The 62191-nt window shown below is 38.4% G+C and overlaps 2 protein-coding genes across 2 annotated transcripts; one reads left to right on the top strand and one right to left on the bottom strand.

The window, feature by feature from the left end:
• The first annotated feature begins 1961 nt into the window (after nucleotides 1–1961).
• On the top strand, nucleotides 1962–46838 carry LOC101845064 (low-density lipoprotein receptor-related protein 2). The gene is made up of 36 exons (XM_005090923.2): nucleotides 1962–2286; nucleotides 3944–4063; nucleotides 4741–4875; nucleotides 6411–6521; nucleotides 7315–7446; nucleotides 9586–9696; nucleotides 10373–10495; nucleotides 11015–11186; nucleotides 11964–12171; nucleotides 13092–13290; nucleotides 14899–15018; nucleotides 15636–15870; nucleotides 17500–17590; nucleotides 18383–18480; nucleotides 18817–19023; nucleotides 19439–19611; nucleotides 19997–20125; nucleotides 21527–21649; nucleotides 23145–23267; nucleotides 24550–24777; nucleotides 26460–26588; nucleotides 27598–27717; nucleotides 28092–28223; nucleotides 29128–29250; nucleotides 30438–30545; nucleotides 32004–32129; nucleotides 33193–33347; nucleotides 34323–34454; nucleotides 34923–35032; nucleotides 38679–38882; nucleotides 39454–39650; nucleotides 41413–41532; nucleotides 42922–43060; nucleotides 43480–43641; nucleotides 44275–44410; nucleotides 45688–46838. Exons 3-36 carry the CDS (start codon nucleotides 4755–4757, stop codon nucleotides 45868–45870), a joined length of 4980 nt encoding a protein of 1659 aa, XP_005090980.2. The 5' UTR covers nucleotides 1962–2286; nucleotides 3944–4063; nucleotides 4741–4754; the 3' UTR covers nucleotides 45871–46838.
• Nucleotides 46839–48036: 1198 nt separating this feature from the next.
• On the bottom strand, nucleotides 48037–60317 carry LOC101857698 (mitochondrial mRNA pseudouridine synthase Trub2). The gene is made up of 9 exons (XM_005090893.3): nucleotides 60265–60317; nucleotides 57115–57402; nucleotides 56085–56222; nucleotides 55278–55358; nucleotides 54313–54377; nucleotides 53653–53734; nucleotides 51364–51436; nucleotides 50915–51054; nucleotides 48037–48502 (listed from the first exon to the last, which is right to left on the bottom strand). Exons 2-9 carry the CDS (start codon nucleotides 57239–57241, stop codon nucleotides 48141–48143), a joined length of 1068 nt encoding a protein of 355 aa, XP_005090950.1. The 5' UTR covers nucleotides 57242–57402; nucleotides 60265–60317; the 3' UTR covers nucleotides 48037–48140.
• Nucleotides 60318–62191: the final 1874 nt, after the last annotated feature.

Raw genomic sequence — 62191 nt, 5'->3', positions numbered from 1 at the left:
AGAGAGAGAGAGAGAAATGGAGGAGGGAGGGGATAGAGGGAGAGGGAGAAAGGGGGAGAGACAGAGAAATGGACCGTATGCAGTAACGCAGTTGGAGCGCCGTTGGAAGGGGGGAGGGGGGGAGCGGGGCGGACATTTATGCTGATAGTCTGTCGTATCCCCCTAAAAAAGAACAAACAAACAAAACATCCCCCCCCAAAAAACAACAACAACAACAACAAAAATCAACGTAACGAAACAACCACCAAAAAAACATAAGATGTCCGAGACCTATTTCTGGTAGATCATAATTATTTTTCAGTCTCTCCCAAGTGGGATTTGAATATCTCTCCAGCTTAGTTTTTTGTGTAGAAATGAGACACGTATAAATATATTATATATAATTATAGATCAACCATCTTATTTACGCTCCATGGATTTGTTTTGGTGATTACGGTGCTCACAACGCGCGCACTCCATGGGTGATCTGGTCACAAGTAAAGCAAATAGGCTGCTTTGATTTTCAAACTGTAGGACTACTCAAAGCTTATCTAATAAACATTCGATGTGTAATGCGTACAACTGGAATTTTTCTACAGGCAATATCACTCTCACTGCAAAATGCGACACTGTGCATGACTTTGTGTGCGTGGATCCAAAGGCCTGCATCCCCCAGGAAGAAGCATGTGATGGCTTTGCTGATTGTCGAGACGGAAGTGATGAACTGAATTGTAAGAATGCTTTAAATTATGACTAGATCTAGATTAGATTCTATATGTGTGGAAAAAAAAGAGAGATTCTGAATCTATTTGTTGAACCCTAACTTTTTGTTGTTGCTATGATCCTCACTCTAGATCTAAACATTAAATCGCATGGGGACTATGATTTTTAATTTCTAGAATCTAAGTTTGACTAAAGGTTTGATTTCCTCCTGCTCCAACAATAATAACTGATTTGTCTAGCCTGCATGCAATGCATTATAGTCATTCATTACCAGATAGTTGAACAGGCTCTACTTACTAAATCGTCAATGTCAATGTCAATAATAAATATGGCAAAATGTACAGATTTAACCTTTTGGAAAATGTGCTCTCATAGTTATCTAATTGATATGTCAACTTGTCTTATATTTCAACTCGTCTTATATTTGGCAATGAGTTTGACATTAAGCCTATTAGGCCTATATTGTATTCTGCTGTTGTTGTTTTTTCTTTTTTCCGTTTTTTAAAAAAAGTTTATAAATCTTAGGCCTACATACGTTGTTAGTAAGGAGAATGGGGAGATTTCGGATTAACTAGAATATAGATCTCGATCTACAGTCTGCATAAGCAAAGTCTGTACAGGCTGTTACGGTTACAGTAGTAGATCGCCTATAGAGTCAGGGCCCATAGTGTGGTCAAAAATTCGTGGCGCGACTTATTGTCAAATATCTCCTCAACTAGATCTATATATCAAAGGTTCTCCAATTTTTGCACAGTGACTTGTATCAATTTGTCTTTACAGATCATTTTTTAAAACACCTGCAAGCTGTATTCTAGAAAATTTCTTTATAAATGCTAATAAAATATCCAAGTGGGTGGTTTCTACAGATTTTTAAAATGTTTACAGCTAGATTAGGGCAACATTGCTTTAAATAGCAAGTCCGTCACGTTTTTCTAATCGAGACATTGTTCTTCTTGGACGCATGTTTTGAGAGCCATTATAAGTGCAAAAAATGTGTTCACTATAAAAATAACTTCTTGTAACAAGTTTTGCAAGTAAAAATTGTTATTGATGAACTGTGGCGTAGGCCAATATGTGTAATAAAAATGTGTGAGACGTGGGAAGTGCTGTGAACATTACCATTTTACGCGTGACAGATTTCAAGTATTAAGATTTTATATATACGTTTATGAAGAAAAGTTTTTTTTAATATAGCCCCAATTGCTCTGGAAAAATATGATTTAGTTAAGACAAATTGATACAAACTGCTATGTAAAGTACGAATGACATTGATTCACCCGTAAAAGAGATATTTCAAATATTTGAGGATAAGTTGCGCCCAAGTAGGCGTTCTCAGTCACACTAGTAGGCTACTAGCCTAGGCTCTATCGCTTAGTGGCTGGATCACACACAAATCACATGATGTGTCACGTGGAGCTGAGCCAAGCCAAGCGCGCGCGCGTCTTTGACTTTGCCAGTTGCCAGTTGCCAGTTGCCAGGCCAGTTGCCATGTTAGTTCCTCTCCACACTCCACTCTACTTTGCCGCCTTATGATGCGAAACATTCCGTCTGCTGGGAAGGAAATTGTTTTCCACTACGCCTGAGGTCTATCAAAGTATTCATACCTTAGTTCTGGATAATATAATCTAGATCTAGATTCTAGATCTAGATTTAGATCTAGATCTAGATCTAGATGTATCTTTGCCTTGCCCTTGGCACTGTACGGGTCTACCCATATGTTACGCTAGCTAGATTCTAGAATCTAGATCTATATCTAGACTGAGTCACTATCATTGGTCTAAGTCGACTAACATGAGAGTAATGCCAATGAGTAGATCTAATTGTAAAGCGGTAAATTCACTATGAAAAGTTTTGTTTAAACTTGACTTGTGATGTCTAGAATCTAGCTCTAGATCTATAATGTATTTCCCGGGCCGGAGACTCCCCCCCTGTAGACCTAATTGTCAGCTCATTTGACAGGGTAAAACTCCATTTTTTGTGAGTGTTAAATGTTTTACAGCGCTTGCAACTGCATACATAGATCTAGGTCATGTCATATGAGCGCGCGGGACACTTTTAACATTTCCAGTTGGAAGGAAATTTTGAATTTTTCCCTGGGTGGCGGCCGAAGCCTACTCTTATTGATTTTGGACTACCAGAGATCTTAATTTTAGTACGCAACTTGCACACGGGGCCTCCGAGATTTTTCACCCTTGTCCGAGAAGGCTAGATATAGAATCTAGATTTTTCCTACCTGAAGATCAGGGGTGTAGCTGAAAGACGGCTGTAAAAGGAGCCCAGGAGTAGCATTAGAAAGGCTGCAGAAACAGTCAGGAGCCCCAGAGGATGGGGCAAAGGAGTTGGGAGGGGACAGAAAGTGGAGAAGAAAACAGACGACTGAACACTGAACATATAGAGATCGCCGGAAAGGAGTTGAAAGGAGAACATTTAAGGGGATCTATTTGATGAGAGGCGAACTCCTTAACCTCCAGTAGGCCACGAGAGCCCTCTATTTTCTTGTCGCCTTCTCCATCAGGACAGTTAAGGCCAAGGGGAGCCACAAAATGAAAAGCTATCAAACAGCCAAAGTTCAAGAAACATACTTGAATTCACACCAGAGTACATACGTCTGAGAGCGAGCATTAGGCTATAAAAAGTTATGGTTGCTGTGCACTTACCACAAATTCAGATGACAGACTTAGGAACTAACCTTGAAAAAAATTCATTTTCTCTCTTTAGTGCTTCAAAATGTAACTTAATGGCTCCAATGAGCTGTTTTTCAAAGACAAAGAGGGAAATTTAAACCAAACAATGTAATGTTTAATGTATAAAATTTTAAGCGAACTGGTTTTTGGGTGTGGTTTGATTTTTTAATATGATTTCAGCTGAGTGTGAAATACATTGTCACACCTCAAATAAAAAGATAGAGCTATAGATGTACGCTGTGGTCAAATTTTGCCACTCAAAAATACATGCATTTTAGTGTACTTGAAACATTATCAGTCATTCCTTTTCTTCCGAAGTTAAACTCACATTTTTCCAATGTCTCGGACTGAGTTGGGTGGTCTGAGACAACTCGGGGTACCTTAGAATGCTACTGTGGTGATGCGCAAAGCTGATATTGCTAGCTTTTTGTATTTGGCTCAGAATGTTCTCGAACCAAATGGTGGAGCCAAATGTCAAGTGTCTGAAGCCTCCCTGCTCTCCTCAATATTCTAATATGCTATCCTAATATTTTATCATCTCTTCATATTTTGACTAGGTCCAGTAACATGCAGGACTGACCAGTTTTTGTGCAAAAATGACTCTTACTGCATTGCCTATCAACACCTGTGTGATGGCGTTGTTGATTGCAAGGATGGCTCAGATGAAGATGAATGTGGTGAGCATCAGATTTTTGATTTTTCACTGAATATATATATATATTTGTAAGTTACGAAGATAGCGTCAACTTGTAGACCTCAGCAATTGTTTTATGCTTCAAGAAGAAATGGAATAGATAAAAGAAAAATTGTTTGGGATTTGATTGTGACGCTGATGACGATAACGACGACGACAATGGTAATGATGAAATATCAAAAAAGATGTGCAGGATTAATCTTGATGTTTGTGTCTCTATTTTTTGAGCCTACAATAAACATAAGAATTACTTTTATTAAAATTAGGACAGAAGTTACAGTGATGTGTTTGGATTTTAGCTTGCATGCTCACATGTGGCTTATTTTTACAACTACCCTTTCTCAAGTTCTCATGAGGTAAGTGCTGTGTTCTTATTCTATAATTCCGCTGCGTATGTGAGATAGAGGAGAATTTTTTTCTTCTATTGTTGTTCTGTGGTATGCTTTTGTGAGAATCTTTGAGTCAAGTTACTGAATAGGTTTTTTTTGTTGTTATTATGCTTCTTTCGGGCTGAATTCTGATTAGACTCCTAAAACTATTTACAAGGACCTTTACCAAGCTGATTTATTCAGTGTAAGTAAGCTCTTTCTTTTTCCAGATTTGTAACCATACTATGATTGTAAGTGTGAATTAACTTTTATTTTGAATTTCATTGAACAGATTCTGGCAAGATCATGTGCAAAGAACAGCCTCATGACTTCCTCTGTGCTGACTTTTCTGGGTGTGTCATGGCTCTCACAGTATGCGATGGTTCAAAAGATTGTCCCGATGGTTCGGATGAGTTGTACAATTGTTGTAAGTTTTTTCCCCCTCCCTACCAAGAAAGCTAGAAAAATGCTGTGTTGTATCAGTTAAATAGTACAACCTGCTATGATATCAGCTGTAAGATACGGCATCCTTTACAAACATCCAGTTTCCATTTCCTCTATAAAATTTCATGGAAAAAGTCACTTGTCCAACATGGCCGTGGCCTCCATATTATGTTACCCAAGTTGACCAAAGGGTAACAATAAATTTTCAGATGCTGGTGAGGGAAGTGTGCGATCCGTCATGACCTATGAGCCCTGCCCAACAACTCAAACTCACAAACTGTGTGATAAGCGGTCTCTAGATGTCAACATGAACTTGTGACAGAAGTGTCTTGGAGTGGTGGCGAACCATGTGTTTGTTTTACCGTAGCACTGTTTTCCCCATCTGACACATTTCATTACATTACCCTTGCACAAAATCAGCAAAACAAAAAAAACGTAAACAAAAAAAAAAAAACAACCTTCTTATCGCTTCCCTTTTATTTAAAAAGAACTATTTTAATTAGCCTTCGTAAGTCCTTTAAGCCTGTGACCACCTCCGATTGGGACCTCAAATGGGAATGGTTTATTTTTCTTCATTTTGACCTTATAGTTATACTGCCACCTTTTTTTTAACATATCAAACATGGCTCACTGGCAATGTCATATTATTTTGACTCACTAAGATATTTATAGTATTTCAAACTGACAGATTGTTCCACTTTACTCACTATTTAACACTGAATGAATGAGTGAATCTGGTGGAAATCTTCTTCGTATTCTCTTGCCAGATCTCAAGGGTAGTCGACTGCTCATTCCTCAACCTGCAGTGCAACTAATTTTTGCACACGCGATTACTTTCCAATTTGGGATGTACTCTTTATTTTTTTTTACTGGCGAAAAATGTGTAGTTTTGGTAGGAATGAATTTCAAAATTTTCTCTTATCTATTTTAGGACCACCAATGGCTCTTTCGAGTACACAAACACAAACTGTACACTAGACTTGCAAGATTTTTTTTTCCGTATTGAGAAGGCTAGGTGTTCGATCTTAGCTACCTTAACATCAGGGGTGTGTAGGTGTGTCTGAAAGACTGCAGTGAAAAAGCACCTGAAGTAGCAGTAGAAAGAGTTAGGAGTGACGGAGCGAGAAGCAGAGAGAGAGAGGTGGAAGAAAGTGGGGATAAAAGATGACAGAACAGGAAAGGACTTCAATGAACAACATTACATTTTGGAGAAGAAAATGTTTTCATCACCGGCAGAATTTGATCCTGGAACTTTTTGACTGAGAGGCAAACACTGTACCTCTAGACCATGAGTCCCCTTCCAATGGAAATGATTTAAGATTATTCTTTGGCTGGTTAAACAGCACTGTATTCATGTCATGTATAATTTGTATACTGTAATGTAAGCCTATATAAGCTAAATTATGAGGTTAAAATCCCCACTGTTAATTTGAAGCCTCTTTAAAAAAAAAGACAAGGAAGCCTCTTTGCATTGTCAACACCTTACAGTTTTTTACGGATTCTATTTTTTATTTACAGCGGAAACTTGCAATAAAAACTGCCATTTCTGCCAACCAAGCCCAAGTGGAACCAAATGTGTTTGCGACAGAGGATATCAACTGGACGTTACGGCTGACCAACCATGCACCGGTAAGTGGAAATATTACTTTCAAGTCATTGTCAAACTTTAAAAAAATCGTCACCCATCATAGTCAGGAGAGATATAGACATATTTACAAATGTCATGGTGCAGTGGAATCAGGCGCTAGTCAATTTTTGGGCACATAGAGTTATCATCTTAAACATTTGTCTTGTATTTTGGGAAAAAATACCTTCTATCTTTAATAGAAGTCAAGATTATTGCGATTGGAGGTGGGTTACCTGGTATGAGAGGTAAAATTAGCGAGAAAATGTCTGCTAAAGTTTGGTGACTTCCACAGCTTGAGTGTCCTTGGAAACTAAAAATTAACAATTTTTGTACCTTTAATTTTAATGAATGTTTTTCTGCAATAATATCACCGCAAAAATGCACTTTGAAAAGCTCACAAAAAGGTGCTGAGCCATAAAAGAAAATTTGAAAAAAAAAATGCCAAATGCCCAGAAAAATGCTTGTTTCATTGATTTTAATGTTTTGACTGAGACAGTGGAACATCATCTGTTCTTCTGTAGAAAACTAAATGATTTAAGGGGATGTTTTCTTCCCAAGCTACCCCACACATCTAATTGCCTCTACTCTTCAAGACAACTATTAGAACAGACATGCAGCTATTACCGAATGGCATCATGCAGAAGAGTTAACGCTCAGATGCTACTGGATGGCTAACAATGTTTTGACGAGCACAGGATTTCACCACGCTGCCTCATATAGCGTAAAGCACATAGAGCTCATGATGCCTCACATTTATTTTATTTTCCTTTTTCCGTTTTTCCTTTATTCCATCAGACATAGATGAATGCAGCCAGACAAATGAGCAGGTATGCAGTCAACACTGTCAGAATACACCAGGCAGTTTTCGCTGTGAATGTGCCAGTGGATATGAACTTGCTCCTGACAGCAGAACGTGTAAAGCTACAGGTAATATGCTCAGAATATTGACCCTGAAGATTTGTATTTAGACTTCAGTTCAATAAAATTCGATCCTGTGTTGTTGACTGCGTGATCATATAAATGTCGATAGTCATTATATTATTCAATCTGGCCAGGCTCACTTGTTTGATACCCATGTGCTAGTTTTTCAACTGTCATTATTAGGTGCTGATGTATCTTGTTTTCACTATCTTTATTTGTATATATATATAATCAATATGTGGATGAGAAAGTTCTTCCTTATGCCTTATGTAGTTGAACTGGTTTTCATATTTATAAGAAATTTTCTTTTGGTGTGTGTATGTGTGATTTTACTCTCACTAATCATGTCAAGTTCATGAACCATCTCCCGAACTTCAAGAAAAAAAACTCTCTTTGGCGTACACTTTGAAATGTGGCTCAGTACCCCCAAACCCAGCCCACAAATGTGTCTTTGGCCTTCCCGAAGACCTAAAAACCTCATGCTCCTTAAGAAATAAAGTAAGCCCTTTCGGAATGAGAATCCAAAACGGTCGCCGAGACCTTGATTTTTCTGAAGACGTCATTGAGCCTTTTACCATGTTGAGCATACCTCCATTGCATTTAACCAAAACTAATATTGAAACGTTTTTTGGCACTTATATGTCCAAAACTGAGTTGATAGTGTCGTAAAACACCTATTCAATTCAGTAATCATGCCCTCAGTAAAGTGCTCAGTTTAAATACTTCTATGGGTAGAGCGCTATATGTTTGCAATCTATATTATTATTATTATTGTAGTTATTATTATTATCATCCTTATTATTATTATTCACATCACATCCTCCTGGTCCCAAAGTTGGAATCAACAAATACACAACAAACTCCATTACATTCAACCGAAACTTACACCCAGGAAACCATTTTCTCTACCACGAAGAGAAAAAGTAATTTTTACCCGACTAAAAATAGGACACACGCACGTCACGCACAAACATTTGCTCGAGGGAGAGGAAGCTCCTTTTTGCGTGGCGTGCAACACAAATTTCACAGTTCGGCACATCCTAATGGAATGTGTCGACTTTAATTATGTCCGTGATAAATATTTTAAATGTAAAGATATTAAGACCCTTTTTAACATCATAGAACCTAGAAGAATTTTAAGTTTTATAAAAGAAATTGGACTGTTTAATAAAATGTGAAAATATATAGTTGTCGTTGTCGGTGTATATATACATACGGTGTATATATACATACACCGAAATTTGTATTGTATATACAAATGTAAATAAGCCTTTTCCATATTTACAAAATTTTTTTATAAATGTTTGTTCGTCTTTTTAGCATAATAGAAATAGTGTGATCGTTTGCGGTTGCGAGCTCCGAAAGACTCTTTATTAAAACACGTCTGATTTTGTAGCGATGAAACCTGATGGCGCTTAAATGACCAAAATTGTGTCGATAGTGCCGTAAAACATCTACCCAATCAATAAATCAATCAATCATTATTATTATTATTATTGTAGTCGTTGTCTCCCCTCCTTCTTTTTTGTGTTTGTTACTCCCTTATGTCACCTCTAATCTTCGGCACTTTTATGACCTCATTGTGTTGCAAGAGCCATAAAACACTTACTTTAAAATTTAAAAAAATTAATACAGGTATGGCAGTTTTTTCCCTATACTTCGCCATGATACTGTATTAATACTAGGCTGATGTTAGTCTGCTGATGCAACAAGTTTGAAACTGATTCAATCTTCATTGGAGATTGTTTTTTTGTGTGGAAGTTTATACTTATTCTTAATGGGCGGTTGGCGGGTGCTCTCGTGTGGTTTGCTCCTTCTTTCCTATCAAACGTCTGTTTTTCTTTGCTTTGTTTGTTTACCTTCTAGTAACACTTTTAATCTTCAGGTCTCTTGACCTGTTTGTGTTTTCAAGTGCTGTAAAATTCTTACTAAAACTTAAAAAAAAACCCCAGAACTCTTTCATAATTAGCTTGTGTTGAAAGTGGTGATTAACATCGACTGCTTAATGTAAAACTCCGTCATATGCCATTTAAAAAAGTGAAAGTGTCGTATGATAGAGTTATTACACTGAGGAGTCGATATACTTTAATCACATTTTCCATAAGTTAAAGGCTAGTTTTTACACCTTGAATGATAATTTCTCAGGTCTCGAACCGATACTTGTTCTGGCAACACCTGATGAGATCCGAACCTTCACACTTCACAAACACGAATATGATGTGGTGATGGAAGGACTGAATGGGCTGCAGGACATAGGTAGCTTGAATTTTTACTTTCTTACTTTTTAAAACCAGCAGATGGGCATTTTGCCATCAATGCCCTTGTGGGTTTTTTTCTGAGATATAGGGTTACTTATTGATCATCTAGTCTGTTTTTGGTCATTGTTGCATGTGTGCTCTGGTGTGGTTAACTCCTCACTTTTTTTCTCTTCTTTTTTAGCTTGTAGTTAGCTACAACTTTATCTTGATGCTTACCGATATTTTGTTTCTTGTATTTATCATTAAAAAAAAAAAAGAAATGATTTTGAATGTTGATACAATCTGTATTGACTCATTCACAGCAACACGCCGACTGATAAGCTCAGCTCTTCCTCACAACTACGATGAGCAGTATCATTGGCTTGAATATTATATACCTTTATGAATACTCAAACTCTCCCTGTTCAGTCTTTCCGAAATAGCATCCATGATTTGGTCCAAAAACTATCATTTTGTCAAAGACTCTTTCAATTTCCTTTCATTTGATATATGATAAGTGGTATGATATTTTGCTAAACAAACATATAAATCAGTGAACAAAACTTAAGTGATGTACTATACAGGTGCCTGCTGGTGGAAGAAATCACATCTAGGAAGGTAGAAAATTGTGGTAAATGAATTTGAAATGTCTTTATTTTTTGTTTTATTTTTTCTTCCTTTTTATCTACTTTCAGCTATAGATAACAAAGAACATCGAATCTTCTGGTCAGAGCAAGGAGATGATAGAAGCAATCCTGGAGTTTTCTCTCTTGATCTCGTCAATCCACAGCACTCGAAAACAACCATCGCAAGTTTTGGTATGCTTTTACATTAAGGGCTGATTGCTGATTTCTTACTCTACTCTTTTCTTTTTGTGTCTCACATGAGGGAAAAGGGCGAAGTGTTGCTTTCTCACAATTTAAAAAAAAGTCTAAGAGTATCTGTATTTTGTACATTTTTCTTTTTTTTAAACAGCCAAGGCTTGTTGTATTTAAAATTTAAGATTTTTCCTGTCTGTGTTATTATATTGTGATGAGCTGTTTTTATTTTTGTGAACTTCATTACTTTGTCTGCGCTTGTCTATTTGTTTTTATGTACTCTACAATACTTGACAAGTACAAAAATTATATTTGGTTATGAACGATGACTAATGAAAAAAAAAATTCAATTTGTATACAATGAACAAAGCAGGTTGATAACAAGAGTAAAATCTTATGCTAACACAAAATTGAAAGAGCAGTTGTATTTTTACATTGTGAAGTAAAGCATTGAGTGGACAGACAGGAAATATAACTGAACTGTTGAGTTAACAGCAGCCTTTTCAAAATCCTTTTCAGGTCTTGTAAAGCCAGTAGATCTGGACTATGATCATCTGAGGGAAAACCTTTACATTCTTGACCAAGGCAAACCGGCCATCCTTGTGTGTACTGTTCATGGACTATGCACCACTGTTTTTAACAGTTTCTCCTTGAACTACCCTGCGTCTTTAGTTCTGCATGTACAAAAAGGGTATGAAGAGGTTTTTAAAAAATGTGTATATCGCTCTAACATATGTTTGAGTCTATTGTCAGTAACAGCTTAATTAAGTAATATTCGAATTTGAATCTTTTCTTAAGATTGAAATACAATCCTGTCAGAGTGACTTAAAAAAAAATAATTGTTGGGTTGATGTAAGTCAACTTGAGTTTTCTCTTTCTCAACAATCAGTATGGTGAGAAAAAGTCTGTGGCTTTAGAAAGAATGAAGCAGTCTCATAACACTTACTCAGCACTGTTTTTGCTCCTTAGTTTAGCCACAGGACAAAGCACTTTTCCTTTAAGATAATTTGAAGCATATATTAGTTGAGAATTCAACTCTTATAGTAATGGGAAACAAAGCCAGAGCTGTTAAAAGGCCATTTTAACTCTTTTTGTCCGGCAAGCCGCTCCCAGTGGCTCGCGGTGAGAACCCATGTGCCGGTGAGCCGCTGATGTGGCTCGGGTGCATTACTTTACGACGACTTCGGCATCAAATATTACTTTTAGACAATTTCCAAAAACAGATCTTTTTTATTGGGAGTTCATTCATTAGATGAAGAACTATCAAAATAGGTTCACTTGTTTTGATTTTATTAACAATTTAGTAACATTTTTGTCATTTTTAGATTTAGTACCCATGAAGGGGCCCGGCATGGTGAGTTGCGCCCCCCCCCCCCCCCCCCATGGAGCTAAAGAGTTAATGTCTAGTTTTGAAATTAAGCGTACTGTTTTGTATGGAGGTGTCACTGTCTGTGATACTTATTTTCAGCATTCTTTACTGGGTGGATCATGATGATGCTGGCACGTCTGTGATAATGAATGGCACAATGGATGGCAATTTGGCCGATCCTTTCATCTCGTCTCGGCTGCGTCACGTGACTGCCCTGAGTCTGGACACCACCACTGATCTGCTGTTCTGGTACGACAGCTTCTACCATATGGTGGAAAGTGTCAGGCTGGATGGCACACAGAGACGGGTCAGTTATAAAACGTTGTCTTTCAACCTTTTAAAATGAGTTCAGATTTTTTTTTAAGTTTAAGAGAAGAGCTCTCAGAAAATCATACATGAAGTTTGTGATGAATATTTTGCATGCTTTTTGAGTATTTTCAAGGTGACAAGTGAGTATGCCCTTTTCTTTATGAAGTGGCAAAGTAAGTCAACTCAACAATTTCACCTGCTGATTACATATGGCCAGCAGCTGCCATGCTAGTCAAAGACAGTGTAAAGAAATGAAAGGGGACAAGTTTGTTAGAACAAGATTTTGTTTATTTTTTTACCTCATCGGCATCTGTGTAGTGGTTAGTCACTTTACTCTCACGTGTAAAAGACCTGAGTTTGATTTCAATGTGGAGAGAATTTTTATCAAGTGTCTTAGTCTCGGCCCTGACAGGCAAGGTTGAAGCTCACCTCCTGAATAGTCAAAATTGTGTTGATGGGGGCGTAAAACGGCTACACAAAATATTTTTTTTACCTTTTAACAAAGCAGATCTAGGATTTGGTGTAAATCATTTTATGCACCTCCCTTTGGGGCTTCAAAATACTTGTCAATTCATGTCAGATCTCAGTGAAATTCTTGAAGCCTTGAAAAATACTGTGGATGTTGTTTCTTCATACTGACTTTTAGTTGTCTGTTATTTCAAAGCCTGTGCTGTGTATGTTATTTAGAGTAGAGCCCTGTCAATTCTTGCAGGTGGTTGGAGGGTATCATTAATTAGAAGCTCACACTTTTTTGCTTTCCCTCATGATTCTGTATATTTGTTTGTTTTTTTCCCGTACACTACGTACTAAGTATACTGGTATTAAGTTGGTGTGCGGCTTTGAGTTTGTGTGCTTCTCTTTACTCAAACTCAAACCCGTCCTTTCTTCATTTTCCAATTCTCAATTTGTTTGTTACAGACTGTGGCCAGCTCCTTGTCAGCTGTCCCATCCACTCTGGCTGTGTTTGAAGATAAGATTATCTGGGCGAGTAGAGACAAGCATAGTATCGTGTCTGCAAACAAGTTCTCCGGCACGAAATTGCACACTATGGTCCAGGAAACCCCAGCCTGTGTATCACTTTCTGTTATGCACAGTAGCTTGGCTGCACCTGCTGATGGTATCTTTTCACCCTTCGTCTTTGTGTACTGTAATGGGTGCCCAACTATAGACAGTGAAAGATCTTGTCAGGAATTTGTTTTTGAGAGTGTGTAATCCGCAGCTTGCACAGTATGCTTCCTAGGAAGCTGAAAATGTTTCTGAGTGTTCTAATAGGGTCTGCTGGGGTAATAGTAGTGTAAAGCCCATAGAGCATGTCGTAGAGTGTGGATATATATGCTATACAAATGCAGTTCTTGTTTTTATTATGATTATTACTATAATTTATTATTATAAATTATAATTGTCATTTATTATTATTTTAAACAAAATTATTATTATTATTTAAAAGAATATATTATTATCTAAGTATTGTTTGACTGATGTAGATTTTTCTTTGAATTTGTGAGGAAGTTGGCAGAGAGTTGCTTTGACAGGTCTTACTTCTCTATCCAATACGTCACTTGAGATTTATTTTTCTTCTTTTTAAAATGAGTCTTCAATTTTTTTCCTTAGCTTACTTTTTATGAGTTTAAATGAGGCTAAGATGTTTGTTCGTCACTCTTTGTTTTCAGTGTTTCTTTTATCTGTTTGTGTATGAGTACAGGCAAGTGTGTGTGTGTGTGCGCGCGCGTGTGTGTGTGTGTGTGTGTGTGTGTGTGTGTGTTTGTGTGTGCATGCGTGCATGAGGTGAAACACCAAACCAACGTGCCAGCATCTGGACAATAGGTTTATTTCATCGCATCTTCTTCTGTGCACAGTGCAGCTGTCATTTTCTTTTATATGTCTCATGACCTGAAACCTCAGCTCCTTGTTTGGGCACGTGGTTGGAGGATGCCACTGATGGGTCCTATTTATCTTTCCCTCTTTAGTTTTTCTGTCTTGCTTTTTCCCTGCACCATATGACTATTATTGTGTTGATGCACTTCTCTTTTCTCGAACTCAAACTCAAAACTCCTGTCAGATTTTGCTGGTGGGTGGTCAGGTGTGGTCTACTCCTTCAACTGTTTCTGTGTTTCTGTATTTGTCTCCATCTGCTTCCTGGCAAATTGTAGTCATTGTATCAATATTTTTATTCAGTTGAATTCTCCTTGAAACACCTCATATTGTGGTTTGCTCTGTCTTATCCTATGAATCATCTATCATTCTATCATTCTTATTGTACAAAACTAGATTTGCAACAGTGAAACGTTTTTTGGGGCTAACATGACCAAAAATGAGTCGATAGTGCCATGAAACACCTACCCAAACAAACATTGTCCATATTTCTCCTCCTTTTCTTTGTATGTTGCTCTTTAGTAACACCTCTAATCTAGTCCTCTGCCCATATATGACCTGTTTGTGGTGCAAGCACTGTAAACCTCTAATAGTGGGTGGTTGGTGGGTGCTCTGGTGTGGTTTGCTCCTTCTTTCCTATCTAACATCTATCGTCCTTATAATCTTTCCTTCTTTTATTGTGTGTGTTACTCTCTTGTAACATCTCTAATCTTCGACACTTATATGATCTTTTTGTGTTGCAAGAGCCGTAAAACACTTACTAAAACTAAACCCTCTAATTATTCAAACTGAACTAAAACAACTCATGAGGTTCAATTTCTCATCTTTCCTTCGTTGCATTCACTTTTCTCAGGGTTCCACGACTGTTTCTTGAAAAAATGCAGCCATATCTGTTTGAGTGGAACAGATGGTGACGCCACCTGTGCATGCGCAGAGGGTTATGAGCTGGATGACTCAGGGCAATATTGCCACGGTAAATGGGACATTGTATTTCACATGAATCTGTAATGGTTAGTAGATAAAGGGTACAGGTTGATGATTTAGGTAAGGGTGTGCAGTATGTTAATGATTTAGAACCTGCAAAATGGCTGCTTGCACTGCACGCTTCCCAGAGAGATTGTTTCAGAATTCCATCTGATCTGCTTGGGTAATAGTATAGATTGTAAAGTGCATAAAACTTGCCGTTGAGTGGGAATTTGTGCTGTACAAATGCTATTTATTATTATTGATACATATTCCATTAAAGATGGGATTCTGCGTAAACTGTCTTGTTAATTTTTTTAGATGAGTATCCTTAGTGACTGTTTTGAAAGGAAAAACAAAACAAAAAAATGAATCAAGAAGTGGTGGAATGGTGTTTTGAACTGCTTTCTCTAAGGGTACATTTACATTTTTAGAATTTTAACATTTCAAAACCAGATTAGCTTGAAAGGTCTTCTGTTTTAAAACCCTTTGCAAATTTATGAAATATGGCTTGTAATTTGTTATATTATCTTGCCGTATTTTGTAATTTAACCTTTCATAATAATTCTATTTTCAAATGACTACAGCTTTAATATTTTTTTCATCCATATTAATTGTATGTTTCAGAAACTTTGGATGAGAGCTCTGCCGCATTCTTGATTGCATCGGCACGTGAAGAAATTATTAGTGTCAAACTGTCTGTTGCTGGGGAGCCACTGGTCAGTTCTCTAAAGACAGACAACATGAGGAATGTGTTTGTCTTGACGTACCTCTCAAAGTCTCATGAAGTTTTATACTCGACATCTATGGAAAGTGGCAAGATTGGCATTTACAAGCTCAGCGGATTAAAAGAAGAACCAAAGTGAGTTTCCTGCTTTACATGGTGTATGTGTTTCTCAATATCTTGTACCATAAATGTGAGGCAACGTGGTTAAATCAGACTCTCGTCAAAACAATGAAACACAGAAGTGGCATCTTTCTGGGTGTTGGGTAATTTTTTTTAAAATGTCTATTTTTGGATCAAAAATTTTTATGTCCTTTAAAAAATGCATTTCTGAGTAGATGTTACCGAAAAACATTAATTAAATTAAAGGCACCAAAAATGTAAATTTCCAGTTGCCAAGGACTCTAAAGCTTTGGAAGTCACCAAATTTTGGTGGCCATTTTCTCACTAGGTTTTACCTCTTACACTAGGCGACCCCATCGCCTGCAAGAACAATATCTCCACTTAAATCAAGATAAAGGTGTATATTTTTCGCAAAATGCAATACAAATGAACAACTTTAAGATGATATAAAAAAAACCCTCTATACTCCCCAAAATTGATGAGCGCCTGATTCCACCACATTGTGACACGAATGTCAAATATGTACATTTGCTTTTGGCTCAACCTCGTTGTGTGGAGTACAATTATAAGTGCTACAGATCTGTAAGCATTGGGGTGATAGTGCAGTAAAACATCTACTCAATTAATTAACCCCCCCCCCATCAGTAAGCAAACCCTTGAGGGTTGGCTTCCCAGAGTTAAATGCGTGTACTCTCATAACTGCACTGAACAGGCTGTTAATGGCCTGTTGCATTGAACCCTTTTGCAGCTTTTGCATTGAATCCTTTTGCAGCTTCTTTTCTTAGAGAGTAAAACTTTCTGAAAGAGTAAAAGATGCCATTGCTGAACTCAATATAAATCTGAACTTGTTTGTTGATGGCGGTTGTGGGAGCTGCAGATAATTTGTACTTCTGTCAAAGTGCGATGTCATGCTTTTTGCAGTTCTGATCATCATGATTAGATATATTATTATGTGCATTTTTATTGCACATATCCAGGCTCTACAGTCTGCTCTATACACTTTACGACTAATATTACCCCAGCAGACCCAGAAACCTTCTCGATTTCTTGGGAGGAATACAGTGCAAGCTGCAGATAACTCTTGCTAAAGCACCAACAAACTGACATGATCTTCTGTTTTTTATTGCCAGTTACCCATTCCTGTGACGTGAGAAAAATTCATGTTAAGTGCTTTTGTCAAAGACAATGTTAACTCCACGAAATAAAGGTCGGAGAGCCTAACCAATAAACCACTGATGCCATGTCGTAGACTAGTGTATTTCTCTGTAAATACCTGTCTCCTACCTAAATATCTTTTCACTTGTTTGTAAAGGAATTGTCATTGTAAGCTACTCTCAAGTGAAGTTGGCACTGCATACAGATTTTAGTGTAAGATATAATGGTGCTCAAGTTGGTGTTCATAGGTGAAATGTGGCAAGAAAGATTGTGGTTCTATTTTGCAGACCCTTTTTAGCATTCATTTCCTTCGGCCAGTGCAGGTTCATGTGAAGCTTGACATCAAGGTTGATATTTATCTGAGATTTTGGTTTGAACTGAAAAAATTTCTAAGATTTGTCAATGTCGATCGTGCAGTAAAACACCTGATCAATCAGTGAATCAAATATCTGTTGAGTGATATAATCATTTTTATTCTTTTCCCCATAGGTCCACTCCCATTCTTGAAGATCTTCATGGTGTTGAAAGCTTGGTGGTGGATGAGTCCTCCTCAGTAATTTATTGGGTTGACAGCTTGAAGGTAACAAAATAGAACTCAAAGCTAAATATACCTTATTGAATAAGAAACTATGTATACTTAGCTGCCTGCGTGCCTTCGGCACAACAATGAACTAAGCACAAAAAGCAAAATTTTACAAATTTAAATGTACTTACATTATATTTTTTCTTGATTTGTTTCAACATTTAGAATGTGAAGTTCAACAACGTATTGTGATATATATCCATTCAGTCTTGTAACATCTAGCTTTGTCCTGAACGCCTGATATTGTCAGCATAGGGTAAATTGGTTAAACTGTCTTCTGCTTTAGGCTTTAGGTTGTTTTTTTCTAGATGCTCAGAAAAAGGTTTCTCTAACTTTTAGTTTCCACTGTTATATACCACTTTATGTTAAAGTCATTAAAACTAGGCAAATGAGAAAAGTGTTCCAAAATTAGTTATGGTCAATATAATAACTTTTGTTCCCAGGCTATTTCAGATTAGCTGTAATTTATTAGTTTACTACTGATCATGTCAATTTTATTTTTTATTTATACTAATAATTTTATTGTAATTCAGAGATTACTTTGTGGGTGGTTGGCGGGTGCTCTGGTGTGGTTTGCTCCTTCTTTCCTATCAAACGTCTATCGTCCTTATCTCCCCTTCTTTTTTATGTTTGTTTCTCTCTTGTAACACCTCTTATCTTCTTGCACTCATATGACCGTATGAAGTTCCGAGCGCCGTAAAACCTCTACTAAAACTAAAAGAGATTACTTTTAAAATATTGTGTTCTCTGTTGAACTCTGATGACTGATGCACAATTTTTATCTTTCAGAATACTATAGAAATTTCATCTTTAGATGGAGGTCACAGAAACAAGTTAGTGATCCCGGCCACTTATCCTTATGCCTTGGCTCTTGGTCCTGCAGAGGGGTGAGTGGTTTTTTGTTGTCAATGTGGTTCCATTTGAGAATGTATTAGTCTGAAAATTTTGTTTCTCTCTTCAAAGATAACAAGCGTCTATGGTGTAATGATTGGACTCTACACCTTGCACGCAAAAGAATTGATTTTAGTAATTTTTGGGGAAGTTTATTTTATCGAGTATGTCTTTCTGCTGGGGTGCTGTATCCCATTCAGCCAGAGTTGGCTTTGACCTGCTGAAAAAATAATTTAAATAGTGCGGATGGGGCGTACGACAATTAAAACACTTACTGAAAAGATTAGAGTTAACAGGAACTTGCCACTTAAAATCATTATGTTGTATTTCAGATTACTGTTCTACTCTGATTTGGGAGAGCCCGCCAGCATTAAGAAATGCCGTCTGGATGGTACACAGTGCGTCACCATTGTGTCCCGTGGTCTACAGAGGCCAAACTCCCTCACTCTCCATGACGGACGTCTTTTCTGGAGTGATTTTACAACTGGAGATTTGTCATCTGTTAGATTTGATGGTGGGGACAGAAAGCGACATGCAATGTAAGCAAAAGCAGTTTTTAAGTTTCAACTTTTGCTTTTTTTTTTTTAGATAGTTTAGATATTCAGTAAAACGATATCAGAAAAAGTTGGCAAGGCAATTGGAAAGTAATGTTTTGAAATGGGTTTGCTAATTTTTTTTTTCGTTTTTTGGTGACAGTTTTCAGGCATGCTTACTTCTCTTGATTTACAATAAGGATATACAATAAGGCTATAGTCTTTGAAGAGAATGGTCTTCATTGGAAGGATCAGTTAATTGCATGGAGGGTATCATAACCTGAGAACCACTGAGCTTCCAAAAATAGTTAAAATCTTATAGAAACCATTTCAAATTTGAACAATATTGATGTTTATAGATTATATCCCCCCTCTTTCAATTCCTGATATGAGTTCATTATGCTTGACGTTTTCTTCTCAGTGCTGGAGGAAATCCCATTTCTGTATCTGTCTACAAGACGACGTTATTCTGGACGGAACTTGGCTCCGCTTCTATCTTCCATAAAGATTTCAAGAGTGATGGCAAAGAGTCGCAGATTGACACTCACAAAGCAAGACTTTCTGGCCTGTTCTTGGCCGCACCACACAAGTCAGGTACTTATTTCTAGAAGAATGAAGTGACATTTTGTTGAATCTTTGCTCTCAGTAATTTTAGCTTAACTGAATCAGCATCTGTGGCGTATTGATTAGGCTATTTGCTACTGCAGAAAAAAAACTACTAGTTTTATTCTCAAGTTAGAAGTCATTTTATTGTATCTCGTGTCTGTGTCCTTGATATTGTATCTCACTTTGCTCGGGTCTTTCCTGACAGGCAGGGTCAAAGCATACCCCTCCTGAATGATCTAAAATGTATTGATTTGGGAGTAGAACATTTACAGTGATGATCTGTATTGACTTGACTTGTGCCTTCAACAGGCACCAAGGCTTTTGGTTACTGCTGAGACTGAGTCACACTATTATTATGCTGTTTGTGTTACAGTGTCCAGTCCATGCTCAGCAGACAATGGTGGGTGTGGTCACATGTGTATTCACAAACCGGGAGGAGACGTGTCGTGTCTGTGTGGCTACAGTTTTCAGATCCAGTCAGATGGCAAAACATGCCAGAGAGGTGAGAATGTAATCCTTTTTTTATCCCCATTGTGAGCCTAAAGTTTTCGTATGTCGAAATTCAATATGCTTCTGAAAAATACTGCAGCAATTTTAATTCACTATGTTCTTGACAGTTGCTGTGGTTTTAACACATAAATATACACTTCTTGTTCTTCGCATCTGATTTGAATACCCCCTCCGGGGCAGTGCCACTGACTGAAGTGTCTCTAGGCCATTCCCAAAGGGGGACATTTCTCGTTCAAGCATAGTAGAATTGTAAATGAGCTGATTCATGTCACGCTCATAACTGTGCCTGATCTACAACAGGGAACTGCTGCTTTTTCTTTCCTGATCCTTACTATTGTCATTTTCCTCTACTTCTTTTGTATGTTTGTCACTCTCTTGTGACCTGCCATTTTGGGGTGCCTTGATAGTCGAAGCAGACCGTGTGCTGTTGAAGCTAGAGAGGTGAGCAGTCTAAGTCTGATTCCCTGTAAAGACTTCTCTGTTGACACCCACCCCTTGGCGCTCATTTGACCTTATGCAGTTGCAAGCGCCGTAAAACCCTCTCCTATAAAAAAATGATTTGAATATTTCTTTTTAAATTTTGCCTCTCTCACCCTGGTATAGGGTACAGGCTGCTAAGAACTCTCCACATGTCTCTGTTCTGGGCGATCTTTTACACCTTCAATGGATTAGCATAAAAAAATAATATACAAAACTTGACCATGATTGGTAAAGTTTGGTTCTCCATGTGGGCTGTTATTACTGTTCTGAGTGACTGGAATAGTTTTTGTTTCAGTGCAATTTTATTTTCTTACTCTTACATTGTTAGTACACCTCAAAATTGCTACAGCAGTAAGTTTATAGTTTTCAAATCTTTAACATCTGTGGGTGGGTAGTTACACTATCAATAAATTTCAATCAGGACTTCACCAGACTGACCCTTTTCTATGTGCGCAGCTAGTCAATACTTCAAGTAGGAAAAAAGGTCCCTAAACTATGACAGTCACGAGAAATGTGAGGGATCACCTCAATGGGGTTTTTATCCTGGCCAATATTGTGGCACTAGAAAAGAAATCCCTCCCCCCCGCCTGTAGTCTAGGTGTGCAACCAAGCCACCTGTGACAGACTTCTGTTTTGTTCATAATGTAATTTAGTATTCTCTCTTCAGCCTGTGTTATGGATGATGCATCCTACTATTGTGCGTTGAAGGAATATTTTCCTTTCTTTGCCAGTTTACCTTCTTAAAACTGCAGTTGTTTGAAGGTATGGCGTGCAGGTTCTACTTTTCAAAAACTGTTTATTTACTGTTTCTATGTACTTTGCTCTGCCATTATGTTATCTAACTGCCTTTCTTATTACAGAAAGGGCTTTTTTAAATTTCTCAATGCTTTTTGTCTAAAACCTCAACTTTCAGAAGCGAAGAACTGTACTGGCTTTCTCTGCAAAGACCAAGTCACCTGTATTGATGCCGACAAAGCGTGTAACTACCTCCGAGACTGCCCTGATGGAAGTGATGAATGGGACTGTACTAGTCATGGTAAGACTGCGACTTTGCCTCATCTTGTCATGGCCTGAATTAATGTGCTTGCCGATGTAGATTAGTATTGCTGACAACCTTTACTTACTCACTTTATCCTTCCTCTTATGTTTCTCGGACGTCGAGGGGAGAAAGAGCTTTTTGTCTCTGGCAAGCTGGATGTCCTGGCTGATTGGGATGTTGTATTTTTTCGGGGTGGCCTTCACGCCCTTGATCCTCTTCCTTGGTCTTCCTCTTGCCTTGTTCCCTGATATTCTTTTGTAGTATGCTTTACTGGCAAGCTTGCGAGGTGCCATACTTGTCAGCTGACAACCATGTAAAAAGCCTAATTAGTACATCTTTATGGATCTGAGTACGTAAGTACCTTTTTGTGTACGAAAATACCTACTGTTTTTTTAGCATTGCTTGTCACAGTCTTGCTGATGCTGAAGAAAAATTTGAACTTTCAAAACAGGATTTGCAAATAATGAGAACAAAGCCTGTATGTCAATTGGAAAGACCTTTACTAACATTTCTGACATTATTGTTGCTGGTCTGCTTGAAATAGTTTGAATTTATTGAGTGCAGAAAAGTGTTTGTGAGGGGTGTGGAGGGGGTAACTTGTCCAATGTCCATCATCCTGACCTGCCGTGTATGTAGTGTTTTTTCAGTTTGAAAAGTTGGCAGCTTTGGATTAGGGATATGGTGGTTGTAGGAAAAGGCTTTTACGTAAAGTTCAGTTGCACTACTGTCTGAAGAACGATGCAAAAATGATGTGGTTTTGCTCCTTCTTTCTTATCAAACTGCTATAGTTTTTATCAATCCTTTTTTGTTAGTTATTCTCTTGTAACACTTATTTTTCAGCCCTTACATTACCTAATTGGGATGCAAGTGCCGTAAAACTTTTACGAAAACAAAAAGCTGAAAGTCTGAATGAGGGTGCTGGGCTTGCATGAACAAATTGTCGATAGCACCTCTGAAAAAACAAACTCAAAACCAAGTATGCCACTTCTGTCCAGCAGGGAGATAAAGAAACAGAATGTGCCATACCCCAGACTTTCAATATCATGAAGTATTTTATGTGCTGCATCTTATTGCTTTGTTCTTATCTTTCCTCCTTCTTTTCTTTGTATCGCTACCTCAGAATTACAAATTTCTGACATTTTTACTAAGACCATGAGGTCCGAAACCAAATATGTTATTTGCTCTATCAATTAAGTCTTAAGATTATTCGGTGTCGTTATGAAAATATTTAAAGAATGGCATTTGAAAAAGCTTGACATGATGGGAAATTCAAAATCTTTGACGTCAAATTTCTCAAAACTAGGTGCTGAACAGATAGAACTTTGTAATTCTGAGGTAGCGGTATGCATGTTACTCTCTGGTAATACCTCGAATCTTTTGCACTTATTTGCTCAGTTTATGTTGCAAGTGCCATAAAACTCTTACTAAAACTTAAACGATCTATGCCTTTCATGAAAAATACTACTTCTAAATCAGTTTTGTTTATCCCCAGTTACCCCGACATGTTCTGAAGACCGCTTTCCATGTCCTCGATACTGCATGCACAAATCATTTCTATGTGATGGGCAGAGCGATTGTGATGATGGAAGTGATGAAGATCCAAAGAATTGTCCGGGTAATCTGCTGTTTTCTTTATGAAAGGCATCTTCTGTGTGGCCTCTATAAAACTGAAGACATTCACACAGGACTCTTGAATTTTTCACTCTTATCTGAGATTTGGATGCCTGATCCTACCTACATTGGGATCAAGTGTGTGGATATCCAGTTAAAAATGGATCCACCTATCCATCAATCATGCCTGTGCAAATTTTGGATAGATCCATGTTTTGCCTCGAGAGATGAGTGCTGCATCTGTTGGCTAATGATTAGTCCCCCTTACATCTGAAGCTCCTTGCTTTTATAATCGACATCTGAAATTTCTCACACAATTTGAAGGGTTTTCATTTACATTGTTGTCAAGATCTTAAAGAATAATTAAGACTGGTTTGTGGAAACCAATTTGATCTGGGAAGAGTTTCAAACTTGAAATGAACTCTGCTTATTTATAGGTGCATCTAAGTCTAGAGAAAAAGTTATGGACTTGGTATATAAGTTAAAGGTTTGATTTTTGACTTTGTTGGATTGTTTTTATTGTAGGAAAGGTAGTTTACTGACATCAGTAATTTAGTGGTTTATTTTGCCGGATTTGATGCCATGAGGTCACGGGTTTAAATCCCAGTCTGGGCCAGACATTGAGTCCTTGGGAAAGAAACTTTACGTAAATTTTCCTCACTTCATTCATGTGAGAATGGGTATTCGACCAAGACAATGAAAGGTCTTGTCATTATGTTTTGTCTTTGGGTCATTCTAAAACAGCAGCTTACATTGAATTGTTTCCCAGGAAGTATAAAGTGTCTATTGTGATGATGATGTATTGTATAGTGCATAGAGCTTACTTTCCAGGACAGATATGCGCTTTGTGTTCAGTCTCATATTACCTGTATTGTTATTATTATTGTTGTAATTATTGTTTTTTTTTGTTATTGTTGTTATTCTTATTATAATTACTATTATCGTTTTTATCATCGTTATAATTTTCTCAGATCACGCAGCTATAGTGAGGAATTTTGGTTATTGGTAGGGGTGGAATATTTGAGACATAACAGTATATGTCTAATAGGTTTAGAAACGGTGTTCCCATTTGGATGCTAAGGTTGTAAATTGAAAGAAATTAGCTTTTTATTAAGTCATGAAGGATTTCCATCTTATGAAGTACAGGACAATAAATAATCCAGTCATCCTCTGTTAATGAAGTTTATGAAAAGTTTGAAGGAGTAGAAGCCAGTGAAACCCAACTGCTTATGGTTTTCTTTTTCTCATTGACCATTTGGGTTAAGACATTTTTCTTTTCTCCACAGTTGTCACCTGTGAAGCTGACGAATTTTTGTGTGACAACCGCACCTGTTTGCATGAGCTTCATGCCTGCGATCACTTTGAAGATTGTTATGATGGCTCAGACGAGCAAAACTGTGCACCTCCGGATTGTGCGGAAAATGAGTTTTCATGTGATAAGCGTTGCCTGCCAAACTCTTGGCGGTGTGATGAGGATAAGGATTGCAAGGATGGAAAAGATGAAGAGAATTGTTGTAAGTCACTGGAGAAATACCAACTCAAAAGTGAAAAAGAATTATCTGTGTCTCAAAAAGTTTTAAGTAAAAACAGGTCAGACCTTTAAAGTATCTTTTGTGTCACTGAATTGAAAAGAAACCGTTGACAAATCCATAAATGAAGGTTTATGATGAACCTGCAATGAACTGTTGTTTTTGCTACAAGTCTATTCTGCTGTCTTTTAAAAAACAGTATACAATTTTACAGGAGAGTAAAAAAATTGAATTTTGTTATCAAGAAAACAAAAATCTTGAGTCAATATTTTTAAGAATACACTTTTATCAAGTGTTTTCTTGGTAACATCATTCAGTTTTTTGGCTCTCCTGTAAAATTGTAAAACCTGCATATAGTGTATTTATAAAATGACAGCAGTATAAGTCAAGTTTCCTAGATGTCTTCAGTTTCTCTGCCAAGTAAGAGTTTTGTACTTTGCCAGTGCTTAAGACTTGGAAAATATTAAGATAACAAAACAAGAAGGCATTTCTTTGAGACTTGTATGAAAGATATGACATTTAGTTTAAGTTACAGAATTCCAGAAATCTATGAACTTGTTTTTCCAGTGTGTCAAGATTAATGAATACAGACTTTAACTCTTACAAGTTATAATCGAAGTTTAGTTTGAAATATGTAATCAATAACATCTTCAGTATGAAATATATAGGTTTTAAGCTACAGTCATTCAGTATGATCAAAACATCCTGGGCAAATTGAAGATTTGATGTATGAGGATAAGTTGTGGCACAAGGCAAACAGCTATTTCTGATGAGTGGGGAAAACAAGAAAAAACAATAATGGAGCATCAAGTCAATAGACAATGTTGACTTCCAAGAATTACGATGTATTCTTGAGGATGGTCCACTATTTGGTAGAAACCATCGTACCTTGGTTTTATCTTATTTATTGCGGCATTGGTGGTCTTTTGTGTAAGCTGTGGGCCTTCAACTGAAAGGTCATGTGTTCAAACCCCGTCAGAGACCGGACGTTGTGTCCTTAGGAAAGGCTCTTTAGGCCTACTCAAATTCTCCTCACTTCACCCAGGTGGAAATGGGTACTCATTAATAGACAGTGAAAGATTTTGTCGGTGTATTCGTGTTTCAGTGCCTGCTTGCATTGTATGCTTCTGGGCAAGCTGAGAATGTTTCTTAGTGTTCTAGCTTCTGCTAGGGCAATGGTATAGGTTATAAAGTGCATAGGGCTTGCTGCTGAGCAAGGATATGGACTATGTAAATGCAATTATTTTTGTTTATATCCTGTGCCTTTTATTAAGTTTTTCACATGTCATGTCCATGTGTAAGCATGTCTCACAACACCATAATATACATAATACAAAATAATATTAATAATAATAGATTGCATATATTTGGCGCTCTATCCCATTATATGTATATATATATATATATATATGAGAGAGAGAGAGACATAGAGAGAGACACGGAGAGAGGGAGAGAGACACGGAGAGAGAGACCGAGAGACGTATTTGCAATGTTCTATACTAATGAATGGGTGGTTTGAGTGTGCTACTGGAAGAATTTACTACAGCATGCCTCTCCCATTTGTTTCACTGTCTCTCAGCTCTGAGAGGCCATTACTGTATTATTTTGGTGTGCTTCTCGTCATGCCAGTGACCCGTAACCATAACTTTTTGTGGGTACTATTCCAGCTGAAGTCACATGCTCTGATGCTCAGTTTTCATGTGGAGATGGTTCTTGCATTCTCAAGACGGACATTTGTGATGGAGTTGACAATTGTGAGAACGGAGAGGATGAGGAGGATTGTGAAGCCGAGAAAGGTTAGTGCCAAACTTGAATTTTGTTTTAGATTTTGAAGTTTTAAAAAAGATTTAGTTCACTGGCATCTGTTATATAATGATTAAGCTCATTTCTTTTCTCCCAGTACATGTGATTTCTATTTCTATGTGGAGGGTATCTTTTATCAAGTATCTTAGTCCTTCTTTGGGATACTGTATCCCTCTTGGCCCTGATGGGCAGAGTCGACATATTCTAAATTGTTTTGAGGGGAAAGTAATACAGATCATTAAATTTAATTTGGATAGCCAATGGATGCTCTGAAAGTCTTGACTTTTATTTTCTATCACTTATTCCTACTTTAAAAAAATTTTTCTTTCTCATTGCACAAGCTATCAGACTGTGGCAAAGTATTTTTCTTTAAATTGAAGGAAAATAAGCCTGGAACTTGAAACTGTTAATTTCTTTCCGTTGTTTTCTGCTCAGCTAATTACATATGTCTGCATATTGGTCATTGCTGCATTTACACTTACTGTTGTCAACCAAATTATCAACCTAAAACTAAAAACATTCTGGCCTGCTAACATGATTTTTTAAAAAGTATATTTGAGAACAGCACATGGCTACTTAAAGGTGAGATATATTACTTTGTAGTAACGATATAGACCATGATTTATGAGATAATAATAATAATAATAATTGCATTTATATAGCGCATATCCATACTCATGAGCTTGCTCTATGTGCTTTACAACTTTTATTACCCCGGCAGACCCTCTGAGAACACTCAGATACATACTCGGCTTCCGTGGAAGCATACAGTGCAAGCTGCGGATTTCACGCGCTCAAACACTATCAAACTGACAAGATCCAGTTGCACTTCAGGTTGAAGAACTTATTATTGATTACCAGTAATAAGGTTGATTTTTAGGAAACTGTGGTGCTTATTCTGTTAAATTTTTTTCAGTTGTGCCATAAAATATAGCTTAAGAATTGCTTCAATCTTTTGTGTGTGTGTGTTATTTGTCAAACTTCTTTTGGGGATTTCAACAGTGCAGACAAGTGAGTGTTCCTTCACTTGCTATGGCGGAGAATGCCTGAGTGAAAGTGCAGTTTGTGACGACCACCCCGACTGTCCTGCCCATGAGGATGAGTCTCCACAGACATGCGCCAGTAACTATCCTATTAAGTCTATCCACCAATTTGGCTAAGTCTTATTGGAAATGGTGTGAATTCTGAGATCTTGCCTCTTAAATATGGTGACGTTAGTGTTGAAAAGGGCGTTAAATATTTTTTTTTCTGGCTGCTGAATCTTGACAAACCCTGTGCTTGTTATGCTACATAGATGACCTGTTTGTGTCTGTAGCGCCATTTTTGTTGAGGGCCATTGCGAAGTATTACTTTTACTTTTGGATGTAGAAAAATGTATTTTTATTATCCATGTCATTGTTTTCCCAAACATTTAGGAACCTTTTTTTTTTTTACACGTAATTTCATTATCTGAGCCGGTGACTCATACTCATACTCAGACTCATTTTCATTTTCAGTGTCCTGTGAAAGTTCTGAGTTCCAGTGTGCGGACAGGGAGTGCATCCCAGGAGCCAAACGGTGTGACCAGGTGGAGGATTGTTCTGACGGGTCAGACGAAGATCCACTGACCTGTCCACCTCCACCTACAGGTTACTTGTCTTCTCGTATGGCCGGTTGATGGATGATCTGTGGTTTTTTGTCTATTCTTTCTGTTCTTTTTCTTCATTTCTTTTGTACCACTCTGGCAAAATGTGGCTGTGGCAATTGTTGATCTGATGCACTTCAAACTACAACTCTTTTCTTATATTTTTTTCAGTAAGGAAAATAGACTTGTTTATTCTATGAGAGTTATTGATCACACAAGTAATTTGAGTTTGTTTTGTGAATGAAATCCTCATCAAATATTAAGGTTTTGGGAGTTTCATACAAAATTACATTTTTTTCCCCCCCCCGTAGGATTTACCTTTATAAATGGAGATTACAAGGGCGAGTGTTGTGGTAATTGACAAGGACATGAGGATGGATTCTTCTTTGTTTTTTTTGGCATATGTATATGTTTTTGGTGGTGTTTTTATCTGATTTTGTAACAGGTTATACTATTTTTTTACGTACCGCTCTTTGTTCTAAGCTCTCCTCTTCAACAATGTACAGTATATGAACAGAAATAATTAAGGTTTCTCTTGTTCTTGGAAGTATTTCCTCTCTTTAATGCTTTCCTGGGATAAGTGTGCTCTGTGTTTGAAACGTAAGTAGCATATAGTGTGTGTGTAGTTCAAATTATATCTGAAAACAATACATGTACAAGACGTATCGCTAATTCGCTCAGTTTGTGATCTTTATTTATTCTAAATGCGGGTGGTTGAAGAACGCAACTGGTAGGTCCTACTTCTTTTTTTTCCCCTCTGGTTTTTTTCTATTTGTTTTGCTTTTTCCGTGCATTGAGTGACTGTTGTTGCTTGGATGTGCTTCTCTCTACTCAAGCTCAAAACTTAATTTTAAGTCAACACTGAGTAAGTCAACACTGACTGCTTTGTGTGTGTATCTTTCTCACAGAGGCTCCGGTGGACAACTGTGCTGATGGTTTCCAGTGTGGGAGTGGTGAATGCGTGGATGGAGACCTCATGTGTGACGGCCGTGTAGACTGTTACGACGGCTCTGACGAGCACATCTGCAAAAGTAAGGGCTCTTTACTGCCTTGACCTTTGTATTTATGTAGTGAATAGTTCTCATTGAAAGTGTATGTAAGACGAGAATAGTTTTAAATGACATACATACCATGTATATTTTGTTATATATATGTATTTATGTTATATGTGTGTGTTGTAATTTTTTTTAAATACGAGTGATAGATATTGACATATATGTTCATACTTGAGTGATGATGGTTTGTGGACACTGATTTCATCTCCTTTTTTAAAACATGTTGTCATGGCGACGAATAGAGAAACAGCACAGAAGTGACAAATGCTGCATTGATAGTTAATGGAATAATAAATCTATAATCAAATGTACTTTTGACATTTACTTTGGACTCAACTTCCGCCTTCTTCCCTCTTTCCCTCTTCTTTTTTCCTCGTATTATAGAATAATAAACCTATATCACTTTTAGTACCATCGATGACTTCTGTCGTCAGGCCCATAGTATGTGCTCATTACCGCTGGCAACCCTAGTCACCAACTTGACTAGGAACATTAAACCTATCTCATATACAACAAACGGAGCCATTGCCCTGAAATAAATACTCTATGCAATAGCTGAATGGTTGGTGAAACTTGGACTAGAAGTACTTAACGTGATACTTCAGGATATTAAGAATAATGATAAAACACATGCCCATGACACACACACACACACCCTATTTCACAGGTGGCAGGTCTGTCTTTATCATGACACTGTCGTAAATGTTCACTTGTCTAAGATAACGGCTTTTCTCCTCGACAATGGATAGCCATCTTGGACAATTTCAACCATACTTAAGACTCTAAATTTCTTCCTTTATCTCTCTGCCTTATTCTGACCACTGAGCTCCAAGCTCAACCTTTGGAACGAACTGCTCAGCCTTTGAAAAAGGGATGATCCTCGTAGTTTTGACTCTTCTCACCATCTTTATGCAGGTCATGCAACAAATTTTCTGTTGTGAATAATCTGTTATTTCTCTGTTCACAAAAGTGAATAATCTCTTATAAAACATCTGTTCTCACAAAGTTAATAATAATCTCAGTAATCTCTTTTCACATAATCTCTCTTCTCACATAATCTCTTGTAATCTCTCTTCTGACGAAAGTGAATAATCTCTGCAATCTTTCTTTTCACAAAAGTGAATAACGTCTGCCATGTCTTCTCACAAACCTGTGGTTCCCAGCAACATGTAAAGACTACGCCTGCAGTCAGATGTGTCGTGATACCAAGGACGGGCCAACATGCTCTTGTGTCAAGGGATTCCGCCTTGTGGATACTCTCATGTGTGATGGTCAGTGGAGCGGCTACTGTTGGTTTATCTTAAACTGTGTCGATGGTGCGGTAAATCATATACAGTTGAACCCGCTCTTAACGGCAACGTGTCCGAGACAGTCACCTGTACAAATGAGCGCTCCCCCCCCAACCATTTTTCTATATTAGGATGACTCTGTCCAAGACGTCCCCTTGTATAAGACACCCTCATTTTTCCTCAATAATGGGTGGCTCTTTTGGACAATTTTGACAATCCAACACCAACAACCCCCCCCCATACACACACACACACAAGTAATCTTTATTATGATATTACGTTCTTCTCCTGTTATGTGCGTGTTTTGGCAAGCTGATCTGCCCTTTCTACTTTTTTTTCCTGTTTTTATTATGCTTAACTGTTAGAATGGGTAGTTGGAGGGTGGCACTGGTAGGTCCTACTTCTGTTCTTTCCTTTTTTGTTCCTGTTGTGCTTTTTCTTGCATTGAGTCATTATACTGCCGGTGTGCTTCTCTTTACTCCATTAAAAAAAATTACGGCAGAATCCAAATGGGGGGCTCTCGTGGCCTAGAGGTTAAGGTGTTGGCCTCTCATTCAAAAGGTCCCGGGTTCGAATCCGGGTGGGTACTGAAAAATTTTCTTCTCTAAAATTGTCTCCTTTCACCTCCTTTCCTGTTCTCTAGCAATGTTCTGTTGTCTGCTTTCATTTCCACTTTCTGCCTCCACCCCCTCACCTCCTTTGCCCCCTCCTCTGGGCTCCTGACTCTTTCTGCAGCCTTTCTACTACTACTCTTTGGCTCCTCCTTACTGCTGTCTTTCTGCCACACCCCTAATCTTCTGATAGGAAAGATCTACACCTAGCCTTCTCGGACAAGAGCGAAAAATCTCGGAGGGCCCGTGTGCAAGTTGCGCACGTTAAAGATCCCTTGGTGGTCTAAAATCGATAAGAGTAGGCTTCGGCTGCCACCCGGGCAAAATTCAAAATTTCCTACCAACTGAAAATATTAGATGTGTCCCGCGTGCTCATATGACCTTATGCAGTTGCGAGCGCCGTAAAATCCTTTACAAAAACAAAGAATCCAACTGAACAATAATGTAGCCTCAGCCAATGTTTTTGTGAGTGGTTGATGGGTGGTTGTTTCAATTTTTTTAGGTGATGGTATGATGATTCTCATCTGTGCAGGACAAACTTTATTTGTTTTTACACTGACCCTCTGCAAATGACTTTTTGTCACGGTTAAGAGTCCAAATCTGACATTGAGCTTCATAGTGAACTCTCATAATTTATTACACCTTTTTCAAGCATCCAGCGATAATGAAATGAAACAATATTGCTAATGCCGAACCAGAGAAATCATGTGGGCTATGTTTTTAACCTCTCTGAATGGCCGCTATAACAGTAAATATATGTTGTTGACAAAAACGAGTTGGTAGTGGCGTAAAACACTTACTCAATTGTTCGTTGTGGTTAATTTTCCAGATGTGAATGAATGTGAAATCATGAACGGAGGCTGCAACCAGATGTGTGTTAACCAAAAAGGGGACCACATGTGTACCTGCCTCAAAGGGTATATCAAAGGAAACGATGGTGTATGTAAAGCTTCTGGTAAGTAGAGTTATAGTATATTTTGTTTTTGTAATATAATTATCCTTGGCCAGCTGTTCAGATGTATTAAGCCCAAAATTTTGAAAATATTTCTTGCTGTTTCATAATCTGTGGTATCAGTTGCATGTGCTGGAAAACTTTTGTTGAAATTCAGATTCTAAATGTGAGGCAGTGTGGTGGAATCAGGCCCTCATCAATTTTTGGGGATGTAGAGTTATTGGTATCATCTTAAAGCTTGCTTACTTGTCTTTATTTGTATGAAAAAAATTTCCATTTATCTTGAATACAAGTCGAGATATTTGCGAATGAGTGAAATGGGGGTCACCTGTTTTCAGAGGTAAAATTAGTGAGAAATTGGCCGCCAAAGATTAGTTATTTCCTTAGCTTTAGAGTCCGTGGTAACTAAAAATTTACATTTTTTGTGCCTTAAATCAACGTTTTTCAGAAAAATCCACACAGAAATGATTTCTTTAATGGGCATGAAATGTGTTGAGCCGAAAAACAAAAACTCACAAACCTGCAGAAAAATGCAAGTTTCTTCACTTCGATTATTTTGACGAGAGCCTGATTCCACCATGCTGCCTCACATTTGTTTTTGTAATATAATTATCATTGGCCAGCTGTTCAGATTTATTAAGCCCAAAATTTTGAAAATATTTCTTGCTGTTTCATAATCTGTGGTATCAGTTGCATGTGCTGGAAAATTTTGGTTGAAATTCAGATTCTAAATGTTGAAAAAAGCAAGAAACAATCCTTAAAGCAGGTACATTTCCTAAAGGAAAAAGAGGGGGGGGGGAGCTGAAAGGAATTCAGCGCCCCAGAAGACAAACAGAAATACTTGTTGATAAAATTTTAGATTTTAAGAAAAGTTATGATTTCTCCCAAAAGATACTTTTTAAAGCTTTTATATTTTGACATTAAAAACACTGAGTTTTTTTCAGCATTATACTACTCCTATAAATCATTTTCCAACTGAAAAACAATTTTAATTAATTTAAATGTATGATGAACTCCGATTTGTGTTGAAAGGAAAAAATGAAAAGGTTTCTCTTTTGTTTCTCAGGCTCTCGCCCTAACCTCTATGTTGGCACTTTCTCTGGTATCAAGAGGGTTTTGGCAGGAGGCAAAGGGGAGACATTGGCTTTTCCCTTGGAAACCATGACTATTCATATGGACCTTAATTTGCACAAGAGGGACACTGTGTGGGTGCAGTATCAGGTGCAGAATCTTTTGTCTTTGACTATAATTTTGGCTATGTGTTACTGAATTATTGTGGATTTGTTGGCAGGTGCTCTGGTGTGGTTTGCTCTTTCTTCCCTATCAATCATCTGTCGTCGTTATTCCTCCTTTTCTTTGCATGTTTCTCTCAAGTAACACCTCTTAATATGTTGCCCTGTTATAACCTATTTGTGTGGCATGTGCCGCTCTACTTTTACATAATATTATCATACTTATCTGTTCCTGGCAAACTGTTCGAGTTTTTATGCGGGCTCGCTGTAAATGCGGGTGGTTGGCGGGTGCTCTGGAGTGGTTTGCTCCTTCTTTCCTATCAAACATCTATCGTCCTTATCTCCCCCTTCTTCTTTTTTATATTTGTTATTCTTTTGTAACACCTCTAATCTTCTGGCGCTCGTATGACCTTATGCAGTTGTGAGCGCAATAAAACCTCTACTGAAACGAAACTCACTGTAAATGCCTCAAGTTTGGTAATGGTTGGATAGTGGTTGGGAGGCGCTGTTGCCTCGTCAATTTTTCTGTGATATCCCCATGTAATGTGTCATGCTTATTGGGTACTTCAACATTAAATGTTTGTAGAACTCGAAGACATACAGGGAAAAGCAATATAAACGACAGTAGGTGATAGCTCCTCCATTTATTGTAACTTTAGGAGAGATGGTTGCATAATTTATTTGAGGAGTTTTAAGCTGATCAAAACATAAATCCTAAAAGAATGAGGATGAGTTATGGCAGTGGTTATTTAACATTAAACTACAAATTTTTACAAAGTGTTTGTCCATCTTTTTGATTAGGGAAGATTTAGTCTGGGTTTTTTTATATTAGTCCAATTGATGTTTAAATGATCCAAAAAGAACCGCAGAGTTCTTTTTAAAAAAATCAGTTGTGGCCAGGTTTTTACTTATTTAAAAAAAAATTATATTCTAAAATTAAATGCTGTACATATTTTTTTCTCAGAGCAATCAGTCTTCCGGGATGGCTATGTACTCTGCATCTGTAGGTTCTGACCCTCATCTGATCACTGCTGAGCTTGGTAACGTCAGAGGACTGGCTATTAATTGGATGACTGGCAATATATTCATTTCACAGGTTAGCTCATATTATGGATTATAGATGCGAAACCGTTCAGGGTGTGATGGTCAGGCTCTTCACTGTTGTTGGCGGAAGAAATAGTTTGTTCAATTCTCAAGTGACCAAGTTATTTTTATAGAATTTCTCTGTTGGTTTGCTAGGGTGCTGTGTCCCTCTCGGCCTGAGTTGGCTCTAACAGGCAGGATCAAAGAAGCCTGCCTTTTAAAAGATCACAATTTTTTAATAAAATGGGAGTGTAAAACACTGAATATTAATTATTTTTTGCAATTACAGACAAGACTGTAGGTGGTTAAAGAATGCCCGCTTGTTAGTATTACTTTTCTGTCCGTGCATAGTTAAATAATCATTTTCCGAAAGTTGTATTTCATATCAGTTCACTTATTTTCAGTAAAATAAAATCAGTCAGCAGAACTGTGAAACACCTACTCTATCAATCAATCGGCTTAACTCAAAACTTTGTTACAGGAAGTATCCGGTCTATACACAATCTCAGTGTTTGATGGTCGTGGTTACCGTTCTACACTGATAAGTGGAGGTCACTACGAGCTTGGATCTATTGCTCTTCACCCAGCCAAGTAAGATAAAAAGTATTTTGATGATGTGATTGGTGTATTGTTTAAGAATTTTGTTTTCCAGCTCTCACAATTAAGGTAATAATATATGAGCATGCAGGATGAAGTTTTCACAGTGTCTCTAGTGTTGAGAACTGTATATTCTGACTGATATTGTCTTCCCATATTCTAATAGGATAACGTTGAGAGAGGAAAATGGCACAAAGTCCCAATATTTATCTAGTACAGTGGATTATGCACACCTTTTATCTTGTATTTGGTAAATCGGATAGTTCTGGTATTTATTCCTTTTTCATAACAACTCTCCTGTCCTGAAGTTTTTAACTTGTTTTATATTGAATATTTGTATCTTGATTTCGTGGAACCTTTGATATAAGTACAGCATTTCACTTCTACCACTGTCCTGTCAAGAGTAATAGTCCCTATCCAAGTTTACATTTCGTTACCTCAGAATTACAAGGTCCTGTCTCACAATTTTGGCTCTCTCTCTCTCTCTCTTCTGGCGCTGTGGCTTCATAAGCGGTCAGCGATGCCGACAGCACGCAGGAACTCAACACTCGCCCGGGGGTCCTTAAAAAGTGCTGAAAGTGGGTTACTGAAATGTCCCAGCAGACGGGTTCTAGCACGATAGCTGGCGGGACACCTCAGGAACACATGGTCCATAGTTTCGTCCTCCTCCTTGCAGGCTCGACAGGACGGATCTGGGTTGTCTGCTGGCGCAATTTTGTGGAGATATGATCTCAGCTTGGGCGATTTTCCACCAGTTCTCATTTGGGAGAGAAGCCGGCGGTCCTGTCGTCTGAGCGAGGCCTCAAGCTGGAATGACGGCGGCTGGGCAAACGGCAGTTTGGGTTTCGCCTCTCTTTTCCACTTTGCGCGGGTCGATCGGTGGATGACGGCTTTAGCTGTCGAGAAATCGATTGGCGTGTCAATCTGGGTAAGCGCTGTTGCTTCTTTGGCGATGCTGTCAACTTCCTCGTTCCCAGCCAGTCCGGCGTGGCCTGGAATCCACTGTAAGTGGATGGAACATTCAGAGCGTTGACAGAGGGTGTGCAGATGTTGCCAGATTGAGCAGGCCACCTTTTCCGATTGGTTGGTAGGGCCGTATGAGAGGCGCATGACTGCTGATCTAGAATCAGTGTATACATGGATGCGTGCACTGTTCGGAAGGTTGCCTGCTGTATGTAGTGCCACAAGCATGTCAAGCGCTGTGTCGAGAGCTACAAGCTCGGCCCTGTAGCTGGAACAATACCGGCCCGCAGGTACACGTTGGTCGAGTTCGGTATCGCCGGTCTTGATCAGTATTCCACTTCCTCCATACTCAGTACCGTGCTCAGCTGAACCGTCAGTCCAGACTTCTACATCGGGCAGGGGGAGCGAACGAATTGTAGCCTCTGCTGCTGCTTTCCTGACAGCTGGTTCATTAGCACGTTTGCAGTCGGCGACAAGATCGGTGCTAAAAGTCACGTTGTATGATGCAGCCTTCCACGGTTGTGTGGGGGGTAAAACAACCAGCTCCTCACGTGGGTACGTATCCAGTTCAGTTTCGGCTACGAGGTTCTGGGCATGCTTTCTCCAGTTCGACTTGCCTGTCCGCGTGGGCACTGATTTTGTTGCGGAGGCTTTGCGTTGGTTCGTTGTAGGCAGACGCATGGACTTCTCGAATGAGATGGCAGTCAAGGCATCAGCTCTATGCCTTAGTGGTAAAATGTCTGCTTCGATGAGGAGGCTGTCCACACGAGTATCCCTTGAGCAGCCTGTGATGATTCTTGCTGCTTCATTCTGCTTTCTTTCCAGTTTCTGCAGATTGGAGGGTTTGGCAAGAGGCATGTAGGCAGGGGCACAATAGTCGATAGCTGACCGACAAGTAGCATAATATATAGGCTTTATGCATTCCCTGGAGGCACCCCAGGTGGTGCCTGTAAGGGCTTTCAATGGTCGAAGTCTGCTGGACAGTTTTAACTCAAGGTTTTGGATGTGGGCGTTGGAGGATAGAGTACGATCAAGTGTAACCCCAAGTAAGGTGGGGTTGGAGTTGAAGGTGATGGGGGCGCCTTTGAGTGAGAGTGTTGGTTTTCGCTTGGCCTCGTGGGTGCTGGTGGTGAAGAGGGTGCACTCTGTTTTCTCCGTACTGATCTCCATCTTGTTTTGTTTTGCCCACTGCTCAAGTATGTTTATGGCTGCTTGGACACTGTTTTCAGCCTGATTTATGTCTTCGTTGGTGGCGTATATTGTATAGTCATCAGCATAGAGTCCCGTCTTCACGGTTTCAGGCAGGCCTGCTTCAATATCATCGATGAAGACAAGGAACAGTGTGGGGGACAGGACACTGCCCTGGGGGACTCCCTGCTCGAAACGGCGAAGCCTGCTTGTTGCGTTGCCGTGCTCGACGCAAGCGTATCTGTCTCTGAGGAACGAACCTATCCATTGGGTGATGCGGCTGGGAGTAGATTTCTCAATCATCTTCTCCATTAACCTCGTGCGCCATACCTTGTCAAAGGCACGCGAGAAGTCCACGAGGGCCAGCACAGTTCGTTTCATTTTGGGACGAGCCTGGAATCCATCGGAGATATGTTGTGTTAGGCACAGGACTTGGTCTTCAGTAGACCGTAACTTGCGGAAGCCCGATTGGTTGTTGCTCAGCAAGTTGTTACTCTCCAGAAAGAACATCAGGCGGTTCTTGACGAGGGTCTCCATCAGCTTAGCAAGGCAGCTGGTGAGACTGATGGGGCGGTAGGACCCAATCTTTCCTGCTGTTTTGGCTGTTTTGAGTTACTAAGACCATGAGGACAGAAACTAATATGTTCTGTCTGGTCTATCAAATGCGTAAGTAAGATCATTCAGAGTCATTATCAAGATACTCAGAGAAGTGCATTTGAAAAAGCTTGACATGATGTGAAGTTCAAAGTCTTTTGACATTAAATTTCTCACAACTAGGAACTGAGCAGATAGAACTTTGCCCTTCTGAGGTAACGATTTATAGGGGTGATTTGAGGATAGCCACAGCAGAAGTAGAAAATTTACAGTAGAAGGTCCAGTAGAAACTGTTTTCCTCTTCTATAATTGTCTAGTTTTAAATACTTATGACCAAAACTGAGTCGATAGTGCCGTATAATACCTACTCAAACAAAAAAAACAAACGGATATTGATTGACAATATTGGCTCTGAATTCCTTGAGCAATCTCTTGTCTTTATTTTATTCTTAACCTTTTCATTAAAATCCGCTCAAACCCGGATTATCTTTTTCTAAAGCGATAATTCAAGGATATTTACTCTAAGTACTCTTTGCTTGGACCTTACTGCAGGTTTCCTTTGCTGTTACTATGAAATATAGTAGGTAGTCTGGATAAAGTGTTTTTACCTGGAAAAAAACTGTACCCCTATTTTATTGTAAGCTAGTAAAAATGTGTTTAAATACTTATTATGCCTCTGATGTCTCTTGTTTCACTACTGGAAAGCGGGATGTCATGTTTTAAAAACCAAATGTCAATGCAAGAATCTTCAGATGTTTTATGGAAACATACTTTTTTCTCTCTTGAGTCACAGAAACCTTCATACATTTCAATTGTTGATAGTGCTATAAAGCATTATATTCCTAAACAATTACTTGTGTTTAGAACAGATGTTTCACTTTCCACATTTCGTCAGGGGTTTAATGTTTTGGCTTGCCACTCATCCCACCGGCAATCGCGTGGAAGGATCTTGGATGTCAGGCATGTACAGAGGCACCATTGTGTCCTCCATAGGACAATGGCCACTTTCTCTCTGTATCGATCATGCAATGGAGCGCCTCTACTGGCTCAATGGATACAGCGGAGAAATTGAGACAAGTAAAATTGATGGCTCAGATAGGTATGTGTTGTGATGTTTACTTGTTTCAATAGCTTTAAGGGAGATGAGTTGTTCATGCCAAAAAGGCTTGTCCAGTGACTCATGTAAAAGCATATTGTCAGCAAGCTATTCAAAGTATCTTTGTCCAGAAAGCATTATTTTACAGATGAGAAGAGAGAAACTGTTTCATTCTTTTAGAAACTGTACCTTCATTATGTATCTTTTCTTGCCTTATTAAAACATTTTAAATCTGAATTTTGACAAAGTACTTTTTGAGTGTGCAACCAATACCACAGATAAACTGGAAAAAAAGTTTCAAAATTCTGGGTGTAGTACATCACATCTGAAGTTGGACAACAATTTGGTTGGGGGCAGATAGGCCACCCGTGGTTTCCACTGTGCATTGGGTGAATCTGAAGGTGTCCCTCTTCCTCTCTTCCACCCTGCTCTTTTTTATTTACTGATTATTCAATTGGTATACAAATTTATTTTTGAGATATGAAAGTTTGCTGAACAACCTGAAATCTTGCAGAAACATCTGTACAATGAAGGGATTCCTCAGGTGACTCAAAAGGGTCTTTTCTTCTTACAGATTTATTGCCGTTCACTCCTTATCCAGTAAGATATTTGCCATGGATGTCTTTGAAGGACTTGCTTACCTCACGGACCAAGGGAGCAACCACGTGAAGACAGTGGCCACCTACAACCCTCAACTGAAACGAAAAACGCTCTTAAAACTGAGCCATCCTGGCCCGATCAAAGTCAGCCATATGCTGAAGCAGCCATGGGGTGAGGAGACGGACAAGTAACGTAGACCAAACATATGAATATTATGTAGATAGTGTTGTGAAACATAGTCAAACTCAAAACTTGAACGCAATTAGATAACATTTGGGTTTTTTAAAATGCAAAATTGTTTTTGAAGGGTCTACTTTGACCCTGCCTGTATAGCCAAACAGATCTGAGTTATATGCAGCATTCCAGCAGACAGACGGAGATACTCAGTTGTATCTTCCACTCTGCTGTGTTTCTATGGCATGAATCGTTTCCTAGCCAAGTGTGATTGTTTTCATGCCAACTTGTTGGTCATTACACTCACCCACCTTATGGGAGCTCTTGGGAAGAAAAAATTACATTATGATTCATAGAAGAAAAGAAATACATGTATTTGTCCATGTCCTTTGCACTGTCAAACCCTTGCCAAATTTGACGGTCAATCCTCTTCAATAAATTAAATCGTTATTAAGAGTTCAACCATTCAACACAATCTCTTCTATAAGAATTTACCCTTAAGTGCGTGGTTGGAGGACACCACTGTTTGGTCCTACATTTCTTTCTCTCTTTTTCCTTATACACTGATTCTTTACCTGTTTTGTCTTGGATGTGCTTCTTTTTATTCAGTCAAGTAAGAGTATAGTTTTAGTAAGGCTATAATTCTAAGTTATTTTGTGTTTCACATTGTACAATTCTTTTCATTTTCCTTTCAAAATTGAAAACACTTGTCTGGAAATTTGAAGCCGTCACGTCTTTCTATTTTTGTGTTGTTGGCTTCTTCCATTAATTAAACCAAAATGACCAAAATTGTGTCGATAGTGCCGTAAAACATCTACTCAATCAAATCAATCAACCCAATCAAATCAATCAACCCAATCAAAAGCATTAATTAAAAAGTACTGCTATTGTTGTTGTGTTATCCAGGCAATGTTTGAACGGTATTGTTTTGACTTGCTGTAAACTGTAAGATAGTGGACAGTTGGTGTGTGGTTTGCTCCTTCTTTTCTATCCATCTATAAGTCCTTATCTCTCATACTCCTTTTTTGTGTTCTCTTGTAGCACCTAATCTTCAGCACTTATTATATATGACCTAATTGTGTTGCAAGTGCAGTAAACCTCTTACTAAAACAAAATTACTGAGAGACTGTTAGATACAGTGATGGTCTGTGGGAGAGCCACTGGGAAAACCAGAAAAATAATAAATTATATGAAATTAAACCCAGACTAGAACAGCGAAATCCTTCGGATCTCTCCAGAAGAGACGAAGTCATTTTTACTCGATTGCGCATCGGACACACGGCCCTGACCCACAAATACCTCCTACAGGGAGAGGAGAAGCCGTTCTGTGTCGGATGCGACACAGATTTTACCATTAGACACATTTTAACAGAATGTCTAGACTTTGGAGAGATCCGAAAGAAATATTATAAATGCAAGAAATTGCAGGATATTTTCTCCGTCGTTGTTCCCAGCAGAATTTTAAATTTTATAAAGGCCATTGGCCTTTATGGCGAGTTGTAGAGTGAATTTGATATTATTTAAAATTTTTATTGTTACTTAAAAGTTGTTTTAGATCACAAATGTATTTACACCGAATTTGAATATTTTAACTTTTTAGCATTTTAAAGTAAATTAGTTACCAGTCGTGAAGTGAACTTTCGCAGAGGTGAACAACTTGTGTTTCGCGCGCTCATATGACCTTAGCAGTTGCGAGCGCCGTAAAACCTTATACTATACTATACTATAGATACAGTGATGTCCCTTTATGTTGTTTTAGGTTCTAAAGGTAATCTTTGTGCCAACAAGTCGTGCATGTACCTGTGTGTGATGACCCCGGGGCAGGGACAGTGCTTGTGTCCAGAGGGCTATGCCACAGACGGAAATCCAAACTGTGAAGGTAAGTCACAGAGAGAAAGAAGGCCTGAAATAGAGAGGGTTCTTTTATAGATGATTTGACGTAGAAAGGAAGGAAGGAGAGGGCGAGTTTTAAACAGATTAGGAGGAAGGGAGGTTTATTATAGATGGATGGGGAGGAAAGGAAAGGGGGGGGGGGGAAGGGGGGTTGTAAATGGATATATGGAAGATTTGTAAAAGGAGAGGGGGCGGTGTGAACGCAATAGATGTGAGGTGTATACAAGTAGGTGAATAGGGAGGGAGGGAACGGAAACGAGAGGTTAGTATGGTACTTTTTTTTTCTTTTTTAGGTCAGGAGAAGATGGTTATCTAGAAATAAAAAAGCTTTACAGTCGTCAATCTATTGAAGCTGAAGATGGAGATTTGAATTATGATTGCTTTCCCCATGATAAATTGTACTTATCCCTGGCTTTCTAAAATGCCCAATGTAAGGTTTGGTAAGCCTCAGAAGTTATGTATGGCACAGCAGATGATAGTATGGTGAAATTACACTTAACGTTGTGGGCCAAACTGAATAAACACTCTTTGAGTAGTGGAAAACTGTACCTACTGTAAGCAATATGAGTTAAAACAAAAAAGTTAAAATACCAAATCAAGGTTTACCGATTTTTGCTCTTATGCCAGTTGGTTAGCGATGGATGGTTAGCATCTTTTCTTGGCAGCAAGTTTATGTTTGAAGTAAGGTGCTGTGTTGTGGAGATTCTCAGGGTTGACTACCTAAAATTCTCGTACAAGCCAGATGTTTGCCGTGTCAGGTGCGGCCTAGGGGCTTTGAATTTGACACTTGTACTTTCTTGAGTACTGCCTTAGTGGAATGCCTTAAATTTTGGTAGATATGTCATCTTTGTTGGATGTCTCGTGTTCTTTACCTGTTTTTCTTCCATCCATCTTTAAATTTCTTGTCTAAAATGCCTTGAAATATCATTGTAAAATGCTTTTATAGATTTCACGGTCACGGAATATCTACCAGCATCTGTGTTTAAGTCGATACTGCCGTAAAACACCTACTCAATCTATAAAAAAACCCGGCATCTGTATTGTAATCGTTAGGCTCATTGCTGTCGCACACAAAAATGTGTTGCAAGTGCTGTAAAACGCTTACTAAAACAAGCAAAACTCTTGTAACTACAATCACAGGATATCTGTGTGGGTGGTTGGCAGGTGCTCTGGTGTGGTTTGCTTCTTCTTTCCTATGAAACATATTCTGTTGTCCTTATCTCCCCTTCTTCTTTTTATGTTTGTTACTCTCTTGTAACACCTCTAATCTTCAGCATTTATATGACCTTATTGTGATGCAAGTGCCGTAAAACTCTTACTAAAAAAACCCGGATATCTGTGTAATGTAATTTTTTTTTGGTGACACTTACTGAAGGGCCAAGAGTAAACAATGTAACCATGGATAAGGCCCAGGTCCCATCAACTGTGTTAAAATTCACGCCTTCTACAAGCTGCTTGCTACAGTGTCTCAATGGTGGGACTTGCATCCGTGTGACTGGAACATCTCTATGCAGGTATGTCTTTGCTTTTTAAAACAAGACAATGTAAATGGAAATTTACATATTGCCTAATCCCAAGAAGGCTCTATACGTCACACAAGGCAGAACTATCACTCAATTTCATGTCAGATTTAACAAGCATTTGTGATTGAAACATAACTATCCTAATACATGCAGGTTGAAAACTTAAAGATTCCTAACTGACACTTCGTTTGTGGTTATTGATTTTGAGTATTTCTATTTTAATTAAAAAATAACAACAAATTTCAACAATAGTTTTTTTTAAAACTTGGATGTGTCTGTTGGTAGCAATACAAAATATCTACTGTTTTTTAAAAAGAGAAATGAGTCTTTTCTAAAAATGATTTCTTTAAGTTATATTCTTCATTTGGAGGTCCCCTTTCTGATATTGTATGTCATTTTCCCACTCTCAGCTGCCCACCTGGGTTCAGAGGGAACATTTGCCAGCATAGAGTAGAGGAGAAGAAAGAGAATGAAGATGAAAGTTCCCATTTGTGGATTATTGGTCTAGTCTTTGGACTTGTTGTGCTGGTTGTAGTGGTAACCTTACTCGCCTGCTACTTCAGATACAAAAGGTAAGTTTCTCTTGTCTTGCATTTGTAACTTTGTTTCTCAAGTCATTAAGAAATCTCAAAATGTGAGGTGTGTTGACAAAATGAGTTACTTCTCAGATATAGCCCGCTGGAAATAGATACATATGTAGGGTGTTTCTGATGGAGTTTTTAGAAAAGTTAGAAAGCCTGCAACTTATTTTGTTGTTTCTTCTCCAATCACTACAATAGTAATTACTATGCTGATGATTTGCTTCTCTGTAAATCAGAGTGGGTGGTTGGAGGGCACTAGTGGTAAGTTTATCTTTTGTTTCCAGCTGTATCTGTCTGTATTCTTTTTCCCTGCACTAAATAGCAGCTAATATGTCAATAGGTTTCTTTTTACTCAAATTGAACAAACTAAAAAGAGTAATAAATGAATTATTCTGAGAACCAAATTAAAATTGTCAATGGATGGTTGGTGGATGCTCTAGCGTGATTTGCTCTTTTTTTCCCTATCAAACTTCTATCATCCTTATCTCTCCTCCTCCTTTTTGTGTTTGTTACTGTCCTGTAACATCTCTAATCTTATAATTATAATATGACTTTATTGTGTTGCAAGTGCTGTAAAGCGCTTACAGAAAATGAACTAAAATTGTCATCTCTGTGAAACTCCAGAAATAACGCAAGCTTCATCAGCACCATCAAGTACCTGCACCAGAAGACGGGCAAAGGCAAGGAGAACGATAAGTCTGAGCTAGTCCCGGAGATCTCCTTCAGCAACCCGGGCTTCCAGGAGGAAATAGATCAGGAGGTCAGGCTTCTAGCTTCTTGTATTGGGTGAAGATAAGAGACCGTTCACAAATGACATCAGCTCAGAGGTGTGAGTGTATAAGTTGACAATAGTTGACAGGGGGGAGGGGGGTCCTTACAAAGTTGATGTCAACCATGAAGCTCACTCTAAAAGGTTGGGGGGGGAAAAAGAAAGGAAGAAAAAATATTATAGGCCACATTTTCTCGGCCTGTTAAATGCACCCTGTACATGTTCTGTCTAAATGTACATGCACATTTGGTTGACGTCAACTGGGGAGGGGATTCCTGTGAAAGATGAAGAGGGAATGGGTAGGGTAATTTTTTGCCAAATTTTAACTGACATCATTTGTGAACTGTTCCTAATTAGATATCGTCAATTTCAGACTCATTTACTTTTAATCTCTGGAAGAGGTTTTCCTGCTATGCCAGAGTCCTCTTTTGGTACGAAACCTAAAAGAGCCAATTTAGTCACTAAATTAGTCATTAAATCAAAATATATGATCCTATTTTGATAGTTTTTCGTCTAATGGAAAAAACTCTAGGAATTAGTAAGTGACCTGTTTTTTCGCAATGGCCAGATACATGTACTAATATAACATTAAAATCTTCATTGGTTCAAGACACCTCCCCCGTCTTACACTTTTCTTACAGGAGTCAAAGACCCACCCGGCCCCCTTTCAAGGCGAAAGATTATATTTGAATGTTCCCCATATATCTCAGACACTGACTCAGCACATGGTGTAGAGTTTGCCATTTTTTTCAAGACCTGTAACTTGATGCTTGTATTTTAGTCCTGTCTTTAAAAAAGGGGGGAGAATTCTGTGATAATGAAGCTGTATAACTGTCTCTATCTGTCTGAATTAACTGAATATATTTGGGACACAAAACACAAAATCTCTCCATTTGGGCAGACCCTATCCCATCAATTAATAGCAATTTAATTGGTTAGGTGGGTAAGAAAAATATTGTGAAACAGTTTTATGAAGTCAAAAGAATTGGGGTTCAGAGAAAAGAGAAACTAAATTGAAACTGTGATGATGAATCAGTGAGGAACCAAACATAAAACAGGACAGTGATGAGCCAATGAAATACTGTAAAACCTGCTCTAACGTCCACCTGTCCACGACCATTTCCTACCCCCACGCCTCCTTTTGTTTTTTGATATTATAATGGCACTGTGGAAGACATCCACATGTTGAATACAACTTTTTTTCTTGACAATGTGTAGCCATCTTAGACCATTTTGAATGTTCTTAAACTTAAACCCTTATCTGGCAGGCCATGTCTTACGGGGACTGGTGGAAAGGCCTTCTGGCTCGCTCTCGTCGTTCAATGGACTCGGCTTTGACCAGCAGCCAGCCCAACAGCAGCGTGAGCAGTGGGGATGTGGAGCAAGCTGATGAAGTTATCACCACAAGTGGACTCCGAGGATCTCCGGACAGAATAAACTTGCTGAAATGAAGGATTTGTAACTTTGTTCACGTGTGTCTCGGGGGGAAAACTGGAGACTGTTTGTCCAGGGAAGCTTGTGATGCAGACGTCTTTATTAAGTATTCCAGTGTTCTTCTCTGTAGAGTTTCATGACTTGAAACTTGGAAGGCGTGTTTCATGACATTGACATGATGCAGGCTGCTTGTGTATGTCAATGATTTTTTTTGTTGACAAATGACTTCATTGAAACAATTCTCTATTTCTACTTCTCAATGAATCTCTGAGAATTGTAAGAAAATGTTCTGTTTCTTTCCCCTGAAGAATGATGCATACTCAATGCAGACACAATAATTGCTCTATTGATTCTACCTTTGACTGCCATCTGTAAAGCTTGCAAAGCATTTATTATTCATAACACTTTTGGGGGAGGGGGGATATGGGCTTGGAGTATTTGATTTATGGATTCTTTTGGGATTATTTTGTGCCTTGATGTCTCATTAGGTCACATTTTAATCTTACTGGGGCTCCACAATTCATTTTAGCATCGGAAATTGTGCTTTCTTGACATCTTTGTGACAGAAGTATTGCAAATGTGAACTTGCATCATCATACATCATGTATCTAAATAAAGGACTTTGAAAGTGATCGAATCTGCGCCCCTAACCCCCCCCCCCCCCTCCCCCACACACCTAATGGAAAACAAAATCATTGTAGTCATGGACTGGAGTTGTTCACATTTTGACAAAACCCTATAAGATATTATAAAAGAATGAATTCGTATTTATTGAGATATTTTAAAAAGTAAATTGTTTTATTTATGTGCACCATGGTACCAATCTATTTATTTATAACAGATTATGTATTCGTTACATTCTATTAGATTTGCATACATTTGTGTGTGTGATACAATCATGCACTGTTATTTATATTGTTAGACATTATTTTCATATATTGCATCGACTATGTTATTTATTCAATAAAAATTATGGCAAGTTCAATTGGTGTTCCAAGTCTGTTACTGTTATGAAATATTAAATGTTTGGACTCAAGATTAGCATTAGATTTAGAAGGTGGGTGGTAGGCGGGTGCTCTGGTGTAGTTTGCTCCTTCTTAATCTTTCCTATTAAACGTCTAATGTCCTGATCTCTCCTCCTTCATTTTTGTTGGTTTCTCTTGTAACACCTAATCTTCTGCACTTATATGACCTTATTGTTTTGCAAGTGCCGTAAAACTCTTACCAAAACGTTTTAAAAAGCATTAGAAGTAGACAGTGTTTACTCCGCTTGCTCTCCATCTGGCCATGTGCAGTTTTCTATGTCTTACTCTCTCCTGCTTTATGACTTTTATAACAGTGCCACGACTATGTAAGTTGTCTGGCTTCATCTTCATCATGAGAGGAATTGACTTTTTAGCTACCAGTACCTTATACTTTCTTTTTCTTCTTGTCTTGAAAGAAATAGCTCTGACATAAGGTGGCAACGGGTGGTTGGTGGATGCTCTAATGTGGTTTGCTTCTTCTTTCAGATGAAACATCTCTGTCGTCATTATCTCTCCTCCTTTTTTTATGTTTGTTACTCTCTTCTTGCAACACCTAATCTTCTGCACTTATATGACTTAATTGTGTCTTGAAAAAACATCTTTATCACTTTGTGGCGTTCCAAACAACAAACGCATACTGCAACCAAATGAGCTGTGAGAAAACTCGCAACCCTCAAACTCTGTCCTGATGAAACCTCGTAACCCTCCCGCCGGCTGACTACGTGGTTTCATCACGACAAAAATGTTGTAATGAAACCTCGCATCCCACGGCGTAACCATTTAAACAGTAGAAAAGTGATCTTTTTACACTAACCACATTTCTGATGTGTTTTCATTTATCTGTACCAACTTTGGTTCATATAGGTCATTTTGTTCACGAGTAAATCAGTTTTTTGTCTCTCCTGTAAAATTTTCCTTTCTGGGGTTACAAGGTTTCTTCACTCCACCAGCGTTATGCAGTTTTGCGAGCGCCGTAAAACCCTTTATTATTTAAGAAAAAAAATAAATTTATGTAGTCAATCCAGGTTACTCTTTGTCTTACCCTTGCTCTCCAGCCCCACATCATTTCTTCAAGCACCTCTTCGACAATGGTCTCGTGTCGTTTTAAGTGTCCAAAGCAACAATATATCTACCATAAAAAGGCAAAACATCAGCTTCTTCAAACTTTGATAAAACCTTTATTTATAAAAACTATTTTATCACAAAACAAGACCCCCCCACAAAAACCAAACAAATAAACAAAACAGAACAAACAAATAATGCTATCTGTCCGAGTTTTGACCGAAGTTTGAAACATTCTCATCAGCTGTGTCGCAACTATCAGGCTGGGCATCTCCAGGACCGGGAAGCAACACACCTTTCCCCCTTGGGGGCAGCAACTTCACTTTCTCTGCACGAGCTCCGACTAAAAGTTTGTCTGGCGTCAAGAGGTCTTCATTGCTCTCAATGTTGTCCACTATCTGCTCCAGATGCCACTGTTGCCGCACTAGGGCTCTGTCCAGTGTGAAATGACCATACCGTAACCGCCGGACACCGCTACAGACTGCCAGAGTCTTGAGCTTGACGGCAATGTCGTGGATCAGACGATTCAGTAAAGGCCCTTGCTCGTTTATGCTGTGAACCTCTGCAGATGAAAATGGTAGAGTGAATAAAATTAGTTTGTTTGAATAGAGAGCGTGCTCATATGACCTTATGTGGTTGCAAGCGCCATAAAACTCTTACTGAACCTACTTAATCGAATAAAAAGAAACATGACATAATAACAGTCATTTTGCATTGAGCTTGGAAAAGGGAAAAGATAGATGCAACAGAGTGAAAGAAGATAAGTTGTATCTTCAAGTTCATGTGGCACCCTCCAAACATCCTCTCACCCGAGAGAGAAATACAGTTTAGCTCTGACTGATAGAGAAGAAAGAAAAAAAGATTAGAAATAAAATGAGGGCAAGAATCTCTGTCAACACAAGATTTTAAACTAGACCAAGGAATAGTGAAGGAATTAAACCAAGAAAAATTGAAGAAATGGAAAGAAGCAGATAACAGAAAAGAACCAAATTAATAATTGCCATACTGGATGGCGTAATTAGAGTGAAGAGAGGAAAATTGACAGGATATGGCAATTTAATGCAGAGAGAAAAGCTTGGTGGAATGACAGAAACAGCTGCTTGTACTGTATGCTTCCAGGAAGCCGAGTATGTTTCTAGGTCTTCTAGAGCAACTGATAAATAAGATTAACCTATGGTGTCCTATACATTCCCACCCCCTGGACCGCAGTGACACCACCAAATCTGAATGAATAAAGTGGACTTACATGACACTATTGCTACATTTGCCCAGAAACGGATGGAGTAGCACTGAAAAGAAATGCAAGGAGTACTGAATTCCCAATAGACAACCAATCTCTCACAGCTCAGGTAGACAAGATCCTTTGAGATTGCTTAAAAGTCAAAGAAAATTTAAAAGATAAATCCACAGAACTATAGGCCTACATAGCAAGAGAGGAGGCGAAGAAAACTAAGAATGTTAATTATACACAAAAAGCTAGCTGAATATTTAAGACAGTAATGAAAGATAAACCAGAGGTAAGCAGGCTGAAATAGACTTAGGATATATTCTAATTTAAGCTAAAAAAGGGCATGCAGTATAGCAAAGTCAAATCGACAAAAAGAGTAGAAGATATAATCGTTCCTGCCCTGACTGCCACCAGTACAAACTACCACTTTCCACCTTGCCTTTTTTTATCATAATAACAACCCTGTCCAAGAAACCCACCTGTCTATGACAACCACTATTCTCCTTGACAATGGGTGGCTGTCTTGGACAGTTTGAACTGTATATTTGTACCTAAAAAGGCAAGTTTATCTTTACAATTATTATGCTATCTTGTCATATAGATCTACATATATCTTCTTCACAGTTCCACTGGATATAGATACATCTCATGCTCAGAAGCTAATTCAAGTTGTCTAGTAACTTTCACTGCTTCAAAATCAAATTCACACTATCAATACCTCTCCAAGTCCAAGGTGTGTCAAAAGCCGTATAACATAAACTTCAAGGGACTAGAGAATTTCTTTGTGTTGAGCTGAGTGAGTGCATTTATGAAACGAGCAAAAAAAAAAAAAAAAGAGGAGGCTCCTCACTCATTGTTCAGTTCAAATGCTTGGTCTGTTTCTAGATGCCTTGACTGCACAGAATGATGTTCAAGGGAGATCATAGCTGTTAACTCAATGTTTTTTTCGAAACTAATTATCAGTTTAACAGTTTAAGAACAAAAGTAGATAATACAACAAACTGATAAATTGGAGCCGCACATGATAAAGATAATCGATAATCTGAAAGTTTTAAAAATGGGATATTTCCATTTACTTTGGGATTTAGTTTAGTTGGAGTTTCATGGCACTTGCAACACAAATAGATTATAAAAATGGCAAAGATTAGGTGTTACTTGAGAGTAACATTTTAATAAAGGAGGAGAGATAGGATGATAGACAAGTGATGGGAAAAAAGAACGTCACTTAGGGAATGTTGGCAGCTTTCTTGTGTCTTGGCCCCTGTGCTGAGGACCAGAACAGCTCTCTCACCATCTGATGTGCAAGGGAAGTAGGAAGGAAAACTCGACAGGAAGTCTTGAATGTGTTTTATCTGACGCGTACTGACAATGGTAGGCTACTGTAAGCGGAAAAAAAATAGGGGGAGGAAGAGTCAGCCGGAAGGAATGATGAAACAGCGCTATACAAATTCCTTTGTGTTAACCAGATCTGCAGGAATTTTCAATTATGTTAAGGGAAGTTCACGATGCATAAAATAAAGAGGGAAGAAAACTCCCCCGAAATTTCTTGTTTAACAGCTTCGTGTTAAACAAAGTCTAACATACATAAACTCTGTTCCCAACACAGTCCTACTGTTGATGCACTTCTTGCCTGTATGTGAAACAACAGGACTTGATTTCTTTTCATCAGACAATCACATACAAACAGGAAATATGCTGGGGATGAAGCTGCAATGGATAATTAGATTCTGTGGCATTCACATTTACCTAAGGTGAAATCAGGCAACTGAAAGTCAATGCAGCGTACTCCGTAGAGCAGGGGAGAAGTGTGTCTCTTGGCAGGCCGGATTATGCCAGAGCTGGCCATTTCATATGCCTCCTGACTGTCTGGATCAACACCGCTCAACCTGATGAGATGGAGAAAGGAAGAACGATGAAAAGACTGAAATGTTTTTCAACTGATTTGGAATTTTAGTTGAAAACAAAACAGCAAAACATATCACAGTAAACATTCGTCTACAGGTACATTATCCAGAGAACAAAGGTCTTGGGCTGCCAAACAGATAACAAGGACAATACTGGTAATTCTGCAAAGAAGAGCAAACAGTAGACTAAACCAAAGCACCCACCAACCACATCTTTGACTCATTATATAATCAAAAACTAATTTTCCAATAAGACAACAGATAATGGAGCTTTTCATCCAAGTTACTCACACATGCATCTGTTTGCTGTAAGCGGCTTGAACTGCTGCACACACTTTCTCTAGTTTGGATCGAGTCACATGTTCTGAAAAGAGTAGTTTATTTGTCATTTGAGTAAATTGAGTAAAGAGTAGTTTATTTGTTGTTTGAGTAAATAGTAGTTTATTTGTTGTTTGAGTAAAGAGTAGTTTATTTGATATTTGAGTAAAGAGCTGCACATTGACAGAACAATGGTCCTGGGTGGTTGGCGGGTGCTCTGTTGTGGTTTGCTCCTTCTTTCCTATCAAACGTCTATCGTCCTTATTTCTCCTTTTTTGAGTATGTTACCCTCTTGTAATGCATCTAATATCCGGCACTTATATGATATATGATCTTATTGTGTTGCAAGTGTCGTAAAACTCTTACTAAAAAGAACAATGGTCATTTAGTCTGTGGGATTTTTTTAAAAAGCAAAAATATTAAACAGAAATAAGAGAGTGCTGAAGTGCTCTGATGAGAAATTGACATTCAATTTTCATTACAGAATAGAAAGAAAAGCAACACAGGAAAAGACAGTGTACATGATAAACAGACTCTGAGTGTATTCATCATTTAACAATAATTAATAATTACATTTATAAATATAGAGAATATCCACTCTACAGCATCCTCTATGCATCTTTCATCCATTATAATCCCAATAGACCCTAGAACACTCAGAAATATTCTCATGGGGCTCTCGTGGCCTAGAGGTTAAGGTGTTGGCCTCTTATTCAAAGGTCCCGGGTTCGAATCCGGGTAGCGACCGAAAAATTTTCATCTCTAAAATTGTCTCCTTTCACCTCCTTTCCTGCTCTCTAGCAATGTTCTGTCATCTGCTTTCGTCTCCTCTTTCAGCCCCCACCCCCTCACCTCCTTTGCCCCCTCCTCTGGGCTCCTGACTCTTTCTGCAGCCTGTCTACAGCTACTCCTTGGCTCCTTCTTAACCTGATCTTCTGGTAGGAAAGATCCACACCTAGCCTTCTCGGAAAATGGCGAAAAACCTCAAAGGTCCTACGTACGAGTTGCACACATTAAAGATCCCTTGGTGGTCCAAAATTGATAAGAGTAGGCTTCGGCCGCCACCCAGGCAAAATTCAAAATTTCCTACCAACTGAAAATGTTTAATGTGTCCCGCACGCTCATATTAATAATAATAAAACTAAATAATAAATAGCATTTGTATAGCACAGATCCCTGCTCGACAGCAAGCTCTACTCCATGAACTTTATACACTATATTATTCCCTCAGCAGACCATAGAACACTTAGAAACATTCTCAGTTTCCTGGGAAGCATACAGAGCAAGCAGCTGATTAAGTGCTCATTAACTAACAAACTGACAAGATCATTCACGGTCGATAGCTGAGTACCCATTCCCACCTGGGTGAAGTGAGGAAAATTCGTGTAAAGTGCCTTTCCGAAGGACACAACGTTGGGCTCCTGACGAGATTCGAACCCACAACCTCAAGGTTGCGATTCTGACAGCTTAACCACTAAGCCACCAACCTTATGCAGTTGCGAGCGCGGTAAAACTTACCAAAAAAAAACAAAAAACAAAGGACACAGTAAAGTGGTTACACATTTAAAAGCTGTCATAACTACTTGCAATCTGGAATGTTTCAGTTATTTGTCCACACAGACTACATAGAACCTTTCACACTTTTCAGACATAGAACAAACAAACAGGCCACAGAAAAATATTTAAAAATATTTCCACTTTCTAACTTCTTCAGCAGAAAAACTCTTACTTTGCTGACACTTAATAACAAAATTTAAGCCCAACTTTTATTGATGTAAGCGTGTTACGCTGCAAGTGAAAAGTACGAACATTTGACAATTTTCTAGAGGCCGAATCACTGACAAAGTTGATAGAGATCTTGAGCTGGGCCACTTTTTGGGCAATTATCTATTTTTGACATTATATATTATCGACTGCTTAGTGTAAGACTCTACCGTACGTCATTCTAAATTGTGGCATACGATGGAGTCTTACACTCAGCTGACGATATGCTTCAATTATTTGCCATTCCTGGTTGCCTATAAGATGTTACATGTGTGTCTCGCTAATCATCCGGTTCTAATTTTTTGGTTTAGAGATTAAGCCACAAACACAGAGTATATTTGTATCTGGGGATTCTTAAAATGTGCGTGTCCGTACCAAATTCGCTTGTATTACTTCGCTGTGGGTGGTTTTATCTTGCTTATTATATATATGAATTGTGTTGTGTTCTAAAAGGAAAATGAAATATATAATAAAAACAAATAATTATGTGGAACCTACTATAGCTAGTTCTTTCAAGAACTCTTCCTTTCGCAGTGAAGTTGTCAGTGGCCCAACCGAACCGACCTTTGAGATGATACACCTAAAAAGGAATAAAAAGTAAACGAAGACACATTAAAGTGAACCCACCAAAGACCAGTCTCATTCACTTATTACCACAGAAAACAAAAACTATACATCTCAAGTTAAAATAAAAGATCAAGCTCCACAAGACATCTCAATGCAATTAATTTAAATACCCTACAAAGCCCAGGAATGATAATGCTTCCCGGAAAGATTTGTCTCACTCATGATTTCTTTTTCAAACTCAACAAAACTTTCAGTTAATATTCCATGTCATTCGAACAAACTTTTAGCAATCTTAGAGCTTGTTCTATTTATGATAATCATCTGTTGAGAAAATGAAACAGGTGTCATCACTAATAAACAGCATTAGGTTATACTAAAGGATAAAAAGAGTACCTAAACAGGATAGTTAACTGAAAACAGCGGTAAACTAAACTAAAATAAAATCACAGATTTTAAAAATTCTGTTTGAGTAGCCTCTCTAGATTGAAAACCAGCTAAACCGAAGAAAATCAGGCAGTCCAACAAACATATCCGTTGAAGAGGACTCCACGGTAAATCGCTAAAGGTTACTATTAAGATTGAGACACTTACCCTAAGGTACTTGGCTTGAGCGATTAGGTCAATGAAGCGTTGCCCATGACGACCAATTCCCAAGACTGGAAATACATTATGAATGGCAAAAATTGTTTAAAAACATACAAGTTACAAGTTGTACCTTTCAACAAGATGACTATGACAATAGCTGTATAAAATTATATAAATAATGATAAAAATAGCTAATCAATTAATGCCTGATGATGACTTCTGCATCTGCAAAGGTGACAATTTTTTAAAGGGAAACAGAAGAAATAAGGACTAATCCCTTTGTTACCTTATGACTATGACGTACATAGCACATCTTAAAAAGGCGTAATTTTTAGATTGTGCCATAAACATGGATGGCACAAAAGTTGGCAAAATTTGCTATTCCTGGCTGCCTGTAAGATGTTACATGAGGGTCCCGCTAATGTACAAATAGATCTGGCTTCCGCAGGGAAATGCATCACACAGTATGTTGACGCCAACGAATGGGAGCACGCTTGAGTCCATGATTCTGTTGGAGGGAAGGTAAAACCACCACCGGAGCGGGACAAGGAGAACGATCTCTCCAGAAGACAAAGAAGAATATTGTCACAGTTACGTTGCAACATGAAAATTCCTATCCTACAGCCATCCCCCCATAGGCTAGGCTCTACCCCAGACGACTCGTGCCCAAGATGTGGAGTCAGTCTTGACAACTTACGGCACGCACTATTCGAGTGACCGCAGGGAGACCTGTATCGCGAACCGCTGCTGCAAGACAATATCCGGCGCGGACCAGGTGTGCTATGGACCAGACAAAAAGAGGTCGTCACATATCTGACTGCATGCGGTAGGATGCCGCTCTCCGCGGGAGTCCAATTATAGAAAGAAAAAGAGAACATTGATCCTGTGATGGGTGCCTAAAACACTTCCCATTCTAGTGTGAGGGAGTGTGTGCATGTGTGTGACTCAGGCCTTTTAAGAATAGTACTGACCTAAAATTCCAGACGCTGAGCTTGACATTCCATCCACAAATCTTATCCTGAAGTCAGATGTTTCAAAACGAGGGCCCAGAACTGAAATTTCACAAATGGCATAAGAGAATGGCATTAAGCAGACCTGGGTTATTATAAGAGCATGACTAACTAATTTTGAAACTGTCTACCCTCTTCTTTATATAGAACAGCAATTTCTGTAAAAAGAAAAAAATATGAGAGAGAAAATAGCAGTCATCTTATTTTACTCAAAGAGAACTGGGAAGGGATGCTAAGCTTGAACAAGTCTACATAGCACATAACTGTGCATTGTAATAGACAAAGCACAGTTAGTGAGCTTACCCAGTTATAAAGTCTACCCAACCTGCAGTGAAGTTCTTTCAACAATGCAGTACAATGTGGTGTCGTGGTTTAATGGTTAGGCCATCGGGCTTGTAACCAACAGTTCATGAGTTCGAACCCTGTCAAAGTGTCCTTGGGAAAGACACTTCACATGAATTTTCTTCACTTCACCCAGACAGTTTGTTGATGTTTGAGCTCTTAATCAGCTGCACTGTATGCATCCTGTGAAGCTAATAATGTTCTTGAGTGTACAAGGGTCTGCTGGGTTAATGATAGTTGTTAAGTGCACACCATGGCATCATCATATTTTATCTTTATAAACTTTCTGAAACCGTCTGCAACATTGATACAAAATAAAAAATAATAAACAGAGAGCAATTTAAATGTAATATTTATTTAAATGTAGTACAATAAATGACTGACTTTACAAATAGGCCTATGAAGAAAAATCAACAAAATGCATACCAAGCCTGTGTTCTGACCAATTCTGTAACGACACTGGCTCGGCCTCTATGGAAAGGGATGTCTCTGTCTCATTTTCTGCAATGGGCTGACTTCTTGTGAGAGGAATCTCATACTCATAACAAGGTAGGGCATTCAGATCTGAAAAATAAAACCATAATTGTCACTATGTCCACCCTGTTGGCCAAGTAAGAAGTGGGCCATTTTCAGATCATCATACATTCTCTAGTTGTGGTCTATGTATTCTCTCTTAAGCAGAATGAGTGACCAATGGGAATGGACCTAAATGAATGTCCATTAGGGAGTAGCAAACATTTAAGACCTCATATTGATACTCTAGAAAAGTCCCCACTTATTCGGATTGTTATCAAACACACCCAATGCATGAAGCAAATTTAGCACATCTAGAAGGCAGCGTTTGTACATTGCAAAGTAGAGTAGCACTTCCCTTTCTCTACTCCAATAAAACACTACCTTTGCATTATCTTTTTACAAATATTTTTTGTTGTTTCTTTCAGTCTTGAAGCCAACAGATCTGACAGTCGTTCCTTTAACAGACAAACCACTGAATTCTACCTGACTAGAACCAATGATTTTGCAACATTTCTAGTTTTTTTTTCTTTAAAATGGATCGTGATTGAGCTGTATTTTTGCTGGCTACACGAGAAGCATCAACTGTATTGTTTTAAGTTTAGCATAATTTTTCGGCATAATGTAACAGTAATTGATAAATTACTTATCATGGATGAAAAGTCACATATTCAATGGTTCAACATGTTCTAATTCATTGAAAGGAGGTTTGAAAAAGAACTAAATCTATAAGCTATCCTGTCGCCAAATCCTGAATCTTGTTTTTTCATAGAGCAGAATTTATCTAGAGCTTTAAATTGGTATACAGCAAGAGCGCTTAGAGTAAGGCTATAATAACATGATGATTGGGTGATTACATTTTAAAGTTTTTTTATCAATGTATACTAACACAACAGTTTCCCATAGTATCCATCTATGATTGAACAAGAAAATTAGAACTTACCACTGGCTAAGTTTCTTTGAATGCTTTCAACAGCTCTGAACACAGGGAGTCCTGGTGGTTTAAAGATGCAAAATATCCCGTCAAGCATTTTGTATGCTGTAGGGGCCCATGAAAATCTTGATCCCATCCTTTGATCGATACATCAATAGTTATAGTTGAAATAAAGTCCTCCAAAGCTCTGTGCAAGAGGCAGGATCCTTTTTTTTTTTCAATTGGGTTGCTCTAATTAAAATGCCTGGATCACATCTAATCAGACTAACAGTGAGTCATCATCGTGTTGTGCCACATCTGAAACAGACATCAGCGATCATAATTCATCAATCATCTCTCTTCTCAGATGCATGACTAGTAAGTACTACTGCTAATAGCTAAGACTTAATTTATGTAGTAGGCCTACAGCCTGGGTTCTATTCAAATCTTTGTTACTACGACCGCAGAATTTTAAAAACCTAGATCTGTTTTCCTGTAATTTGATGCTTTGCAATAAGGTTTGACATTTCTTAGAAAACCATTAATTCTGATTTGCAACACATTTTTTTTATAGTGGTCATAAAATATACAATGTCATGTTTGAACAGTTTGACGACAAAATGCAACAAACGTCGATTTTTAAATTTGGTCGAAATAAGTACCATTCTGTCAAGAAAGGCGAGGCTCATTCGAGAGTTCAACTTCTTTTTTCACGATTTTTCCTCTTTAACTCTCTTTCTCCTAGGGTGGTAAAATCTCTCTTAGTTCTATAGGAAATTTGTTTCACATAAATGGACCGAGATATATGAGAAAGATAGGGTGTTATCGTTTGATGATCTTAGGTTTCTCCCTGGCTTATATATATACAGATAAGTTCTTGTAGATAAAAAGGAGCATTTTTATTTACACATTTGAAACACATGACACAAAATTTTAAATATTATTCTCTTTTACAGGGGACCAATGCAGTTCTTTTAATAGTGGAGTGAAATGGTCTCGTTTTTTTAGATCTTGTTATCAGTCTAGCGGACATGCCGTTAAACGTAGAACGACGCATCTTCCTGATTGGCTGAGAAAATTTTAGTAATGTGATGTCATCACTTCCTATGATACCCACTGACTATTTTCAGAAAGCTGTGGAGGTACCACATGGAATGACGTGTTTTTGGTGTATGCTTAATAACATTTTGGAATTCCTTGATCTAGTATTTGGACATGATGGTGCTTTCAACGAAGTCGTGATAACCAAATAACAGCAATTAGCGGCCTCAAAACCGAAGAATTTTTCTCCTTTCTCTCCATCTCATGCAAAGCACAAGACTCATCCTCCATTCCCAATGCTTTGCATTGCTATCTAGTGTGCCTCCTAATACTATAATATCATGTTCTCCAAAGTCAAGTGGATGGGCGAAGGTTAACTTAACAGCGATACTGAGAAGGCCTTGGGTGGGTGGGAACGCGATGCGGACTGTGTGAAACTGGATGAACTCTGGATGGGTAGGGCTAGATTGAGACCTTCATTTTTGTTTCTTTTCTTTTCTTCCCCGATCAGAAAATCCAAACTCCCATTTTTACTTTAAATATGTATTATTAGATCAAAGCCTAGATGTAAGATTGTATCATGTTTCCACACAAGAAGTGTTCCGGGGAAAAAAATAATAATGCAGAAATGACGGTCAGTACACAGCCAAAACACGCACACACTGATGCTCTTTGAGACTTTCGTCATCAGAGGGAATAGCTGTTTAAATTACTGGTATCGGTACATCATGTAATATAACAGCTTGTCTCCTTTCTTGTCTTTATTAGCCTTAGTCACGTTCAATGAGAGGTCGGATCCAACGAGGACAACAAGTCGGTCCCGGCAACCTTGTTGAATGCGACACCCACTGAATGCGGACTCAAGTTCGAATAGAGTTGGCCTAAATTTTTAAAACAAAGCGGTTTCATTTTACCTTGTTATTTTAACCATAGCCTATGGCCAAACGAAAAGGTAGTGTCAATTGCCACCGAGTGACGTAGTGGCAATTGACAAAAATTGACTTTTTGTCAAGGAAGTGGCTATTCTCACCCGGGGTGAGAATAGAAAACGATCGACCTCTTACCCCGGGTGAGACTTGCCACCATAGGCTATTCTCACCCGATGTGAAACAAGACCTGTTTTTCCTAATTTCGGAATACCTTCTGTCGATGTGGATGATCAAATGGATAAAAAGGCAAAGAAAAGATTACGTTATAGCACAAAAGTAAGCTAATTTTATCGACGACTACAAAGATGCTATGGCTATTTCACTTTTCGAATCGACCCGAACTACGGGGGGCGCCATTTTGTTTTGCCCGAAAGTTCTCGCAAGATCTACTCCTCCCCTCTTCTCTCTCTCTATCTCTTTCTGAATACACTGTCTATCGGTGTGGATGATCAAATTGACCAAAACAAAGTTTAAAAAATGATGTTAAAACACAAAAGTAAGTCTACAAAGATGCTACGGCTATTTAACTTTTCGAATCGAGCAGAACTACGCGGGTCGCCATTTTGTTTTGCCCGGAAGTTCTCGCGCTACTCCTCTCTCTCTCTCTCCACTGCCCACAGACAAAATTGTATGCTTTTAGTAGGCTAACAGTAATAATGGAACGTTTGTTCACAGCACAGAATTCTACAATTTTTCTGTTATCACAGTGTAGAATTCTGTGGTTTAGGGTGAACGCAAAATTGGTTGGCCTAGATCTAGATCTAGGCTATAACGGTGAACGCGCACCGGGTGAGAATAGCCAAAAAAAGTCAAAAGTAAAAGACTCGCCTGCACTATTCTCACCGGGTGAGAATAGAGGTGGCCTTTTGTCAATTGCCACCGAGTAAATTGGAGCTCTCTTGTGTTGGTGGGTAGATCTAGCTTATTGTGCTCGAGTGCTCGGTGTTGTGTGTTCGCCTCTCTGTCCCTCTGTGTGTATGTGTTCGTGTGTGTTTGTGTGTGTGTGGGGTGTGTCTTTGTCTTTTCCTGACCCCCCGTCCCCCGATAATAAATCTTCCTCGATATAACGTGAATTTCTGCTTGAGTTTGTGTGCATTTGTGACCTAGAATTGCCTGTGTTGGTTCAACACCAAAAGTAAGTGTAGGTTAAGGCTTGCCTAGATCCACAAAGTGATCAAAGTAAAAAAAGGGAATGTAAACAAACACTTACCTAGTCTTGGTTTTCAACAAGGGCGCATCCATTTTAAGAGCTCTTATTCTTTTAAAGCAAAAAAAAGTAAAAATATACCAGATAAGCTAAAGATTATGAATGAGGACAAAGGGTTGCACACATAAACTCAAAGTCAATAAAAGCAGAAGAAAAAATACTATAAAGTCAAACAAAAACAAAATTGTAATTAATTTTGTGCCCACATGCTGAAAAACTGCCAATTAAAATTTTAAAAATAAATACTTGCATTGTGTAAAACCATGTAATAACCTTTAATAATTCTCGGACCTACTAAGTTGCTAAAATCAGGCCAGTATGGCCTGAAAAAATTCTGTTTCAGCGAAGATTATGGTACACTATGTTATGATCTAAATTCTAATGATTTCTGGCCATGTATCTCCTTTTTAGTCCACTATACACATAATAAATCCATGTTTCTGGCTCGCCTATCATTATTAGGCCTACTATTTAATGATTGATCTTAATGTATTCATGTATTTTCTGCTTAAATTGCGGTGGTTTGTTTTGGACTGATAGCAATTTGAGGGAAAGGCAAACAAGTGTTTAAAAAGTATCGGTTTCAACTCTTTCAAGATTCATTTTTGAAATTGGTCGCTTTTAAGGACAAGCAAGCGGGCCATCATTGCCTTTCTCACCCTGTAGCAGGACTAGAGAACATGAAAGTTGGAGATTATAGACAATTTTTGACAAGAAAATGTTTTCGTCGTTGTCAGGTTTCGATCCTGGGATCTTTTGAACAAGAGAGGAACACACCTTCAACACCATACCCCAAGACTACGAGAGCCCCCCCCCCTCTCCGGTTTCTGAAAGGCTAGATCTTGCAAGACAAAAATAAAAGCATTATTATTCCAAAAGTCTCCTACGTTTCAACACAAGCATACTGTTTCACAAAATAACAACGGACGTGCCTAGGTATGGCAAGGTTTTTCTTTACACGTTAGCTTCTCACCAAACGTAAAGAAGTAAAGTATAGATGATCTCCGACATTGACGCTTAATGGGAAATCGTATTTCTGTTTGGGCAACTTGACTTGAAAGCTTCTACTATGCTTATAAAAGGAAAGGTCCATATAATAATAATGAGACCTCCAAAAATGCTGACATCTCAAATCATGAGGAGAATCAGCGTTTTATGTTGGGCTTTAAGTCTAAGACGTCTTTACAAACAATTGTCACGAATGGCTGTAGTTTTCTTGTGTCATCATCACCATTGCCTTTCTCACCCTGTACCAGGGTATAGGACACGGACAAACACTTTTCACTTTGCTCTATTCTGGGCTAGCCTCTTGATGTTATTCCATGTCCTCCCACTTTTCTGTACATCAATTTCTGTGATTCTTCTCCAGGTTCCAGGCAGTCTTCTCCTTGATCTTTTACCTTGTGAATTCCAATCCAACACTTTCTTTGTTCTGCAGCTGCCTGACTTCCTGAGAGTATGTCCAATCTATCGCCACAGCCTAATTCTTCCCACCAGGCGTGGTTCGTCCATAGAGCACGGTCGTGCAGTGCCGCCCAAAATGTTTTAATGTTCTATGACGTAAAGCACCCACAATAATAAAATAAAAGACTCCAGAAACAAACACTAGCCAAATATTATATCAAAACAAGGCCCTCGCTCTCGCCGTAATTGTCATTTTTATTCTATAGCGCCGTAAAACATCTACTATGCCACGCCTAAGTTCATGCGCTGTATCTAAACACAACGGGATATTCAACAGAGGAAACCTGACCTATAAATCGTTCTTTGGGATAACCCAAGCGATGACTACATTTGTAGAGAGTTTGGCTGTACATTGATATTAATAAGACGGCACATCTCAAATGTGCTCCTGCCGAATAGCGCCGAAACATAGCCCACAGTAGGCAATCTAAAAATAAACGCCGTAGACTGTGCACTATTCCATGCC

The sequence above is a fragment of the Aplysia californica genome, unplaced genomic scaffold (assembly GCF_000002075.1).
Source record: "Aplysia californica isolate F4 #8 unplaced genomic scaffold, AplCal3.0 scaffold00023, whole genome shotgun sequence".
Lineage (NCBI taxonomy): Eukaryota > Metazoa > Mollusca > Gastropoda > Aplysiida > Aplysiidae > Aplysia > Aplysia californica.
Note: the sequence above shows the minus strand (reverse complement) of the source record. Positions and strands in the feature narration are given on the sequence as shown.

Excerpts from the sequence above, each read along its gene's own strand:
- LOC101845064 (XM_005090923.2), top strand. The coding sequence starts at position 4,755 with ATGTGCAAAGAACAGCCTCATGACTTCCTCTGTGCTGACTTTTCTGGG. Across the intron at positions 20,126-21,526 it reads TGGCAAAACATGCCAGAGAG|AAGCGAAGAACTGTACTGGC; the intron begins GTGAGAATGTAA and ends CTCAACTTTCAG. Across the intron at positions 21,650-23,144 it reads ATGGGACTGTACTAGTCATG|TTACCCCGACATGTTCTGAA; the intron begins GTAAGACTGCGA and ends GTTTATCCCCAG.
- LOC101857698 (XM_005090893.3), bottom strand. The coding sequence starts at position 57,241 with ATGGGATCAAGATTTTCATGGGCCCCTACAGCATACAAAATGCTTGAC. Across the intron at positions 55,359-56,084 it reads TTGGTCAGAACACAGGCTTG|TTCTGGGCCCTCGTTTTGAA; the intron begins GTATGCATTTTG and ends GTGAAATTTCAG. Across the intron at positions 54,378-55,277 it reads CTCAGCGTCTGGAATTTTAG|TCTTGGGAATTGGTCGTCAT; the intron begins GTCAGTACTATT and ends ATGTATTTCCAG.